The sequence below is a fragment of the Impatiens glandulifera genome, chromosome 3, assembly GCF_907164915.1.
Source record: "Impatiens glandulifera chromosome 3, dImpGla2.1, whole genome shotgun sequence".
Lineage (NCBI taxonomy): Eukaryota > Viridiplantae > Streptophyta > Magnoliopsida > Ericales > Balsaminaceae > Impatiens > Impatiens glandulifera.
Genome location: NC_061864.1, coordinates 58708513 through 58780601, shown reverse-complemented (window position 1 = coordinate 58780601; position 72089 = coordinate 58708513). Strand labels below are relative to the sequence as shown.

The 72089-nt window shown below is 28.0% G+C and overlaps 3 protein-coding genes and 1 pseudogene across 4 annotated transcripts; 2 read left to right on the top strand and 2 right to left on the bottom strand.

Moving 5' to 3' along the window:
• Window positions 1–10879: 10879 nt before the first annotated feature.
• LOC124931714 (transcription factor KUA1-like) lies at window positions 10880–12883 on the top strand. The gene is made up of 3 exons (XM_047472240.1): window positions 10880–11211; window positions 11996–12204; window positions 12299–12883. Exons 1-3 carry the CDS (start codon window positions 10920–10922, stop codon window positions 12776–12778), a joined length of 981 nt encoding a protein of 326 aa, XP_047328196.1. The 5' UTR covers window positions 10880–10919; the 3' UTR covers window positions 12779–12883.
• Window positions 12884–17116: 4233 nt separating this feature from the next.
• Window positions 17117–18064, bottom strand: LOC124930484 (annotated as a pseudogene).
• Window positions 18065–42206: 24142 nt separating this feature from the next.
• Window positions 42207–49008, top strand: LOC124932511 (long chain acyl-CoA synthetase 4-like). Its single transcript, XM_047473156.1, has 19 exons — window positions 42207–42534; window positions 42678–42741; window positions 42826–42915; window positions 43002–43058; window positions 43908–43956; window positions 44067–44143; window positions 44228–44267; window positions 44348–44442; window positions 45483–45650; window positions 45746–45856; window positions 45942–46029; window positions 46931–46997; window positions 47085–47160; window positions 47239–47356; window positions 47541–47789; window positions 47870–48009; window positions 48183–48365; window positions 48450–48569; window positions 48808–49008. Exons 1-19 carry the CDS (start codon window positions 42380–42382, stop codon window positions 48841–48843), a joined length of 1983 nt encoding a protein of 660 aa, XP_047329112.1. The 5' UTR covers window positions 42207–42379; the 3' UTR covers window positions 48844–49008.
• Window positions 49009–51603: 2595 nt separating this feature from the next.
• LOC124932512 (DNA primase small subunit) lies at window positions 51604–56521 on the bottom strand. Of its 2 annotated transcripts, none has more exons than XM_047473157.1 (17): window positions 56363–56521; window positions 56102–56226; window positions 55922–55972; window positions 55675–55850; window positions 55383–55460; window positions 55186–55297; window positions 54217–54301; window positions 54080–54131; window positions 53941–54002; window positions 53738–53853; window positions 53537–53658; window positions 53117–53185; window positions 52943–53000; window positions 52325–52398; window positions 52194–52248; window positions 52028–52107; window positions 51604–51693 (listed from the first exon to the last, which is right to left on the bottom strand). In XM_047473157.1, exons 2-17 carry the CDS (start codon window positions 56196–56198, stop codon window positions 51631–51633), a joined length of 1350 nt encoding a protein of 449 aa, XP_047329113.1. In that variant the 5' UTR covers window positions 56199–56226; window positions 56363–56521; the 3' UTR covers window positions 51604–51630. The 2 variants fall into 2 exon arrangements, with proteins under 2 accessions (XP_047329113.1, XP_047329114.1); XM_047473158.1 differs by having other exon boundaries at window positions 56102–56254; window positions 56363–56515.
• Window positions 56522–72089: the final 15568 nt, after the last annotated feature.

Here is a 72089-nt window from a genome sequence, read left to right as displayed (position 1 = left end):
GGTAGATCACTAATATCTTGACTGAATGAGAAGAAAAAGTTATTACACGATCCTTTATTTGGGCCCAAAACTCGATTAATCCCTGGGAATAATGAAAAATATAAAAAAAAGATATCTCGGTAACGAAAACTATAGGGGGCTGTATTGGCGAGATCCAAGGGTTCACAGCTGCCCTAAATCAAAACCGCCTACAGTATCATAACACAAATATCCATTTAGTTGAATATGGTATAAGATGCGTCTTTTGCTGAGCATAACTTTTAAAAAACTTTTCGACATGTAGAAAATGATATACGAGTCAAAGGAATGGCCCCTTGGCCTCTTATTTCCATATAAAGAACCCGACGGGCATAAATACCCTCTTTAGTACAAAAATGGAAATGGGGAGATGAAGAACTAGCAAAAAAATAATATTTTCTTGTTTTAGATATAAAATCTATCGATTTACACTAATTCCTCGACGATTACCGCTCGTTAATATTCAAAACCCCAATTATGACATCCCTTCTCTCCCACTTCACACCTCGGAACGCACCGTTCTTATAGAGATAAATGCGCTTTGTACAAATCCCATTCCCTTTCATTTCATTGTATTTTCCTTTCTTGACTGAACACGCCCCTATGCCCACCCCAATCATAAGCAACTTCAAAGACCTTCAAAGGGGCAGGGGCACACTGGTCATATGTACCATCGTTCGGTAGGCGCCGCCGCCATACACCACTCGTAGTACGGGTACAACAAGCCTTGCTTAATATAGTTACCATTGGAAAACACTAAGACTAAGTTTACAACCTCCCTCTATTGAGAACCCAAGCTTACAAAAAAAAGTATTTGACAGGATTTGAACCTGTGATATTTTGTACCCAAAACAAACGCGCTACTAAGCTGCGCCACATCCCTTTAATTGGTCTACAATGTAGTGTCATTGTAGAGAATTCCTCTCTTTTTACTAGACAAATTCGAACTAAATAATTTGAGTCTCACTTGATCATTAGTTACGAGAGATTAGAAATATCTCTTTTCTTGACAAAAAGAGAATGCGTGTTTGTTTAGCGAAACTGATTGCAAAAGAGGGAAAATTGGCCACATTAAAAGTACTTTCTGAGGAGGTCCGTTTGATATCCAAAAACTGCTCAGTAATAGTCGGACAAGCATACTCCGGAAGAGATTGACCCTTCCCCAAGTCAGTTCAGTCATCAAGGGGAGGGCCCGCTGTCTAGACTTCATTTCGGGTATTTGAACACCATCCCATTGAAACCAATGTAAAGGTATAATCGGTGATTTGACAATAAAAGCAATAAAAAACCCAATATAGAATATTATTTCCAGTGCCATATGATATGATTGAGATGGATTTTATCCGCATAGTGAATGATTCCACATTTGAATCAAACGGGCCCTTTCCGTTCTAGGATCGTTGAATTTTGGCACGGTATCCTCCGATTGATCATCATCATCATTAACCACGTTAGCAGTAAGTCTCTTTTCTCCATGAAAATACTAGAATTCGTAATTAAGATTTATTCCATAAATGATAAGGTGAGTCTTCACAACGTCTATGGAATAGACGACGTGCTCAAGCATTTCACGCAATGATATTTTACTATTTGTCGTCTGGTACTCCTAATTACAAACTCGAGGAATTTGTCAACACCTTCCTCGTAATCTGGATGATCTCGACATAAGGTCATCCAAGTTTTATCGGGTACTTCCATCTTTCTAATAAGATGGAAAATAACCTGCATTATTATTAATTTAACTTTATCTAAATTAATTAGGCTTACATTTATCTTACATAATTCTAACTAAATATAACCTAAATCAAACTCAATATAAAACATATTCACCATAAATCAAACTCAATATAACCAAATATCAATCATTTATGGAATATCCAACCTAATCATACATCAATGAAACCAAATATAACCTAATATATAACATATAACCTAATTAACATATATCTTACATATAAGAAAATATGTAACATATTAACATATATCTAATCAAAATCCAAAATCAAACCAAATTTAACCTAAATCTAACATAAATCAAACATAATCTAACCAACAATTCAAACATATTCATCAAATGTAACCAATAATTCAAACATATTCAAAATCAAATCTAACCTAAATCAAACTTAATCCAACCAACAATTCAAACATATTCAGCAAATGTAACCAACAATTCAAACATATTCAAAATCAAATCTAACTTAAATCTAACCTAAATCAAACCTAATCTAACCAACAATTCAAACATATTCATCAAATCTAACCAACAATTCAAACATATTCAAAATCAAATCTAACCTAAATCTAACCAAACCCTAAATCAAACCTAATTAAAAATATAAAAAACTAACCTTGTTGTAGCAGTTGCAGGCGGTGTTGTCTTGAATCCGTAGGCGACGGCGGCATGAAGGTGGATGTGCGGTCGTCGATCTGTCGGGGAGAGAGAGGGGCAACGTCTTCTTCTTCTTTCGTCGATCTGTCCAGGCGTCGTTAGATGGCAGCAGGCGACGCGGCGGGCAAACGCAATCGGGGAGAGAGAGGCGGAGCAATCAGAGAAAAAGAGAAGAGTTTTTTTTATTTAATCAGGTCATTACCGAAAGTTATATGAAAATTTTCGGTTTTGATCAATTGATTAATTTCGAGAGTTTTCACATATCTCTCGGTTTTGATCATTTTAGATTCCGAAAGATTTGTTAAATCTCTCGGTTTTAGATAATTTAAAATAGATAAAACCGGGAGATTTGTGTATATCTCTTGGTTTTAGATAAATTTTAAATAGATAAAACTAAGAGATTTGTGTATATTTCTCAGTTTTGATGGTCATTTCCGAAAGTTATACCATTAACTTTCGGTATTATCACTTCATTATTTGTTAAATTAATTGGTTTCTCACTTTCTAATAATATTCTTGAACAACATTAATTTAACACATTTGATATCCTTAAAATATTACACAATCCATATGATCAAACATTACACACATTCATAGGATAATCAAACATAAACATACATATACACTTCTTTATATAATCAAACACAATCATATATATTTTAACATTAAACACAATCTCAATTCTTAAAAAATAACACACACTTGATTAGATTAGTTAGGAGTCTAGATTAGAAAGTGAAATGCCAATTAAATTAACAAATTATGTAGCGTCAATACCGAAAGTTAATGGTATAACTTTCGGTTTTGATCATTATTTCTGAAAGTTATAACATTAACTTTCGATATTATCACTTCATAAATTATTAAATTAATTAGTTTTTTTACCTTCTAATAACATTGAACAACATTAATTTAACAAATTTGATATCCTTAAAACATTACACAATCCCAATACATCATTATAATCAAACTTTACACACAACCTTATTATTATCAAACACAAACATACATATATACTTCTTTATATAATAAAACACAATCATATACATTTATAACATTAAACACAATATTCATTCTTAAAAAATAACACACTTGATGTGATTAAATAGTTTGGACAAAAATTGCAAAAATCAAATAAAATAGTGAATGAATACTGAAAGTTAATTAATTAACTTTCGATACCTACATTCAAAACCGAGAGATTTTCAAATATCTCTCGGTCCTGACCTTAAACAGAATGCTTTTTAGAAAGTGTCAAAAGCGAATGTTTTCTAAAAAACCTTAGCAATTACCCCCTTCCCAACACTTGATTTTTTTTCATTTTTTTTAGAAAGGGTTAAAAGCGAAGGTTTTATAATAAACCTACGCAATTACCCTCTTCCCAACACTTAGAATTTTTTTCAATTCTTTTAGAAAGTGTCAAAAGCGAAGGTTTTCCAATAAACTTTCGTAATTACCCTTTTCCCAACACTTCAAAATTTTCAACTCTTTTAGAAATGGTCAAAAGCGAAGGTTTTCCAATAAACCTTCGCAATTACCCCCTTCTCAACACTTAGAATGTTTTTCAATTTTTTTAGAAAGTGTCAAAAGCGAAGGTTTTCCAATAAACCTTCGTAATTACCCTTCCCAACATTTAGAAATCTTTTCATTTTTTTTAGAAAGTGTCTAAAACGAATGTTTTCAATAAACCTTCGCAATTACCTTCTTCCCAACACTTAGAATTTTTTTCAATTTTCTTAGAAAGGTTCAAAAGTGAAGGTTTTCCAATAAACCTTTGCAATTACCCTTCCCAACACTTAGAATTTTTTTCAATTTTTTTAGAAAGGGTCAAAAGAGAATGTTTCTCAATAAACCTTCGCAATTACCCCTTCCTAGAATTTTTTTGATTTTTGGGGCATGTCAAAACCAAAGGCAAACCAATACATATAGAAAAACAATCATAAACCACATTCATAAACCAAAAGATAATTATAATTTCTAATTCTAAACCAAAGTCAAAACTCACCAAAACATGTTATCAGTCAAACGAAAACGTTTACAAATAATTATTCAAAAACTTTTATCTACTTAGTAGTTAGGGGGAGGAGGGGGTGGTTGATTCTACCTCATGAAGAATTTAAATTGTTGTTCAAGATTCTCCAATTTTTGTGCCATTTGCTCCCTGTCCGTTTTAATTTCAGTAATCAATTGAACTATTTCCGCATCCCTTAGTTGAATTTGCTCCAATTCCAACGCTATGTGTCTCACATCCTCCCCACGTTTAACATCAGCAGTAGTCATTGGATCCACCGCGACAGACCCTGAGTCATAACTTGATTGTGCTTGCAAGTTGTTGAATGGCAGGGGTAGTTTCTCTGGTATTTTTCGAATACGCTTTCATTCACTCATCCTAAATTCATTTTATTAATAAATTTATGAATCTAATCACAATATATATAACATTAATAAACTTAATCTAACATGAATCCAAATATAATATATATCAAACCAAATTTAACATAAATCATACTAATCAAACATAAATCAAACGGAATAACTTTAATCCAAATGTAATATAACTTAAATCAAACAAAATAATTTAATCCAAAATATATCAAACAAATTATAGCCTAATCCAAACATATATCAAACAAAATATAATCTAAACTAACCTAAATAAAACATAAAACTAACCAATAAAAAACCTAAATCTAACTATATAACCAAGAGAAAATCTAACATAACCAAATAAAATAAAATCTAACATGGAATTGGCGGGGGCGGCAGTGGAAGGCGAGAAGAAGGCAGGGTTCAGTCGGCAGCGCGGGCGGAAGAACAAAAATTGACTTTTGATGGCAGTGGGCGGGAGGCGGCGCGGGTGGAAGGAGGAATCGGAGAGAGAGAGGAAGAGGGGAAAAGAAATCGGCGGAGAGAAGAGATGTAGGGTTTTATTTTTAAAAAGGTCATTAACGAAAGTTTTCATATAACTTTCGGTTTTGACCATTCCAATTTTTTAAAATAGAGAAAACCGAAAGTTTTCCAATAAACCTTCGCAATTACCATTTTGGGGAAAGTTAAAACCGAAGGTTTTCTAATAAACCTTCGGTTTTGACCCTAACACTTAGAATTATTTTTAATTTTTTTTGTGAAGGGTCAAAACCGAAGGTTTATTAGAAAACCTTCGCAATTACCATTTTGGGGAAAGTTAAAACCGAAAGTTTTCTAATAAACCTTCAGTTTTGACCCTTCCCAACATTTAGAATTATTTTTAATTTTTTTGTGAAGGGTCAAAACCGAAGATTTATTAGAAAACCTTCGCAATTACCAATTTGGGGAAAGTTAAAACCGAAGGTTTTCTAATAAACCTTCGTAATTACCCCATTTCCAACACTTTAAATTATTTTTTGTTTTTTTGGGAAGGTCAAAACCGAAAGTTTATTAGAAAACTTCCGGTAAACCCTTATATCACCGAAAGTTTTACACACCTCTTGAAATCTTTTTTTATTAACGAAAGTTTTCTTCCTCTCGGTACCATTACTGAGAGTTTTCTATAACTCTCGGTAAACTTTGTCGATAAATGTCCCTTTTTTACTAGTGCTACTTGTTTCACGGTCTACAATTCGAGTCAAGGAACAAGTTGTGATGACGTCACAATATTTGGCACATGATCATATCATGTCTTGTGTTGGAATAACATTTGATCATTCTAAGCAAACGGTCTCTCGATACGTTTCAATGGTACTCAAGTCCATTCATTAACTATGTATTGTAGAGATAATTCTCATTAATCAAAATATTATGCATCAAAAGTTTAGAACAACACCTTTAAGACAAATATTTAAGGTGAAAGTTCTTATTATTCAAGGCTAAAATATTATGAAGGATCAAGATTCAAGACCAACCACTCATCTCTCAAGAGACACTTAAGTAGACTCATGAATTTCGTGTACCCGTACTCCCAAGAGTTTTACATTAAATATTATTACTTGTAACATCTTGCTTACAATTTTCTTATTATAAATACCAGTAGTAAATGTAAAATTTTATCATTTATCAATAACAATGTAACCCTTCAGTGTTTACTTCTTCTATCACAACTTCTTAATTATTTTATTCTCATTCTGTTCTACCTTCTCCATTTCTTACTTAACTTTATTTATTTATTTTCTTAAAGAAGAGCTAGCATGGAAACTCCACGGTCATAACCCCACTTAAACTCAAACTTAAGACACACAACAATCAACATATTGGCAATATGCAACCCATGATTTCTTATTTACTTATTTTGTGTCTAGTGCAAAAGGATCAATGTACAACTCAATTGTGCTTGACACGTCATACTCTGAATATCATTCTACATCCACTTCTGAGTGTATGATAATAATATATACATTAGTGATTAAGAAACATATATATGAACATTAATAATATACTTTGTTACTAGAAAATATTATCTTATAGATTCGGGATATTCCAATCAAATATGGTATCTTGCACCATATATTCGAATAAATTATCATCTCCGCTATTTTGAAGGTCAACTCATCCATCTACGAGAAAATAGATGTTCAACCTGTAACACTCTTCACACCGATCAACAATAGAGAAGACATTCGAGATTTAAAAAAATAAGCGATGCATTATATCAAATGGAGGATCATGACGTGATTCAATCTTAAGAAACAACTTCGGATAATTCAGGCAACCACGAGCTTACATAATTTTGTTCGAAAAAATAATATACAGCCACGATGTATGAGAATTTTAGAAGTTGTAGGGTGATAACCGTGGTAGATTATATTTTACCACCCCTAATATTTTAATATGTAATGAAATAGATTATTATCGAGATAAACTTTCTAGAAAATTTTATCATTGTATTATGTCGGATAATAAACTGGATGTTGAAAATGATGTGTAAAAAATATTTGATGAACTAAGTTTTCAAGTATGGTTATTTGTTTGAATAAGGTGTTTTTAACCATTTATGTATAATTATTCTAGTATTTAATATTTATTATTATATTGCTAAAATTATTTATATTATGTAAATCAAACAAACACGACCTTATTAAATTAAGTGAAAATAAGTAAAATATGTCTTTAATAAATTATTGTAAATAATTATTTATTTAATAATAAAATTATAGAAATATTTAAATAAAGGGTAAATATACATTTTGTTAAGGAAATATAGTGATTAATATGAGAAGTCATGAGATGTGATATATGGGTTTATGGGTAAAACAAAACAAAACAAATGAAAGAAGCTCATATACTAAAAAAATGATTGTAGCTAAACTTGATATTTAGATTCTTGATTGCCACTTCTAATATTTTTCTTTTCTTGTGACTTTTCGTGCTTATCCGATTCTTGCTTTTATCTTTTTTTGTCGAACTCTGATCGATACCATATCACAAATTCATCAAGTCCACTATCTGCTTGGGAAAGAAGATGAATACTTTTATTTAAGAACAAAGAAGATAAAAACCTGTAATTGAGAAAGAGATTCCACATTCATCCCAGCTTGAATTATTACTTCTTATTTGTTTAATATAAAAGAATATATTAAAATAATCTTCTAACTTCCATACATATTTATCTTTGTTATATAAAAGATATAACAAAGATAAAATAAAATTTATCAAGGAAAGTTTTGATAAGTTTTTATAACAAGGCTTTAGTCTCAAATAATATTTAGAATTTTAGATGTTTAAACAAATAGTTAGAAAAAATAAATAAATAAATTGAAGGATAGTAAAAAAAACGTGTGAGAATATAAAAAACGCGAATCGAGATTATGTGGGTCCCAATCAAAAAACAACCGTACACGTGGTCTTTTAGAAAAGGTTGGACGAAGACGTTCCAAATATCCCACAACATAATTTAATATTTTATTATTCAATTTTGACATTTTCTAATTATATCACTCTATTTTTTAAAGTTGTTAATTAAATGTTTAAAATATTTTTATTTTTATATTTTCTTTTCATATAAAGATTTATTCAGTTTAGATTATTTCAATAATCTAAATAAAAATAGACTAGACTATACTTAGTGTTTTTCTGTTCATTTAAAATAAAAAAAAAATTATAACCTTATAACATTTAATTTTTCGTCTCCCAAATTACATTAATTAGTTTATTAATTAAAATATTAAAATAAACTTTATTTATTTAAAAATATTATTTTATTATTATATATTAATACATTTTAATATTTTTTATAAAAAAAATACATTTTCAAAATTATTACTAATCAACATTATTTTAAATAATTTAAGAATTATTAAATAATATCCACAGACAAGCTCTTAATTATAGAAGTAACTGTATTAGAAGTACATTTATTTTAAAGTTTGTTTTGAAAAACTAGTAAATATAATTATTCATAAATTTAACAAAAATTATGATACGCTTTATGATTTTTTTTTTTAAATAGTCATGAAGGCTAGAATCTATGATTTTATATTAATAAATTTTACACTATAATATTGAGATAAATATAATAAATTTTCTACCCAAATAACTTAAGTTTTAATAATTTACAATATCTAATATATTCAATCCACTTCATATATATTTGGATTAGAATATTGATAGAATATAAAATTATAAAAAAAATCAACTTTATTCTTTCTACAAATTAAGTACTTGCAAAAGTAAAAAATATATATATACGATACAAATGATATATTATGGGTTGGATATAAGATTTATAATTAAAAAACATATATATATATATTAATTAAAATTACGATGTAAAAACAAATTTTAAGGATATATCAACTTGAACTTATATATTTGTTTAATAAAAATGTGTTTAAAATTATTATTAGATTATCTTTTTTTTATTTAATATTGATTAATTAATATTGATTTTTAAAGCTTCCAAATATAAATTATTCTATGTATAAGATTATATATCTAATTTTTTTATTAAACTAATCAAATATATGATATATCAAATTTCTCAAATTCATGTATATAGGGCCGAATATATGTCTTAATAGAGTAAGTATAACTAATAAAGTAGAAAAAATATGATATTTAAATTAAATTATATTCGTCATATAATAATTAAATAATTTAAGCTAATTTTCTTTTTGATTGAACAACATTTTGCGTTTAAATATCTTGTTGATCATATACCATAATATTTATCAATTATTTAACATATTTTTGGTAAGATCATCCTATAATCTAAACTTGATATAATTATAAATTTCAAAATATTACTATATTTGCATATTACATCTATTATCTATACCTATGTAATTAAAATATAAGATAAAGTTACAAAGTCAAATATTTCTTATTTAGATGGTAGGCTTATTTTTAGTTTTGAGAGTATATATTTTAAATATTTTTGTATAAAATCAAAATAATTTATATCTAGATAAAATTCAATATCTTAAATTTTAAAATCTAAAAAATTTAAATAGTATAATTAATTAAGATTTTGTCTCAACTTAACTAATTAGATTTATGCAAAATACTACTTATTATTTTAAGTTAAAATAAAATTTTATATGTTTATTTAGGTCATCATTTTGTAGGACATTATTTAAATTTTAGACCTTGAAAATTAATTAAAGAAAATAAAAATTAAATTTGTTTTGTAAGCATGGTTTTATTTGAGTTTTTAAAATAACCAAAACAAAATTATTTTTTTAATCAACACTTCTCAACGAACAACAATCACACCATTAATTTTATTATTCAAAATACTAAAATATAATATATATTTTAAATTATTATTTTTTATTTTATTTATATATATTAATACCTTTAATTTTTTTTTATCAAAAATAATCATCACATTCTTAAAATTATCGACCATCATTATTTTTTTTTAAAAAAACTACAATCCGAACATAACCTTATGTGTTTTTCAATATTTGAAATTTCAACCCATAGTTACTAAGTTGGTAAAGAAAATAACTAAATTAAGATAAATTATTTATTAAATTAGTATACATCTATATATTATTTTAAAAAGGTGTTAAAAAGAATTAACAAAAATAAAAATAAAATATTTTTTTTGTATTTATGTTGTGGGTTCAAATAATTATTGAATATAAACATAATATATTTTCACATTTTTATATCAAATATAAATATATAAAAATTATTGTGACAGTGAATATTTTTAAAATGAATTATATATCAATGATCTTCAATATCAATTACAATAACTATATTTATTATAAAATAAATTTGATCCAAAATAGATTATATATTTCCTTATTAAAAACCCAACAATAGGAAAGATAATATAATATATTATATTATATTATTTATTTGATAGTTTAAATTGGACGGTTCATGTAAAACGTGGACCATCTGTCTGTCTGTGAAGTATAGCCCCATTCTTTGTGGCTAACCAAGCCAATTTCATTGATTAATAGCTTCTCTCTCTCCTCTCATCCTCCATGAAATTCGACAGAAATATTTAAGATCAAATCAAACCCCTTTTTTTTTTTATAGACCAATTTGTTATCTGGGTTTGATTAGATTTTCGTTAAAGATGACGAGAAAGTGTTCTTATTGCAATAACAATGGACATAATTCAAGAACATGTCCGAATAGAGGAGTTAAGATATTTGGAGTTCGTTTAACAGATGGTTCGATTAGAAAGAGTGCTAGTATGGGGAATTTGTCTCATTATAATTCAAACCCTAATTTGAATGCTTTGGTCGGAGGTGGAGGAAATCATGATTTATCCGGTGATTATACGCCGGACCACGCCGTCGGAAACGGTTATGCATCCGAAGATTTTGTTGCTGGTTCTTCTTCTACTTCGAGGGAAAGGAAGAAAGGTATGATTTTTTTTGATTTTTTTTTTATTTGTAAATAATTTTATGAGAGAATTTAACTTATTAGAATACATAAAGGTTTTAGTTAAATTTTGTTTAGATGAGCATAATTAGTATTACATCGCAATCTAACTTGTTTAATCATAGTGTTCTTAGTAAATTTTAAGTCTAAAATTTATGATTTCTTAGATATTATCTTTTAGAATTTGAATTACTTTGATGAATTCGTAATTTTGAGAATTTTGAGATTTGATACGATAAAAACCGATATATTATAATCATAGACACTCTTATCTTCCCTTCTATTGTTTAGTTTAGAAAATAAAAATAAATTTTTGACTAGTAGGCTAATCTTCTTGGTGAACTATGATTATGATGAAATAAAGAGTATATTCAAATAGTTAAACTAATTTAATACACACTATCTAGTTAAAGTTATAATGTATTCATAAAATTTTGGAATATACTAACTAGTAAAAAGAACGAGTTCGTCTTTGTTTAATAAAAGTTTGCAATTCTTATTTAGCGTTTTGTAGTTATTTTGTTTGATTCATATACAAATTTATTAAAATTAGTTTTTACAAAACTTTTGAATGATTGAATATACATGTTTGAATGTAATTTTTTTTATCAAATCAACCCAATATTTGATATATCCAATTTGTAACATATTATAACTAATTAAACAGAATATCTTGTTGGGTTAGTTTGTGTTTAGATTAGTTGAGTTGTGTTTAAGATGATCTGAATCATTTGAATATTTGATTGTTACCGAATTATTCATCAGGCGTTGCATGGACGGAAGAGGAACATAGGATGTTCTTACTCGGCTTACATAAATTAGGAAAAGGCGATTGGCGTGGAATATCGAAAAATTATGTTGTTTCAAGAACACCTACTCAAGTAGCTAGTCACGCACAAAAGTATTTCATTAGACAAACCAATGTTTCCAAGCGAAAGAGACGATCCAGCCTCTTCGACATAATACCTAACGATGTTAGTTTATCTAGAAAAGAAAAAAAAAAATCTTATTTTCCCGAACTACAACGATAATGATGACATTCTCCTTTTGTATTTTTTTTTTCTACAGGTGGGAGACAATACTACTCCGATAGTGCCTCATGATTTCTTTCCCGACATTGTTCCCAAACCTGACACAATTGTTCCGGTTCAAGTTTCATCGCCTCCTACGATAAACGAAGAGGTAGTAGAATCAATGGATTATACCAACACAAACCAAAGGGAGCCTAGTTATTATCAATTTTTATATCCTACATTCGTGCCTTCCTTTATTCCTTATCCGGTTCCTATATGGCCAGCTTATGGTCAAGAGCCCGAGACTCATCAAGTGGTTAGACCTATAGCAGTGCATTCTAAGAAACCGATAAATGTGGATGAGTTTGTTGAAATATCGAAACTAAGAATCGGTGAATCTAATGAGGAAGAAGATGATCAGTCTCTTTCGCTAAATCTATTTGAGGGTTCTTCAAGGCAATCGGCTTTTCATGCAAATTCGAATCCCAGGAAATCAAATGTGGATTCGAGTAGCAATGCAATTCATGCTATTTAGGTTTTTTTTTGTTCTTGGTGGAATTTTTTGACTAATAGTAGTAGAAGAAGAATGGTAAAATAGGGAATTAATTGGAATAGGATTTGAAAATGAATTTTGGTACAAGGGTCTAGACCTCTTGTCTATGGAAAATGATTAATTTATTTATGTATAGATGAGAATATATATTTACCATGGTAATTTTTATGCATCACTTAAAACAGAAATAAGTATTAAGTATGTGGCTATTTGAACATTGTTTTTTTTATATATTTAAATTAATAATTGTGGTTAAATAGATTGATTTTAATATTAATATAGAAATAGAAACAAATATTGGGTGGTATTTTACTATAACAAGTTTGACTTGACTAGTAGGTCTGTTAATTTCAACTATTCAAATGAAATTGAATTAGACTATGTCAAAGGGAAAGAGTAGTATTAGAGTAAAATATCAAAATCAACTCAAAAAAAATAAATAAATAAATTCATGTTAATGTTTCCAAAATTAAATGTTCATAATTTCATTTAGGAATACAATGTTATAACAGTTTTTAACCAATAAATTGACTGTTAAATGATTTAATAATCATTTTCATCAATGTTGAATTTAAAGAATTCCATTGAGATAATCAAATAATTCATTTTATCTATATATTAAAGTTAATTTAGTCCAAATTAATTATAAAATAAATATTTTAATAATCTAAATATTCATATTATTAAAATAATACAATTTTTTTTTAAAATTAATTATATTAAAAGTAAAATAATTAATAACATAACAAATTATTTATATATATATATAATAATAATAATAATAATAATAAATATCTTAGAGCTTATGTTGGGTTATTTGTAATTAAAAAAAATATTTGAAATTTTAATTTTTATAATATCATCTTGTATATTTAAATTTGTAAAGATAAAATAATTTTTTTTTAAATGTTAATAAAATAAAAATATTTTAATTAATAGATTAAGACTTTAAGTGATTAAATAATAAAAATATTTGATACTAAAATTTTAAGAAGAAAATAAATAACACCTAAAATGATACTAAAAGTTCTTATTAATGACACAACCAGTATACAAGCTATAATAATATTTTTATATTTAAAACATTCCATGTAAAATAATGTATGAAAACAATGCAAATGAAAATGTTGATGGAAAAATCAATATGAATATGTCAAAACTAAATTCCACAAATAAATTTTATTAAATAACATAAATGAAAATACTTAACCAAAAAATTACAAGTTACCTAATATTATTTTAAGACCTCCCTCAGAATTCTACAATTTCTTCTTGTCAATGGCCGAGATTGGATAAACGAGATATCAATATAAATAAGAACGAATTCTATTTTTTTTTTTTTTTTTTTTTTGTATATATGGATTATTATCTATGAAAGTTAAAAATATAGATAATTACAAGATTTTTTTTACCGATACGTTTTTTTTCTTTCTATTTTTAACCATTAAACATAGATTAATTAATGAGTCAAATTAATTAATAGTGGTCTAATTCACCACTAGTTATTTTGTAAATAAGAATTTAATTCACAACAATATTTTATTATTTATTCAACAATTTCCACATTACATTAAAATACACTTAGTTAGCCTTAATAGTAAAAGATACTATGAATTAGTATTTAGGAAAAATAAGTAAAGACTTACTTAAAAAAAGAAAAAAATGTTGATGAAATTAGTATTTATAAATAAATCAATGAACTTATTGCTCACAATAATTTATCTGCAGTTGGCCTGCCATCTTAAAAAGTTCTGAAAAGGTTGTCCAACTTTAAAATATGCGCCCCTCTCCTAGGTTGGGTGCCCCTCTACTAGGTTGGGTTCCATTGTTCTTAATTTCATTTGTAGACATTAGACCACTTACTAGGTTGGATTACCATCATTCTCAATTTCATTTGTAGACATTAGACCACTTACTAGGTTGGATTACCATATTCTCAATTTCGTTTCAATTTCATTTTTAGACATTACATCATCCCTCAATGTATTGTCACTAGTGCTTAATGGTCTGGTCAAATATTCAGCCAAATTCATCTATGACCTTTTAAAAAAAATTGAGAACGCTGGTTTTCGCTTCTCCTATGAAGTGCGACTAATTTCCGCAAGTTAAGCGGATTGCTCGCAAATACACTTAACTATTTAACCAAACGCAGAATTTGTCGCACTCATGAACTTAAGGAGGTTAGAATATTCACAAGAAGAGAGGAATGACCTTCAAAGTTAAGTAATATCACATCATATTTTATCGACTGCTTCACAGAATCATGTCACACAAACATGTGTAGACTTTTTTTTATTATAATTATCATTGACTCTCCTAATTGTCACTTTGCAATCACAATATAGACTTGATATCATCTGAATCAAAAATCCAGTTAGGATAACAATACTCTTCAATTGCAGCAAGAAATTTACAATATTATATAAAAAACTCTATAGTGTGACGTAAATATATGAAGATTCTATTTAAAAAAAAAATTAATGTTCTTTATTAGTATTTTGACTACTCAATTATGAGATAATATGCAATATGTGGTCTCCAGCCATTCATCATGTACACTACCAATTATTTTAAACATAATCATATGGATAGACATTAATTATAACATTTTCCTTCAAATGTAAATTAAAGCATAATCATAAGGAATATAAATAATTTGGAGTCATACATCTCAAATCTTTTCAATAAATTTTCAACAAAATATTCTTGAAATAATTTATAACTCTTCTCTAATTTTGTAAACTTTATTTCTAATATTATATTAGCTTCACTCAAGTCTTTTATTTTAAAATTAGAATATAAATAGTGTTTTATCTAGGCTATTTGTTCTAAGTTAGAGCATAACTACTACTGTCTTTTGGACTATGAACTAACCCTTAGAGTAGTAAGTTTGTCAGTGAGATTAGAACCCTTGTAAACCTCATTTCAGGCATGAATCAGTTAACTCATTACTCACATCAATTCTTCATCCAAAGTACATTCATCTCGGTGTGACACAATTTAGCCTTGCCTCGATCCTGTATCTCTTGAAACCTTTAGAAAGGTTGTCTAATTTTCAAAGAACCAGACCCATATCTACTCTCACATAAGTGAAATCTATTAAGTGTGTACTGCAATAACACACCAGTTACGCATAAGAGATTCATTAAGAGTTTTAAACTCATCCTCTTACGCTGCAGTATACCAGTATACCGTATCCTACACCATAGGGATAAGTTTTTCATATGTATTTGGGATAGTCTCAACAAATTGACAAATAAATTGTTCTTACCCATATGAACCTACAACACGTGAAATAATTCACGTACTAGGTTGGGTTGCCATCATTAATCTCAAATTCGTTTGTACACAATATCATCCCCTCGATGTACTACTCAATAACCTCGAGCTGTGGTTTGGTCAGAGAATCCACCAAATTAATCTCTAAGAAAATTTACAAGGATACCTAACAATAACAATAAGCATGCTTACACAATTAACTTAAAAGTCTCATCCATATAGGGATATCACTAAGAGTCTCATAACCTCTTTGCCCTCAAGTATGCTCAAATATAACTGATTTGTGTAATCAAAAACAACCAAATGACAATTATATAACCAACTCATCTTTGAATAATAAAATGTATTTCTAATTTATATTTGTAAGTAAAAGTGTTATGAACTAAATTATTATCTACAAATTAATTAGTGCTGAATTAGTCCACTAATTAAAATGTGAAGCTAATCTCCTTCATTTATTAATTAATTTAACTCATTAATTAAAGAAAAAGTATTGATAAGACTTATTCTACTATATTATTGATAATTTTCTATATATTCTAACTATATATAAAAGAGGTAAATGCATTGTTTTTTAGAGAATTCATTCATAATTATCCTGAGACCTCGTTTATCCGGGAAGAAGTTGTTGAATCCTGAGGGGGAGTGTCACTAAAATCCTACCGGAACTAGTAATTTACTCAAGGAGGCAAAATCTCTTTAAAGACCTCAACTAAAATTCTCAATAAGTATTTTCATTTCTGTTATTTAATTACAATTATTTGTTGACTTATTTTGCAATATTCATATAGAATTTTCCAACAATTATCATTCATATTGGCCAACTAACAAGTTTAACTCAAATAAAAGTGTTCCGAAAAATAGGTCAAACAAAACAACCAACCTACATTAGGTAAAAAAATGAATTCAACTAATAAGCAGCTCAAATAAGATCAAGAATCAAGTTCAAAGCCAACTGGAGACTGAACTATATCTTCTTTAAAAAGGAAACAAAACAAAAGACAGCAGATATGAGTTTCCAACAGAAAAATCAAATCGGGTAATTTTCTATTTATCTTCTAATTTTTTTTTCATGTGCGGATACTTCACGAAATTACATTAGTTTCGGTTGCTTTTAATAATAGTTGTCAATATATTTCTCAAAACAAACAAAAGTGGATACTAACTAACCTGTAGCGTTTATAACCAGCAGATTCAAATTCCTTCTAGTGGCTTCATCTCCAATGAATCCCAACATATCAGAACTTATATTCTACAAATGTCGAATCAAATTGAATAAAAAAGCCATGTTAATAATGATATTAAACCAGATGGGCTTCATTCCAAAAAGAGATTCAAAATACCTTAAATCTTCAGAGGCAAGTGTAAGGCTTTTGGTTAGAGTTTCAACTTCCTTTAACAGCAAAGGTTCAATATCTTCAGCCATGGCTTGTATCTGAAACATTACTAAAATCCAAGCAATCAAGATTTCATTATTGAAAAAACAAACAAACAAACAAAAAATGATATTGAAGATTCACACCTTTGTCAGCAATGGTCTTGCTAGCAAGTATGTATTAGCGATGCCAATTTTCTCTACTTCTCGTACAATTCGGGTGAAAATCCCAACCAGTTCATCTAAACTAACTCCCTGATAAGTGATATCCCTTCATCTTTTGTCTATCGCATACAATTAAATCTTCTTTAATACAGATAGCATGCTAAAGGTCCAAACGAAGGAGATGGAATTGAATTCTTTGTGTGATGTCAATTTGAGTTTCCATTAATAAACCTCAACTAATGAATGAATTCTTAGGTATGTATGATAATTTTATCATCTTCAATCTATGGAAACAGAGAGAAATGCAGCATTTTCACGTTGCAATTCAACAAAGTAACTTTTTAATAGAAATCTAGGACACAAACCTCAACCAGTGCTTCGATGTTCTTCAATGATTGAATTTGGAATCGAGGATGAAGGAGAGGAGAAGATAACAGTGAAGGGCGCATATATATATATATAGAGAGAGAGAGAGAGAGTTGAATAATCGAGTTTACGATCATTGAATCAAGCTAAATTGGAGCTTCAATTTCTCTAAGGAAAGGGATTTTGGCTCAATTGCTTAATTTTCTTTTCCTTCTTCTCGGAGTTTCATGATGAAAACCTAATTTGTTTGAACTAATAATTAATTTATTTATATGAAATATTTTTTATTGTATTTATTTTATGGGGAAATTCACGAAATGATCCTAATGATTCACTTATTTGACATTTTGATCGTCGCTTAAAATAAAAAGCGCTTAAAATAAAAAGCGTTGGTGACACTTTTTTCTTTTTTTGGACGATTTTGCCCCTATCGTGAGACGCAACCGGCATTTGCGAGACGCAACTGACATTCGTGAGACGGTTTTTTTTTCCAAAAATTAAAAAATATTTTCACACGGCATCCAGTTGCGTCTCGCAACGGGGCATTTTCGTCCCAAAAAAAATGTGTCACCAACGCATTTATTTTATGCGTTGGCCAAAAAGTCAAATAAGTTTATCTTTAAGGTCATCTCAAATTAAGTCGAATTTCCCATTTTATGAGCACTCAAATTAAGGAAAATTTGATGAAAGAATGGAGAATGGATTAAATTCAAAAAATGACTCCAACATTGATAAACTTTGCAAAAATAATACTTTCGGTATGCGAAGTGCGAAATGTTCTTTTTGCCCTTAAGGGTTTTATACCCACAATCAGTCGGGCATTCCCCTTTTTATCTCCTCATCTTCTCTCCCCCTCCTAAAACCCTAAACTCTCCAACGCAGTCGTCGTCACGAACTCTCCCTCTACCCTAAACTTTAATTCCCATGACTCCCTGTTCGGTTGGAAAATAACAATTGCATTCACAAATGGATATGTTAATGTACATTTGTTATACTTGGTTGGTTTTCTTAGTTAGTGACCTAATTTTGTATAGTTATGATCTAGGCTTTGCTGTGAACATTATGTTATATACTATAATTGTAATGCCACTATGATATTGTAATGTTCTTATTATGGTAGATCTAACAACTGCAATCACCCTTACGCGTATTGGATTATATTTATAAAGAATACATTTCTCTAAATTATGAAATAACAACCCAATACATTGATTTCAATTTTATTTGGATTTCCTTCACATTTTAAGAAGAGCCTTAATAAACCTAAATGTAGATTTTGTTCTAATTATGATAAAAAAAAATATGAATACCAAAACAGCCTAATAAAAATATTATCAATTCACAAATACTACAATATTAGTGAATCAACTCTAGAATAAGTATTTGGTAATCATTCATTCATTAGCTACCCACAATCATCGTCTACAACCTGTGCTTGAATCAAGAAGCTCGATCTCCTTAGAACATCTAAAAAAATTAATAAAGGGAAATCAAGTGATCAACCAAGTGTTGATTAGATTATCTTTGAAAAAGGTAAAATGTTCCAGTGATGAAGTTTCCTAGTTCTTCAAGTTAAAAGGGCCATCTAACCAAAAAAAAAATCAAGAGCTTAACTTAAATTGCAACTTGCAATATCAATTAAATATTATAATTATATAAATCTATAATGGAAATTAAAATGATGAATCATATTAGTTATATATGCAGACCTTACTCCTTGTTTTTTTTTCTCTTTGTCTGCCTTCTCCACGTCTGCGTGAGGGTGATTGCAATATGCGTGAAGGTGATTGCAATATGCCTGAAGTTCGTTACAATATATTATATATTTTTTCAACTAATACTCAATGAAAACACAAATATGTTTAAATTGATAGATCATACTCAAATATATGTCGTTATGATTTTTTTAAAATAAATACAAAATTTATCTATGTTCAAATCTTTTCTGAAATTACATATTTTTTCAACCAAATTAATTTTGATAAATTAAAATGTGTAAATTTCGAAACAATACTCAATTTAAAAAATAAAACTTTGACCGATCGTTTGTAAAAATGACCCACATTTAAATATCATATTAAAATTATAGTCAAAATATCAATTTTAGATTTGTATGTAGGTATTCGAAATATATTAATTAAATTTATAAAATTTGAAGCATATATCAATTTTATATTTCTTTTAGTAAAGATAAAATGTTTGAAATTAATTATTTTAAAATTAATTGACATAAATTTAAATTTTCAATCAACGAAAATCCTACTATAGTATTAACAATGTAAAAAATTGGGCTACCAAAACTTACATATTCAATTTTAAACCTTAAATTTAAGTAATAGTCAAAGCATTTAGGAATAATGTAGATTCTTAAATTCAATATATGTATATATTAAAAACGTAAATATCAATCATAAAAACTTTATATATACATCTGAACTGTTTAGAAAATAACCATCATGACAATATTTAGAAAAAATATTCTTTTTTCAGTTATTTAGAAAAATATAGTTTTTGTTATTTTGGATTTTTAAGTGAAAACAACAATGAAGTAGTATTCAAATGGGCCTTATGGCCCAAATAATAATCCAGAGTAGGTCTAGTACTATAGTTCTCATTCATTTTCCAAACTTTTGATAAAATTCTAATTTTTATTTAAACACATGTAAATTTATAAAATATATTGAAATATAAAATTAATTATATAAGTTCATTCAGTTAAATAAATAATAATTTAATTTTAAATCCATTTTATTTATATAGAATCGAAATAATTTATAAACTTATAAAATCGTAAAAGTTTAATGTCGTAAGTTTAAAATCCAATCATTCTTTTGTACTCACTCATATATCACATGATTTAAATTCTTAATTAATCTAAACAAAATATCACAAATTTATATGGGGAATCAATCAAAATGATTTGAATTAGATTTAAACTCAGATACAACCTCTAAAATTAAAATTCCATTTATTGTATCCAAATAATTTAAAGATAGTTTAAGGACAAATGCATATGAGATAAAAAAAAAATAAAAAATAGAACATAATCAAATTTGACTGAGTTAAATGTGATTTCAAATAGCAATAGTATGATCATTTGGTTTCAAATAGTAATTGTGTTTATTTTAATTTCAAATAGATTTATATGAAATTGGTAATCACTAAATTGGAATTAGAATTAAAATTAGTAATAGAATTTAATTTTTAAATTTCTTATAATATTTAAAATTAAAATTTATAAATAGAATTTGAATGTAATTCAAATTATTATTATCCTTTTATAATTTTTAATTCTACTATTTTATATTGAGATTATATATTTAATATTTATTGTTTATAGGTTTTTTCAAATAATATTATTTTATTATTTACAATAGGATTGTGTTACACTCGTTCTATTTTTATAGATTTGAAATTTAAAAGGTTAAATTAAAAAATTTTAATTTAATAAATTAACATTTTAAATATTTTTTTTTAATTTAAGAAGTTAACTTATCAAAGTAATATTTTGATTTTTTAATTTAGAAAGTTAATCTGAAAAATTAATATTTTTTAATTTAAAAAATTAATATATCGAAACTAATATTTTTATTTATATCAAATTAATATGTTAATAATATATATTTAAATTATTTTTATTATATATTCTTTTTAAAAAAAAATGTAATTCAATTCTAAAATTTTATAATTTTTTTTTTTTAAAAATATATAAATTTTAATTCAATATTGAATTAGAATCACTACGTACCCATCTAGTTGTCAATTCCAATTATAATCCTAAATTTCAAATTCAAACAATGATTATCTTATATACATTTATATTTTTTTTAGGAGAAGATAAGAAATTGCAAATTTCAATGTTGTTTTGAAAGCAATGTCAGTCTCATCCTTTCAATTCCCATTTTCTATTTTCCTTTTCGTTAAGTTTTCCCAACTAACCCATTACTCTATTTAATATCATAATTAAATTTCACCCATAATTATTAATAGATGTATAAAAAGTATTTGGGTATGTAACTTAAATATGGATAACAATGTGTCAGTATTAACTCTTTTCTTTTTTCTATATATATAAAAAAAATTATTGTTTTTATAAACCATATATTAATACGATATCAATTTTATGACATTTGAGTGAGAATTAAATCCGAAATATTTGATATATTAAACAATATTTTTTCTATTTAAATTATTTTGGGCTCTTTCTTTTTAATCTATATAAATTTAAATAAGAATCCCAAAAAAATATTTCAAGAGAACAAAACTAAATCAATGACAAACAAATGTTAATGATATTTAACAAACATACTTTATATAGAAAAACAATTCCTATATGAAATTTGCTCCAAAAATATGTCAACAAAAACTACCTTATTTTGTACAAGTTCCTAATTGTTTTCTTTAACAACACATCTAATAAGGTATATTGTATTTTGCTAGTAAGAAAGTAGATTTAAAACATACTTGTTAAGTAAAATTTATTTGTTAAGAATACTTGCTACATAATTTAACATGCACTACAAAGTTATAAGATCCAACTCTTTATATTTACATGTGAATTTATCTAGACAAATTAGGACCGAGCATATGATTAATCTCACTTTCCTTAAAATTCAAGGTAAGAGGAGACTTGGTTTTTACCCCCATGATAGAAGGAAAAATATGCCTAATCATTCATAAAATGTAAATGACATAACTCACTCACTCACTCATCTTTGCAAATACACCATTCCCATGAATCCATGATTTTTTCATATCTTAGGGTAAGAGGTTAGGTTAAGTTGGTCTGTACACCAAAATGCATAGCTAAATCTTGGTTAATGTCGGTTTGAAAAAAAATCGGTTTATTGAGTGGTTATGAGTTCGATTCGATCAATTGCAAGGTTGTTGTTAGCCGTGGATAGTTTGATGTATTGGTTTTGGGTGTTGGTTGGTAGACCAATTGATGAGGGTGGTTGACTGAAAGAAGGACGGTGTGGGGAAAGTATTCTAACTTGGGAAAAACCTAAAAATTAGTCTTCGTTGTGAACTCGAAGGGTGGACGCAAAAACGAAACCTTCAAACAAACAAATGAAGGTATGCTGCCAAACTGTGATAGTGTAATTAAAAAAAAATCAAAATAATACAATTATATATCAAATTTATTTTAGAAAACGTATATCAATAATGTATATTAGCTTTTAAAAAAATTATATATATATAATTTAGTTTAATGGTTACAAACTTAATTATTAAAAGGGAAATATCTAGGTAACTATAAACAACGTGTAACTGTAAACTAAGTTATAAACTAGCATGTATCCCGTGCATTTGCACGAGTAATAATATAAAAAGTTGTGAAAAAAATATTACGGTAAAAATGTGATAGCATTTTTAATTTTATTTTTATTTTTAACCGTTTTAAGTTTATGGGCGGGTCGACCCACAATCCGACCCAAGTATTCATTTACTCTCACATATATATTCAAATTAATCACAGCTCTCGACTCGGCAATCCGGACACTTTAAAAATTAAGCATCATTGTATATATATAGATTTTATAAAGTTGGTCGACTTAATCAGTTTCAAAGATATTTAGTGAAAACTTATTTAGTTCAATTTTTTCTTTACTAAACAAATTTATGCAAATAAGAATTTAAATAAAGAAAAGAAATAGCGAATTCAAAGATAAATTTCGAAATGTTGCTCCACGATCTAATGTTAGAATGATTGTGCAACCACACGTAAAGAAGATCATCAAAAACAAGTTTTCGATAAACAATATAATGCTTAAATCTTTCATAGTTAATATTTCTTAGAATTTCTGAAAGTGGTCGAAAGATATTGTGAAGTTGGATAGTAATTCATTAATTAGCTCAATTATTAGAGGAAAGGTTGTTAACAACTAAATTTGTAAGTTTGAGTCCATTTTTTTAAAAATATTGCAATGTTATAGAATTTAAATTTAGAACCTTTTTACTAGTTATATATATTTATAAGAAACTATCTTAAAAGTCTTACAAGAAATTAAAAACAATATATAAGAAAACATAATTTTTTTCAGATTTTTTTCTTCAAATAGTTTAAATTAATTAAATAAGATATTATAGTATAATTTAATAGTTAGGCGTTGTTTGGATGAGATTGTTTTAATAACTTCAACATAATTGAGTATTAAATTTTTACCAATCACATAACTCAATTTATTAATTAAAATAATAATATATATTATCATTATATTTTACTACCTTTTATGTTTTTTAACAAAAAAAAATCACTTTTTCAAAATTGATACAAAATAAGATTATTTCAATAACATTTTACCAAATAAGGTTAGTTATCATATATATATATATATAAAATGATACTTAATTTCAAAGTGTTCAGATTACAAGGTCGTTGTGATTAATTTGGATATATATGTGGGGATAATGGATATTTGAGTTAGATTGTGGGTTGACCCGCCTATAAATTTAAAACGGTTAAAAATAAAATTAAAAATACTATAGGTATATTTCGAACTTGCAACATAACAAAAACAAGTACAACCCTTTAACCAACTAAGCTAATAAAAATTTATATTTTAAATTTAACACAAAATTTGATAAATACGTGACATTTTATCAATATAAGTTCAACTTTATAACTAACTAATATTTATATATATATATGATGATGCTTAATTTCAAAGTGTCTGGATTGTCGGATCGAGAGTTGTGGTTAATTTGGATATATGTGTGTGAGTAAATGAATATTTGGGTCGGATTGTAGGTTGACCCACCTATAAACTTAAAACGGTTAAAAATAAAATTAAAAATGTTATAGGTATGTTTCGAACTTGCAACCTAACAGAAACAAGTACACCTTAATAAAATTTATGCAATTATCAAAATAAACTCACAAACCAGGGCTAGTTGTTCGATTAGGCGAGCAAGGTAGGTTTAAGACCCCTCTTCCGTCCTAAAAATATTTTTAAAAAGGTTTGAATTTGCAACTAATAAAAATTAATATAACATACAACCTTAAATAGAGAGGCACCAATTCTGCAGATTTAGTGATTGCACTCACAAATAATTGAACAACACACAAAGTAACAAATAAAACACACCTAGTTATTCAAAATTAAGTTATTTTATTTGAATTCTACTTAAGAGGAGGACTTATATTCACATTTACAATAAATCAAGATTTTTTTCACTTAAATTATGATTAGGAAATTAATTTATTTTTTTAACTAACTATTCAACTCACATCAAACTAAATATGATTTACGCAATTATCAAAATAAACTCACATATGAGGCTCATTCATAGGTTAGGCGAGCTAGGCAGGTCTAAAGTTAAGTCCCCATCACTGAGCCTAAAAAAAATTAAAAACCTACTCTCTAAATGATTTGAGTTTGATATTGTTTATTTGTTATTATAACACTTAATTAACTAAATTAAATTTTATTTTTTTTCCCGATAATTATAATACAAAATTATTATATTTTTAATATAACATAAAAATAAAAATTAATTTTTCGAGTTATAGGACACCCATGTTTCATCCAACAAACCCAAAAGTGATAATATAATGAGAAATGATAGAGAGCGGAAAAGATAGGACAGAAATTTGTAGGAAAATGAGGTGGCATGTTTTAAGTGAATTGAAAATCTGACAATTCTCTCTCCTATTAAATTTTCAATCCATTTAAAACATGTTACCTCATTTCCCTATAAATTATTGTTCTATCTTTCCTGCTCTCTATCATTTCTTTTAATATAATATACTAAAGAAGTAATCCACTCTCCTAGACTAGCAGCAATAAGAGGTGGATATTAATCTTAAGTTTCTAAATTCGAGCGAGTTACATACTTAATCTGTTTTTCCATTTTTAAAAAATAAAATAAATAAAAAAATTTATACCAGTTGGTTGATATGTAAGAAAAAAAGAAAAGAAAAAAAAAGGTAATTATACCTCACATCATTTATAACTTGAGGTCACATTGACGAAGACGTTTTTCTACTCAAATACATTCAAGATTTCATGAAAGCTAAAACCATAATCGCATTCACAAGTGGATACTTTAATGAAAATATTTTATATTTTTATTAATTATATTGTACTATTTTAAATATATGTACCTATCTATATTCACATCTACCATAAATGTTAGTGGGGTCTGTTTTTGTAAGGTAAAAGTTAATATGATTTATAGAGTTATAATTTGTTTTTTTTGTTTTTTTTTAATTTACAGTGGGGGCATCATTTATTTTTTTTAATTTTGTAAATGTTATTTTGTATTATTTATAAATATTTGTATATATAACTCATATTTTTGAATTAATAAGCTTTATTAAAAAAAATTACACAACAAAAAGTTAAGTGTTTCCAAAGATGCTAATATCAAATTTTATATCAAGAGCAAATATTAAAAAAAAAATATCACAAATATTTGTCAAACTAGTTTAAATATTTTTTTAAACAATGTAAAGTCATTAATTAAATATACACTTTTCAAAGGTGGGAGATGCATGAGAGTTTGAAAAATGTCAAGCAACTTTGATCGAATTATTGACTTAAATAAAATTGATTAGTAAAAAAAAAGATAAATGACTACCATATCTAACTATTGGTTATAATACCAATTAGTGTAAAAGTGTAAATTTAATAATACCGATTGGTTATAATACTCATCGGTATAGCCTAGTTAATACCGATTGGTTATAATACCAAAAGGTATAAACCAAGAAAATTCGATGAAAATTACGTGACAACTTTTCACACTCTTTTGTAGATGGCTTATACCGATTGGTATTATAACCAATCGGTATAGACCCTAAAATATCTAGGAAAAATGGACGGAAATCTTACAGCGTTATTGAGTTATAGTACCGATTGATAGAAACACCAATCGGTATTGCTAAATAAATTAGCAAAACCCGAGAGATCCTCTTTTTTCCCTATTTCCGAAATCTCCTGCGACAACGAAGATATATATATATATATATTAATTTAGATATATATATATATGTTTATATTTAAGTTTAGATATTGTATTCCCTTAAATCCCTTAAACTGTAATTTGCCAATGTCGTTATTTAATTTTAAAATTTGTTAGTCATTTTAAGTAAACATATAAAATAATACATTCTTTCTATATTTCAACTAAGTATTGTCTAGAACTCGACTATCCATAACAAATAGTTGCAAGCTGCATAGAATGTATACTTTAATATGGAAAAATTCCTTTTTCTGCGGGTGATAAAGCTGCTAAGAGAGTATTAAACCAAATTCAAATGTCGACCGTATTAAATCCAATCGTTGAAGAGCAATACTAATAGGATTCAAGGTATTACCGAACGGAGTACCAATCGGTATTGAAGCTGTTTTTACTATTGGATTCAAAATATAAAGAAAAATAGAAGAGAACTAGAAAGATTTAAAGACAGTTGTTTTCATGACTTAAATCATATCGAATATTCCAATTTTTTCAAAGAAACCAGTTTTATTGAGTTATAGAAATTCACCTACAAGTATAAATAGTGAATTACCATCATTAATCGCATCCCTCTAGACTTGATCCATGATTTTTTTGGTCCTCCCAGGTTTGGTCCGAATTTGGTAAATGATAGTAACGAATAAACATTTGAGACATCTAAGTAAAAGCAATCACATCTCATTTTGATTAACACAAATTCGTGGTAAATTATTAGTTTTTAGGTTAAGCAAATTCATACATGTTTTATTTATATCAATATAGATAATCATTCAAATTAGAGTTTCTAATTATTTTGTTTTTGAATAATTATCTCATGTTTTTATTTGAGAAAATAAAATTTTAAATTAAAAGTAGCAATAATCACTATAATGTTAATTAGACTCTACAAAAAAGATTAGAAGTCAGACGATTAATTTTGTACATGTTTGTAAGTTGTTATTTTTTTTTATCACGTTTGTTGATGATTTTTTAATAAATGTTGAATTGGTCATGGATAATTCTCGATAAATAATAAATAAATAAATCAATTAAAAAGTCAAATAACTTCTTTTTAATCCAACAATAACTTTTTTTTTTTTTTTTTTTGAACAAAAACACAAGAAATCCAAATATCAAACAAGCTCCTTAAATTATTTGAATTCTTGTAAATCATCGATTTCACCCACTTTTCTTACCCATATTTAATTTTGATACGTTTTCTTATAATTGTCTAATTATATAAGGAAAGAGCATGTAACTTATTTCATTTTTCTCTATTTTCTTCAAAAGAAATTAACCTAGGCCTCTTAAACCAAACGTAGGCATGCATCTTTTCAGGAAATAACTCTTAGATAAGCCCATGAACTTTCTCATAATATTTATATTCATCCCTTAAGTTTTGAATTCAAAACACTCTTTTTTTTTTTCTTTTTTTTATCCGAATTTAATCCCAATGGCTAACATGATCTCACTGTCATGTCTTTTTTAATAGAGCTTTTTTTTTTAAAATAAAAATTAAATTTAAGACATTTTATTCTAAGATAAAACTCATTGTCACTCCTAATTATAAAATACAAAAATAAAATTAATACCCACCATAATTTTTAAGAGGCAAATATATATATATAAATATATATATAATATTTCTAATTAATTCAAACATAATTGAATTAAAATATTAAAATAAATATATTGAAGTGGGTTTGGTAATTGTTAAAATAGTTCACAAAAACAATTAAAATTTAATTTAATATATAGTAAAAAAGTAATTATATTATTTTTCAAAAATATTAAAATAAAAGAGGTTTCATAAAATTAAATTAAAAGGAATTAAAAAAACTCAAACATAAAATAGTAAATAATATATAAATTAAATATATATATATATAATATTTAATTTACAGTTTTTTTAATTAGTGTGATATGTATTTTAAATTAGATATTCTGTAAAAAATTTTAATGTTTTTTCAGAATATAAATAATAAAGAAAAAAAATTAAAACGCTTAATTACTTAAAACTTAAAAGTCGGGTTAACCTCCTACTTTAGAAATATAATTAAATAACTCACTACCTATCAATACATATGATCTTGTTATTAAACAAAGAAGGATGAATCCCGTGCAAATAAACGGTGTAAGAATATTTTGAGTTAAAAAATAATAATTTTATAAGTTTAAAAAACACTTAAAATAATTGAAGAATCAAGTCAATTATACAATTTATCTAGTTAGTTATCGATCTAGAAATTTTATTTAAAGTTGTGACATACATTTTACTTTTATCTAAAGTAATATAAGGCGTGCTTTACACTATTACCGACCGTTTATCCATTACCGTGACATTTTTAACCACCACTACTACAAACCAACCATCAATCACACAATTCACATTTCATATCTTGACCTCACACTTTCACACACCTATTATCTCTCGTTAAATCAACCACTAATCTCAATCGACCTCTTATATCATGACCTCACATTTTTCTCATGTCTCTTATTACACTCGGCAAACCAACCATTAATTTCAACCGAGCTCTAATATCGTGAACTCACACATTTTTACATTTTGATCGATCAAAATTTCATTCATATTATTTTTAACCTTTGATACATTTTTTATTATCGGACTCTTATTTCCACAAATCCTACATCTCATCTCATCTCATCATTTTTACTCTTACCGCGACCTCTTTTACCACAAAGCGACATCTTATCTTGTGAGTCACACTTTTTAATATTTCTCTTTATCCATTCGGAAAATCACTCACAAATCTCAATCAACCTTTAATCTTGTGACCACATATATTTTTACAATTTGATTAATCAACATCTCATTCACATATATTTTAACCACAAATATTTCATTTATTACCATCCTCTTTTATATTACTGCGACCTCTATTTTTACCCTCACTTTGGTAAATCAACCACCAAATCTCAATCGACATCTCATCCCATGACTTCACACACTTTCACACACCTCTTATCATCGTCAACTCAATATTAATCCCTTAAAAAACCTCACATCTTGTGACTCACACTTTTTCATGTCTCTTGTTCCTTCGACAAATTACTCATCAATCACAATCGACCTCTAATCTCGTGATCTCACACACTTATACATTTCGGTCAGTCAATATCTCATTCATATATATTTTAATCACTAATATCTCATTTTTTACCAACCTCTTAAATTATTCATCACTTTCGGCAAATCAACCACAAAATCTCAATCGACATCTCATCTCATGACCTTACACACAATTTCACACACCTCTTATCCATTGTCAAACCAAACATCAATCTCCACAAAAGATTTCTCATCTTTGGACTCACACTTTTTCATATGCTTCTTATATCCCCTCGGCACTCACCAATTCTAATTTTGAACTCTAATCTCGTGACCTCACACATACGTTTATACTCTGGTCAATCAACATCTCATTTATATATTTTTAACCGTTGATAACTCACCAATCCTAATTTCCAGTTCTAATCTCGTGACCTCACACACACGTTTATACTCTAGTCAATTAACATCTCATTTATATATTTTTAATATTTGATATCTCCTTTTATTATTGAATTTTTATCCCGATAAATTAACCACTAATCTCCACTTTGCATCTCATCATATTTACTCTTATCGCGATTTCTATTACTCCCACTTCAATAAATTAACAACTCATTCTTCAATCAACCACTTCGGTCAATTAACATCTCATTCATATATTTTTAACCACTAATATATAATTTGTTAAGAAAACATCTTTTATATTTACCCTCACTTCGACAAACCAACCACCAAATCTCAATCAACATTTTATCTCGTGATCGCACACACTTTCACATACCTCTTATTCTCTCGGTAAATCACTCACCAATCTTAGTCGACCTCTTGTGACTCACACTTTTTAATATGCATCTTTATCCACTCGACAAATCACCTACGTACTAAATCTTAGTCGACCTCTTGTGACTCACATTTTCATATGTCACTTTATCTCATTGATAAACCACTCATCAATCTTAATCGACCTCTTTTAACCCTACTTCAACAAATTAACCAATTCCAATCGATCACACACCTCTTATTCCTTGTCAAACCAACCACTAATCCTCAATTAACCATCATCTTGTGACTCACACTTTTTATATGCCTCTTTATTCCCTTAGTAAACAATCGACCAATTTTAGACGACATTTTTTACCTTCAATTCAATAAATCAACAACCAATACCAATTGATCACACATCTCTTATACCTCGTCAAACCAACCACTAACCCCCAATTGACCATCATCTTCTGACTCACACTTTTTCATATACCTCATTATCCCCTTGGCTGACAAATCACCCATCACCCGACCTACATATTGTGACCTCACACTTTCAAATGATCATCAAACTAACCAATAAATCTGATTTCACACTTTCACATTCATATTATCCTTTGTTTAAAAATTGTGCCACCATATATTATACTCAAGAATGCATTCTTAACATTGATTTTTCAAATATCTATAATACTCACTTTTTAATTTACAGTTTTTGAGATTCAAACTCTAGTCTTATACATGAAATGTGAACACCTTAACCGTTAGATCACTTGAAAATTTTGAAATAATTTATAATTTTGTGTATGTATATATATTTTGAATTTAATATTTATTATCAATTAGTTAATTAGTCGACATATTTTGACTCACACTTTTTCATATGTCTCTTTATTATATATGCACACGCCTCTTTATCATATTTTCACACGCCTCTTTATCATATTTTCACACATCTCTTACTCTTCGGTAAACCAACCACCAATCTCAATCACATTTCAAATGTCTATTATTCATCAGAAAACCAACCATCAATCTCAATCATAGTTTCACACGCCTCTTATCCTTCAACAAACCAACTACCAATCTCAATCGACCTTTAATTTTGTGACATCACGATCTTTTGTTACCCACCTCTTATCCCTTGACAAATCACATTTCAATCACACTTTCACATGTCTCTTATCCCTAGGAAAATAAACATCAATTTTAATCGACATTTAACCTTGTGACCTCACACTTTGGTCAATCAAATATTTGATTCATATTTTTTAACCACTATCATTTATTAACGACTTATTATCTCTCGAAAATCACAACTCAATCATACGTGGTTAAAGAGTTATATTTGTTTTGTTATGTTGCAAGTTCGAAACATACTTATAGCATTTTTAATTTTATTTTTAACCGTTTCAAGTTTATGAGCGGGTCAACCATGTTCCGACCCAAGTATCAATTTACTCTCATATATAACTAAATTAAGCACAATTTTCGACCCGACAAATCAAACAAATTAAACATTATTATTATTATTATTATTATTATTATTATTATTATTATTATTATTATTATACTCAAAATCAACCCATCAATATTATTAAAATAAATGAAGGTTTATTTTTTTAAACAAATCATCTACCCTCTTAGATGGTTTTTTTTAATGCTTTTTATACTTTAATAACATTTTAAAATACTTTTATTAAAAATCCCTAATTACCCTGATTTTATGGTTGGAGCCATAAATATTGGCATTTATGGATTATTTTACTTGGAGGCTTGAACATTGGAATTAAATGGACCGCTATTGCCGGCCAATGGCGCTTCGACTCCCATGTTTGAATTCAATGAAAAAGTAGCAAAATTCACTTTAATTCTTAGTGCTCGTTTGATCTAGATTTTTCATTTTTAGATTTTTATCAAAATAATTTTTATAAATTATTTCTATTATGTAAATTACTATCATTTTAACTGTCAAATTGCTCATATCATTAATGAAAATATTAAAATATAATTACTTCATTTTTATTAAATTTTAATTTTAAATATAAAAAAAATTAAATCAATTAAAAACTCCAGTAATTCAAAACAAAGAAGCTCTAAAGAGAATTAAATCAATCAAAACTAAGAAGCTCTTAGAGCTGGTTTGATGTTGGTTATTTGAGGGTTAAAATTAGATTTTATAAAATAAAAAACTTGTTTGGTGTAAAATAAACAAGTTTTTAAAATATTTAATTACTTAATTACTCTTAAATAACAGTACAATAAACTAATAATAAAATTAAAATTGTTTAAATGATGATAAGATATTTTGTAGATTTTAAAAAAATAAGATTTGATTGATGAAAAAAAAAAGATAAACAACATGTTTGAGATTTTGTGCAAAATTATATATATATATATATGAAACAAGGATTCGATTGAATTATTTAAATAACATAATCTAATCAAATATTATTTAACTTTCTCTTATTTATCATCTAATTTAATCATTAACTAAAATAATAAAATATCTTATATTTATAATATATATATATATATATTATATATTAATATATTTTAAAAAATTATTTAAAAAAATAACTTCTCAAAATTACTCTCCATAGTTAATCTTTAAATAATTCAAGTTATTTGAATAGTCCAAATACAAAGGGCAATATTATAGAAAATTAATTATGGAATCAATCCTCAATGGGTTAAGGCCTTGTTCAAATTGGGGTTATTGTAATAACTTAGAGGAGGAAAATGAAGAATGATTAGAGATGATTTTGAGGAGATAAAAATATTTTTGGTAAAATTACTTAAAAGATATTAATATATAATAATAAAATAATAAATAGTAATTTAAAATAGAGGGTATTTTAGTATTTTAAGTAATGAATTCAGTTATGTGATTGATGAGAGGGGGAGTGAAAAGATGTTTGAGTGGATTGAGTTATTTAAATAACCTCAACCGAACAAGGCCTAAGAGCATTAGCAGCACACAAGACCTTTACCCTCTTATTTTGTCAAATCTATATTCCACCTCAGCAGAAACGGGCACACATTGTACTTGGGCAAAACACTCCAATGCTTCAGCTCGCCATCTTATCTAAATAATTTAAAGGTGAATTTTATTTATTCTATTTTAAATAAATAACTAATTTATACTATTATAACTAATATTCCTATATTATAAAAAAATTTGAGAATTTAAACCCTATTAATATAATTTATAAAAAAAATATATTAATTTATTTAAAATATATATTTATTAATTAAATATATAAGTAATATTCTTATATTATATATATTATAGGAAAATTTGAGAATTTCATCCTTAAAACAAAATGTTAATGTAATTAATAAAAAATAGAAAATATTTTTATAATTTAAAATATATTATAATATTAAAAATATTACAAAAATAATGCAAGTACAATAAAATACATAAAATTTTAAACATTTTCATTATGGAATTGTGAAATATGCTCCACCAAATCGATTTGTAATTGACAATATTTTTAACTAATATATTAAAACGGTTTAAACATTTTGACTGACATTTTGAGAATATATAACTAATATTTCTATATTATAATAAAATATAAAATATTTTTATAATTTAAAATATATTATAATATTATTATAATTTAATATATAATTAATATTCCTATATTATTATATTATAGTAAAATTTTAGAATATATATTTATTTAATGTTATTATAATGTTATTTAAAAATAGTAAAAATAGTAGAAAAAAAATATTATAATTAAATATATAACTAATATTCCTATATTATAGAGTATATTATATTATATAATAATGAAAATGTCACAGTTGGGCATGACCGACATAGATGGCACTGTCCTCCTTTTGCTTTTACCTAATGCAAAAAAATGAAAAAAAGCAATGACCTTACCTTTTCCACGCTGTCCGATGCGGGCACAGATCATGCGTTGAAGATGCGCATGACCTGTGCCCGCATCGGACAGCGTGGAAAAGGCAGGTCATTGCTTTTTTTCATTTTTTTGCATTGTAGGTAAAAGCAAAAGGAGGACAGTGCCCTTTATGCCGGTCATGCCCAACTGTGACATTTTCATTATTATATAATATAATATACTCTATAATATATAATATAGAAATATTAGTTATATATTTAATTATACTATTTTTCTTACTATTTTTATTTTTATTTTTAAGTAACATTATAATAACATTAAATAAATATATATTCTAAGATTTTACTATTCTAAGATTTCACTATAATATAGGAATATTAATTATATATTTAATTATAAAAATATTATAATATATTTTAAATTATAAAAATATTTTAAGTTATAATTACATTAACATGTTTTAAAGGTGAAATTCTCAAATTTTCTTATAATATATATAATATAGGAATATTATATATATTTAATTAATAAATATATATTTTAAATAAATTAATATATATTAACACGTTTTTAAGTGTTTAAATTCTCAAATTTTCCTATAATATAGAAATATTAGTTATAATAGTATAAATTAGTTATTTATTTAAAATAGTATAAATAAAATTGACATTTAAATTATTTAGATAAGAGGGCAGGCAGAATCATTGAAGTGTTTTGCTCAAGTACAACATTTGCCCCGCTTTCTAATCATTGAAGTGTTTTGCCCAAGTACAACATTTGCCCCGCTTTCTGTTAAGGTGGAATATTGATTTGACAAGAGGGCAGAGGTCTTGTGCGCTGCTGATGCTCTAAGGGACAACATTGATTTCGGTAGTTGATCGAGACTTAAGTTATTAACTTAATCTCGAATAAATAATATATATATATATATATATATTTACTTTTAACATAATTTTGATAATTTTTATCTATAATATATATATATAATGATGCTTAATTTTTAAAGTGTTCGGATTGCCGGGGTCGAGAGTTATGGTTAATTTGGATATATATGTGAGAGTAAATAGATACTTGGGTCGGATTGTGGGTTGACTCGCCATAAACTTAAAACAGTTTAAAATATTTGGGTCAACCCACAATTCGACCCAAGTATCTATTATTCTCACATATATATATCCAAATTAATCACAGCTCTCGACTCGGCAATCCGGACACTTTGAAAATCAAGCATCATTATATATATATATAGATTAATTAGTTAAAAAGTTGAACTTATATCGTTAAAATTTCTCGCGTTCATCAAATTTGGTGTTGAATTTAAAATATAAAGTCTTATTAGCCTAGTTTGTTAAAAAGTTTATTTGTTTTGTTAGGTTGAAAGTTCAAAACATACATATAACATTTTTTATTTTATTTTTAACCATTTAAAATTTATAGACGGGTCAACCCACCATTCGACCCAAATATCTATTTACTCTCACATATATATATTCAAATTAACCACAGTTCTCAACCCGATAATCCGAACTTTGAAAATTATGCATCATTATATATATATATGAGGCCAATAATACGAATTAACCTAAAATTTCTTTGAGAAGGCACAAACAAATCTCCAATAATGATGGGAGGAAAGAACTCCTTAGTATAATGGTTGCATTCATCAAATATTAATAATGATTGTGGACCATTTCTTATTTATATTGCAACCATGCCCTATGGAAATACAATTATCAGTTTTCATCCCACCTTCATACTAAAATGGGTACAGGGGCTTACCCAATTCAAAACAATTTATTAATATATATATATATATATATATATATATTAAATTACAAATTAGTTAGTTAACCTAATTTGTTTGTTGCTTAGGAAAAAATGGGTGAGGAGATAAAATCTTTTTATTTTTTATTTTTTATTTTTTATATTTAAAATGCTAGAATAATGACATACGGCTATAGAAGTTATTTTTAGCGTGAATCCAATAAGAATTTAATAGTTTAATTATTGCGCTGCTTTATTTTTATTCAAAATTTATTAAATCACAACCACAAAAAATATGACATAAAAAATTATAAAACATGAAAAAAAATACAAATATAGCATATTATTCCAATATATATTAGAATATTGAATTTTAATTTTAATAGAAAATTATTATAAAAATGATACTTTCACGTAAGTAAAGATCTTGCTTGACTGGGAATATTTGAAATTATTTATTACATTGTTAAAATTATTAAATAAAATATTAAAATACATTACTTTTATTACTTTATAATATTTTAAAATATTATAGATACTTTGGTCATCTTATTCAAATAATGCAAAAAAATATTTTGTTCAAATAACTTAAAAATCAAACAAGACCTAACTCAGAATAAATCAATAATTTAAAAATAGTTAAAGCTGTATACTTATAAAATCAGGTCCCCAAGTTACAGGTTGTTGGCTGACTCATCCCCTCCCATCCTGACGTCAGCTATCTTATTTTATTTATTTTTATTTTCTTTTTATCAACTTTTATTAGAGAATTAGTTGACCTAAGCCACTTAACTAACATTGGATTATTTTTACATTATTCTCCAGTAATTTATATAACATTTTATAATAATATAAACTATTAAATATTATTATCTAAATAATCCACTTTTATATCAAGTTTTCCTCCACAAATAATGCAAGAACAAACAATACCCAAGTGTTTGATATACTCAATATTTCATTATTAATTTTTTTTATCAAATTGTTTAATTTATTTGAGATAATAATTTGTTTGTTAATTAGATAAAGTTAAAATGATATTTATTTAGGTTGAGTTATTTAAATTAATAAATTCTTAGATTTCAAAAAAAATAATGAATTATGTATATTTATTTCTATTAAAATATGAAGTTATCTTATTTTTATTTTATTTTTAGGATTTAAATTATTTCTTAAAATAAGTTAAATCAAAATTAATTAGTATTTGACTTCATAAAATAAATAAAAATGACAAATATAGGTGTAATAATATGGGACATATATATAATAATAATTAATATTCAACTGCCACCATCTTTGATTCAAATCAACACGAAAATGTCAAACAACTTTTGAAATAAATTAAAGGGTCGTAACTTAAGTTGATCATCTTCCCAACTAACTCAAAGCGACCCATTATAAAAAAAAAAAATACATTTCAAAAATTAATTATAACTAAATAGTCAAATTGCATAAATAATAATTAATCAATTAAAAACTCAGTAAAACAAAATTAGGAATTATAGTATTCATTTTTATTTAAAAAATATATAATGAGTAAACAAACTCAACAAAATAATCAAATCACTCTTAAACTCATTAGAGTCTTCTCAAATAAAAAAAACACTAAATTACTAAATTTTATTAAAATAAGTATATATAATTTAAGTAGGAAAATATGTGAACCCATTAAAATAACTTAATTTTCAAAAAATTATCTAAAAAAAAGTTAAAAGTATTTATTAAAAATATGTTAAATTGAAGTAGGTGTGAGGCAGTAGTACTTTTCTAAAATTATAAATATATCTCTCACAAAAATAAAAATAAATAAAGATTTTAATAATAAAAAATTAACTACTTTGGAGCAAATTGATCTGGAAAGTAAAAAAACAGTTTGTTTATCATTTTTTTTTTAAACAAATTAGCGTCATTTCATTAAAAATTATCAAAAACGGGAAAAAAACCACGAGTTTAAGAGATCATTCTAGACAGGTCTAAAATAATTTTGAAGTCGTAACATTCTGAATTAAAGCTAAAAAGCTAAAAACGTAAATAAATTATCTATTTACAATGCTTTCAATTCTAGTGAGTTTAAAAAATGATAAACTCTAGTTCCTACAGATATTTCAGTTCTGCTCCGTGCTTGGAATTCCTCTCTACGTTCTCGCGAGAGCGCTGCAATCCGATACAATATCTTTCCATAACTCGTCAACGCTCCTGCGGGTTTTGCCATATATCCTTGAATTTCGTTCTTGCCAAATGTTATACACCACTGCTCCAAAGCCGCACTTGAACACGCTTGTTGCAAATCTATTTCTCTTGGCTTTGAGTAGTACTGCTTCTTTGATTTCATTCCATTCACTCGGGAAACTAATTAGCTCCAGACTTTTATAAAATCTATCCCAAAGCTCCGAAGCAATACAACAGCTCCCGAATAGGTGATTTATGGTTTCTTCATTTCCTATGCATAGAAGACAGCTCGCGTCCGGGATGCTCATATACTTGCTGATACGATCACGGGTGCTAAGTCTTTCCCAAAAGACGAGCCATATGATGAACTGGTGTCGAGGGATAATCTTCGTTGACCATACAAGAGGAGCCTATTCTACTTTCTGTGCTTTTTCCCATATTACCTCCCATATTTTCTTCAATACCAGCTTCCCATTGTCCTCAGCTTTCCATTCATTCCGGTCTGTCGTGTAGTTGTATGTTATTTATATAATCAAGTATCCTCTTTCCTACTGGAATTCTTCTCAAGAGCAAGTTTCAATTCCCGTCTTTGATGTCTCTGATTTTCGCTTTTGCGCAGTCCCTTCTGATACGGGTATTTTGAAACTCCTCTTTGTCGATGATAGGCTGGTTTTCGAACCAGGGGTCGTGCCAGAATAGAGTGCATTTCCCGTCCCCTAGTCGGATGTCATAAATATTTGCAATATCGCTTCTTAGTTTAAGAATCTTTTTTAAAGACCAGCTCATACCTTCGTGAATTTTGCAGGTTCAGATACTGGTTTCGTGTTTCATAAACCTCGTATGCACCCATTTAATCCATAGTGACTCCTGATTGCGCTTTAAAGCCCACAGATGCTTGAAGGTTAGAGTCTTGTTCCACTCGATACAGTTCTTCAAGTCGATGCCTCCCTCGTCCTTCGGTTTGCAGAGAGCGGTCCATTTGACTTTCTTTCCTCCTCTTCCACTACTACCCCAGATAAAGTTTCTCATCAGTGTGTCAAGTTCCTTCATTACCTTGCTCGGAATGACCATTTGCTGCGCCTAGTAATCAACTATGTCTATAACCACGGTTTTGATAAGTTCGATCCTCCCTGCATAAGAAAGTTTTTTTGCTGCCCAACAAGATATCGTGTTTTTTACCTTTTCAATCAGTGACTTGCAGTGTGAGTTCTCGATCTGCTTCGCAGTTAACGGAATTCCTAAGTACCTTATGGGAAAGTTGTCTTCCTTTATACCCATGATGTTGAATATGTCATGCTTTGTTTCGTCCTTCACGCATCCATAAAATGCCACACTTTTGCTTTCATTAATAGTTAAACATGTTACCTCAGAAAAGAATGTTAGTGCAAACCTAATTGTTTTAATGGAATCAACGTCTGCGTGCGCTGGAATGAACAAATCGTCAGCAAAACATAAATGTGTTACCTCCTCTACCTCACAGAATGGGTGAAAAATGTATGGACGATTCTTTCGGAACATCGCGATGATGCTCTACTAATTTATTTTCATGTTAATTGCATTTACAAATCTGTTTATAAAAAACAATTTAATAATTCTTTCAAATTGAATTTCTTTCAAAATAAGATTTGATCATGTTTCGAAAGATATTCTAACAATTAATAATATAAATAAATAAAAAACTGTATTCAAACAAAAAATAAATATTGCACTATAATTTTGATTATATCAAAATATAATTTATATATTAAATAAAAAAAGTTATTATTAATATAAATCATTATCTAAAATATAATATAATATAATCTTATCATTATTATTATTATTTTAATTATAGCAAACAATAAAATGTCACTTCTAATTACATAGATGTAAAGTCTATAAATCATTTCTCCTAAGAAAAATATACCAATTTCCATATTTTTAAATGGTTAATTTTTTTTTTTATAAATATTAAACCATTTAAATTTGTTATTATTCATTTAAAATATATCCTATAAAAAGACAAACCTTGAAAAGTACGATTACAATAATTTATTAAGTTTAGAACAATTATACGACTTTAGAATAAAATAAGAGAACAAATTCAATAGTCTTAATGCTTTGTTTGATATGGTCTACACAAGTTAATATTATTTATATATAATGTTATTATTATTATTATTATCAATGGCTTATTTGAATCAAATTGTATGACATAAATGTTTGAAATATATTTATTTGTGAAAAAATATAATAAAAAAATATTTTAGTATTAATTTCTTAAGTCGGTCTCCTTCTTGGGGTATGATGATGAGCTGTTGTATTAAATATTAATAACTAGTTGATTTAAACAACCATTTCTTAAACAAAAATAATATTCAAATACATTAAATACAATTTTTAATAAAATGAAACTAGATTATTTCAAAATAACACTAAATCAAACAAGCCCTTAAACAAATACTCACATATAAAATATTTTTACCTTATGTTAGCTATTATTTTTTCTTCCACTAAAATTCAATTACTCAACAATAAACAACTATTTTTTATTATATAATAAATTCACATAATTTATTTCTTAATAAAACAGAACCGGCTGTCTAACCAGAAGACCTTAAAAAGCAGTTTTTTTGTAAAAAAAGAAAACATTTATTTGAAATTAATAACTGAAAAGTCGCTATCAAAGACTTGATTAAACTTAGACCCGACTTTAATGTAATCTAAATATTAGACCGTTGAATTCTTTTTTAGAGAGTTTTTTTATTATATAATTTTATTGAATTTTTAGAAAAAAAATTATTATTATTTTTAATTTTGTTAGAGTAGAAAATTACCATAACTCCAATTACTCAATTTTTTTTTTGAATTAAAAAAATAATATTGTATGATGAAAAAGTAGGTTATTTAAATATTTTAATGGGTTAAATTATTATAATATTTTATATTTATATTTAAAAATAAATTCATAAAAATAAAAATATTTTTTTAATATTTTAGTTTGATAAATTAAATAATTTAATACTTGTTTGATTAAATATCTAGAAAAATCCAAACTCTAATATCTTAAAAGATATTATTTATTTAAAAAATGGCTATATTGTCATAGAAATAATTATCTATTACTTTTTGTTTTTGTGTGGTTAGTACAATCTCTTTGAAGAAGATTTTTTCAATTTAATCAATAATAGTTGACTTGAGAGGTAAGAAGAAACATTCAGGAAGTTTGATCTGTGTTTGAAATATTCATTTATATGAAATAATATTTTGAAATATATTAAAAAAACGTGATAATAAGATAGAATGACGTGGAAAAATGAAAAAGTGTGAAGAGATTAAGATAATTTTTTTTTAGATTTTTTCAATCAATTAGAATTAAATTACGTCATATTATTTCATTTTCAAACAAATATAATGTAAATATAATGTTTCACTCTTTTATATATATATATATATATATATATATATATATATATATATATATATATATATATATATATATATATATATATATATATATATATATATATATGTATTTTATGAATAAAATAAAGCGAACATGGACGGTGAGGATGAGTTTATAAGAATGGTCGTAATTGATACATAATATATACATGCTCCCATGTTCTCTGATCTTTCGTAAGAAAAGAACCAATTAAAATTTATCGTGTTTCCCTCTCTCTCTCTTTCTCACCCCTTTTATATCAATCTTCTTCTCCTTTTCTTTCAACTTTACTCATATTTCCTACATATATCACTTCAAATTTCAATCTCTTCTTCTTCTTCATCTTCATACTATAGTATTATTATTATTATAGATAGATATGCCACAACATAAGGAATTTACAGTTCAAGTAGAACCAGCCAAGGAAGCCAAGAATGGAAGACCATCGATCGGACCTGTTTACAGAAGTATATTCGCCAAGAATGGTTTTCCAGCTCCGATTCAAGGAATGGATAGTTGCTGGGACATCTTCCGGTATGTCTGTCTCTCTGTTTACTAGATTCGATTCCAATAGGATCCTCTGTCTGATTCATTTATGGGTTTCTATTATAGAGAGCTTAGTTGTTGTTCAACTTATGATGATTTCTTTCTTTCTTTCTTCTTGTCTTCTGCAACAGGATGTCTGTGGATAAATATCCTAATAATCGAATGCTTGGCCAGCGTAAGATTGTCAATGGGGAGGTATATATTTTGATTATGTTTTTGCAAATATGATGTTGAGATCAATTTTGGATCTAATGCTTCTGCTGCTGCATTTCTTTGCAGGCTGGAGAATATGTTTGGCAAACTTACAAGCAAGTATATGATATTGTAATGAAGCTTGGAAATTCCATTCGCAGTTGTGGTGTTGGGGAGGTAATAATTAATGATTCCTGCTAGCTATTTTATCTTCTTTTTTGTTTGGGATCTTTCTTTCTTTGACCTATTGTCTCTCTTATTAGGGAGGAAGGTGTGGAATCTATGGTGTTAATTCTCCCGAGTGGATAATGAGCATGGAGGTAATTTTAAAGTTTCTATAGCCCTAGAATGGATACATCATTCTTAGGTTTTAGAAATGCCTACTTGATTGTTGCTTATGCATATAGAAACATCATATGTTTTGAGAACTTCCTGATGTCTTATACTCAATTGAAAAAAGGGTGGGAAAAACCTCAATATGCTAAGATCCCCAAGCGCAAAAGTTTAAGGTATCAACTAAAGGAAAATCAATCAAATTGCCCACATGTGATGAGTCGAGGCAATACAAAGCAAATCCCCTTCAAAGAAGACTAAACTTCAGTCGGGTTTAGTGGAGCCCCCATCAATTAGGACATGAGTTATAAAACTTACCCCATATTCTACTATTTGTAATAGCACCTAAAGGCATTTCAAAATGCAAGAGAAGAGCTATGCCTAATAGTTTCTTCAATGATACAATCCTTAATCCTAGTCCAGTTTGTCCTAGTGACATGCATCTAGTAACATTTCTAGAGATAGCCAAAGAGTAGGGACAATCGGAAAAAATGGTTCCTAATTGCATCGCGGTGACTTGAGGGAGGAAAAGGAGAAAGCTAACTATTTTATATTCATCTGGTCTATTTGGATATCTGGACGAGAAACCATAATTAATTTTTTGAATCTGACTAATTTCAGTTTTCAAACGTGATCCCTTCTAGATCCACATCCGGATGAGAAAATATGTTTCTAAATGAAGTCAACTTATCCTTAAAATTTCCAGAAATTTTCTATTATTAAGTTTTTGTTGTGCTTAAGAGTTTTTCAGGTCTCTTCTAGACAGTATGCTTTTGTACTGCTGTTGACATTGACATGGCTTTTGAGACCTGTTCTGTTGTCTGAAAACATTGCAGGCATGCAATGCTCATGGAATTTATTGTGTTCCTTTGTATGACACTCTAGGTATGATCTAAACTTCTATTTATCTCTGGTAGATTGTTATCTTACAAATGGATTATTCTAAAGAAAAAAGAGGTTGAACTATGTTTGACCGTATATACAAAATGGTTCAGGTGCTGGTGCTGTGGAATTTATCATTTCCCATGCTGAGATCTCTATTACTTTCGTGGAAGAAAAGAAAATTGGCGAGGTCTGTGTCTTGATCTCCATTTATTTTCTTGTTAGTGATGATACCCAACTCAATTCATTGTTAATCTTTTTAAACGTTTTTTAGGTGCTGAAAACTATTCCGGGTACAAAGGACTTCTTGAAAAGTAAGATATATTTGACCAAATATCCACTTCTCATTTATATGTGGAGTAAAATTATAACCCATTAACATTTTATTCTACAGCAATTGTGAGTTTTGGTAAAGTTACATCCGAGCAAAGGGAGACAGTAGAGAACCTTGGTTTGGCTATATATTCATGGGATGATTTTTTATTGTTGGTAAGTACTTGGAGATTGTCTTATTTAAGATTATTAATATACCTTTAAGTGAATTTTTTTTGTATATCAAACAAGAATATTAAATATGTAGATTTGTTTTCAGTATGTTTTCCGACAGTAAATTTTATAATAAATCAAATTAGATTTCTTTTCACTAGTAAGTTTTAAAGACTAACTGAAATCGTGTCCCAATCTATTCATAATCAATATCAAGTTAAATTGAAGGTTACTTGATAATCACGATCTCATTGAAAAATTACTAAACTTAAAATTGAGAGTGATTTTTGTTTAGTATAAGATTTTTTCGATCATGATCCCTACTGTAATTTTTTGTAACTATATATCTTAAAATTCACCAGTGCAGTTGGTTCATGATATAACATGGAGTGAGCCATTTTAGAATTAAATTTTCATTGCTCAAGTAATATTCAGTGTCGGGAAGAACTATGTTTGGAGATTGACTGATATAGTATTTCCAGTTATTCTCTTCTCACCACACTAGCCTTTCTGTAGTAAAGGCTATTATAAGAAAACAGTTTATGATTCATTTAAGGTACAACTTATAAAGAAAATGTACTTCCAAAGAAAATGTCATAATCTTTCCCATTATGACCTCTTTTTGTGTCTGTAGAAGTGGTTAAGAAAATGTCATAATTTCATTTTATTGAAAGTTATAACTCACTACACAGCCTGTACTAGGATATATTATTAACAGTATAAGGGTACTATGGTAATTAATAGTAGTACCTATAGAGCCCAATGGAGATACAATATTCATATAACTCCTATTGTTTCATTTGGGTTTATTTCGAAATAAACTGTTCTGTTTCTAAAATGTCGTTTACTTAGTATTTTGTATCTAGGTCCATTGGTTATTTGTTTAATCCATATAAATCACATCAAACAATCCCTGAAATAAACCTCATTTTCATTCAACATAGAATGTTTTATAGGATAGGAGATGTGATACTATTTCATGGCATTTTAAAACTTTGGTTTGTTTTCCTATCACATTTTGATATTAATTGTATTGTTTAAAGGGAGATAACAACCAATATGAGCTCCCAGTGAAGAAGAAAACTGACATTTGTACAATAATGTACACCAGTGGCACAACTGGTGATCCAAAAGGTGTATTGATTTCCAATAACAGCATTGTTTCTCTTATAGCTGGTGTGAGGTGTCTTCTCGAAAGTGTGAACGAGGCGGTAAGTGTCTTCACACAAAAGCTATTTCCGCAAAGATGTTAATAAATAATATGGAAAATCTCAGATTCTTATCTATGATTTTAACTTTTTTACAGTTGGATGCAAAAGATGTTTATCTTTCTTATCTTCCTCTAGCACATATATTTGATCGGGTAATTGAGGAATACTTTATCAGCAATGGAGCTTCAATAGGATTTTGGCGCGGGGTATGTGGAAATCTCGTTTCTTGTACTGTTGAGTATAATTTCTTTAAGGGGTGACAGATAATCATATTTTTTTTTACATTTTCAGGATGTCAAGTTACTACTAGAAGATATTAGCGTGCTAAAGCCCTCCATTTTTTGTGCTGTTCCACGCGTGCTAGATAGAATTTATTCTGGTATGGTCTTCGTCCTCTTCTTGTTTTCAATGAGATTCGTAAATTTATAATACCTCCAAACTATGCAAAATAGGTGACAAGATCATTATTGTTTACAAAATAAGGTTTATTCAATTAATCATGATTTGTTACTAACAATCTTGGGGCTTGTTTGATGAGAAAGTGAATTATTTGTATTATTTTGAGTCATTACTAAAATACCCTTAGTCTTTGATATTTGTAATAATATTGTAAAAAATAAAAATAAGGGCACTTTTGGCATTTTAATTGTTGATTTGATGTTGGATTATTTGGATTAGATCCAAGGCCTTGTTTGATCTCGATTTATTTCCAGATAATCTTTTTAATTTTTTTTGGGGGGAAAAACAAGGCCTGGATTGATCTAGGGTTATTTAAATAACATTGTTTTGTGTTAGGATTAAGGGGATACATTTTTAAGGTAAAATGATCAATATATCCTTATTATTTTTTAAAAAGTAGTTATAATTTAGTATTTTTGTTAGGTAATTTGAATGATATGATGGTAGGTTAGACAGTGGCTTATTTGGAAATAACTAAGTGGTTATTTTAAATAACATTGTTTTGTGCAAGGATTAATGGATAAGTGTTTTAGGTAAAATGATCAAAATATCCTTAATATTTTTTTTTGTTAGGTAATGTGATATTACAGTAGATATAGACTGATAGTGGCTTATTTGGAAATAATCTCAAATAGCCCACATCAAACAATCTCCAAGTTACTTGGGTCAATTGTCCAAAACACCCCCCAATAAACCAGATATATTAGTAGTTAAAATATAGATTTTGTTGAAGTTGAAATGATTAGGGTATTTGATTTTTCAAGTTGTATTATTTTATCTAAATGCCCTTCAATATTGGAATGTCCTCCCTCATTTTGCAGGTTTGCAGCAGAAGATTTCATCTGGAGGCTTCATTAAAAACAAGTTGTTTAAGTTTGCATTCTCATAGTAAGTTCTTGTCATTATCAATAAACCAACCTACTGTAGTTAGATTTGACCTGTCTAATGTTTGTTTGTTTGTTCTTATGTTTGTAGCAAACAACATAACATGGTTAAAGGGCATAAACATATCGAGGCAGCTCCATTGTGCGACAAAGTTGTTTTCAATAAGGTAAAATGTTTGATTTTGTATATTATATATAATATATGGTCTTGCGATTTCTCAAATTTTGTAATGTGTTGTGATCAGGTAAAACAAGGATTAGGTGGAAATGTAAGACTTATTTTATCTGGAGCAGCACCTCTTGCAGCACATGTTGAAAGTTTTCTAAGAGTTGTAACTTGTGCTCATGTTCTTCAAGGATACGGTAATATTTTCATCAAATCATTAGTTAAATACCAAAATACTATGATGTTTCTCTATTTCATAAGGTCTAAATATTAAGGATATTTTGATCATTTAATCAAACTCCCGATAACTATTGTTAGGGAAACTATGTTTCCAAATGAAACCATGTGATTCTAATGTTTTGGGTTCGTTATTTATAATAGGTCTGACTGAAACATGTGCGGGAACATTTGTATCAATTCCTCACGAGATGGATATGCTTGGAACTGTTGGTCCCCCAGTACCAAATGTAGACGTTTGTCTAGAATCTGTTCCTGAGATGGGTTACGATGCTACTACTTCGGATAAACCTCGTGGTGAGGTCTGCATAAGGGGAGATACTTTGTTCTCTGGTTATCATAAACGTCCTGATCTTACTCAAGAGGTCATAGTTGATGGATGGTTCCACACAGGTTTTTATTATTACTATTAGCCTTTTTTTTATGAATTAGTTAGTATTTTATTTTAAATTTTTTGGGCATTATTATTATAGGGGATATTGGTGAATGGCAAACAAATGGAAGCTTGAGAATTATTGACAGGAAGAAGAATATTTTCAAACTCTCACAAGGAGAATATGTTGCTGTTGAAAATTTGGAGAATATTTATGGCCTTGCTTCTTCTCTTGACTCGGTATGTGTCTTATTTTGGACTTGTTTTTCAATTCAGATTAATCTAATATGTCAGATTAATAAGTTAAAACAAATTAGCAGTTTATTTAAACTGCTCCTAATAAATGTTTCTATTCTATACAGATTAGATTTTGTTTTGTTTTTCCTAAAGGAGGTTGTGTGTATGAATTTCAGATATGGGTATACGGGAACAGTTTCGAATCTTTCTTAATTGCTGTTGTGAATCCAAACCAACACGCACTTGAACAGTGGGCTGCTGCAAATAATGTTGATGGAGATATTGAATCCTTATGTGAAAATCCCAAGGTCAAGGAGTTCATATTAGCAGACCTTAAAAAGATAGGACAAGAGAAGAAGGTAATTCCTTTTTTTTCCTCTTCCCCCTCATTTCTCTATGGCAGTTATTATAATTTCTCTAAAATTATTATCATTATTATGCAGTTAAAAGGTTTTGAATTCATAAAGGCTGTTCATATTGACCCTATCCCATTTGACATGGAGCGCGACCTTATCACCCCAACTTTTAAGAAGAAGAGGCCTCAGTTGCTCAAATACTACCAGGTACACACAATCTTTCATTTTTACAGCTCCATTTGAAAACACGTCTTAGCAAATATCTCATCTGAATCCTTATTCAGATGAGATACTAAGACGGTCACAGATTCTCATCTGGGTCTGGATTTAAAACCAAATCCAGAAACAAAAAACAGACAACAATGCCTGCCCTTTTTTGTGTGTGTTTGAGATGAGATAATCAACCTTAACAACTGTATTTATTATTATTAATTTCTTGGTGCAGGATGTTATCAATAAGATGTACAAGAATGCTAAATGAAGCTCTCCATTTTCAAAGGGTTCCCTTAACTAAAACATTTACACATGGGATGTGTGTGTGGTATTAATTGATTTGATCAGTCTTATTAGTTAATTGATTTGTTGCAGCAATTCATGTCTACACTTTATACAAAATAAATAAATAAACCATTTATGTTTTATTCAATTAGTAGTAGTAGTAGTATAGTAGAAATCTAATGCTTAAATGAAATTTTGCTAATAGAAATAACAGAAAGAACCTGAAATTGTTGTTTTCAGTGAAGGTAGCTTCTTCACTGCTTTGTCCCCTAACATGTGACCATTTTCTGCAATATCATGGGCCAGTTTATATAACTTATGCTTAATAAGAGACCGACCATACACATGCTTTAGTTTATTTGAATCAATTAATAATCCAAATAACTTATTTTCTTTAAAAAAAAAACTCTATAAAATGTCAATTGACCCACATCAAACCAGCTCTAACTGAAATAGGAAGTCAATAGCAAATAGACCAAATAAGGCAGCAAAGAAGGGTAAGATGGAACTGGGAAGAAAAAATATTACATGTAATATAAATCTGGACAATCTAAATTATTTTTGTTTATTAATATAACTAACAAGTTAATCCTTTTTTGATCCAAATTTAAATAATTTTAAATTTCTTCTACTTCTCAACTATTTGTGTTTAATAAATTCAACCCATCAACTCAATCCCCCTATATTCAACGTAAACATAAATTAATTTACCCAACACATATTACTCATTAATATGGTTGTCATCACAATTCAAACAAAATGAATAAAGGTGACACATTAATTATTTACTAATTTAAAATCAATTTTATTATCTTATATTAGTTAACTTATTATTATTATTAATAATAATAATCAATTAATTTAATTTAATTTTACTAAGAACAAAGTAAAATTTAAATAAAAGAAATTATAATTTATTCAGAAACCCGATGATACATTTTCCTCTAAAATAACTATCATAATCATAAACTATGACATCCATCATTTAATTTAAGAAGTTATGTGTAGAAATTGAACTCCTAAATCTTTGATCTTTTATGCAAGAGTCACCACCCTGATCGGCTCCATAAATGGTACCCAATCTCTATAGCTTTTAATAATCATAAACTCCTTGTGTGGCATGTAATTGTAAAGGTTAACAAATGATTGCTTAGATTAGTTAGAATCAATGAAACAAAATTCGGTTTCATAGATCAAAAGATCTAAGTATCAAAATCAAAATCAAAGCTAGCTTAATTTGTACGTACTTCATAGATCAAAGATGTAATTAAGAAAATAAAAGTTAGAACACGTGATAAACTGAGCTACATGAGTTTCAAAGGAGAACTAAAGATGAATACTAGACACATCTTCTTCTTAAGAATGGATCAGACTATGGTAGAATAGAATGTAATCATTCATCGTAGTTTTTGTTTATAGCAAATTAAGATGAATCAAAATGCCGGAATTCGATAAGAAAACCTCCATTGTCGATCATGTTGTTCAAACTAAATATTCAGGAAATCAGAAGACATAATAAACTGACCTATAACAGTTTCACAAGATAAATACGAGAAGAGATTAATCTAACAGATCGAGATGAATGAATGCGAAATACATAATCGTCGTGGAATTAGATTCAAATCGAAATGCCGCAATTGGATGAGAAAAACTGATCGAGTAATACAGTAAATTAAACAAATTCAAAGCCTGATTTCTTCGTAAGAGAAACGCAAGCAATTGTGAAATGAAATGAAACGAAATAAATGCTTGTTGACCTGTATAAAAGGTTAAGAGGCGATACTCGTGATGAAAGCTTCTTCACTTGTTATGGATGTATCCTCCTCCTCCACTTCCGGTTCAGATCAACGGCGACGCCTCTAGGATCGATAAATCACATCTCTCTCTCTCTCTCTCACACACACACACTCATGCACCATCTTCAGTTTTATCTTAGAGGTTAATCGGTTGTTATAGTACCGAATCGAACTACCACTACCCGTTAGTAATAATTATTAGTATTATAAATTTATTTATTTTTTTCAATGAAATAAATAAAATATTGTTTTTTTATTTTAGTACACATTGGCTTTGTGATAACTTCAATGATTTGTTCTTCATTAATGAGAACGATAAATGTGTCGACATTGCATTTATGATGAGAAGGTGAGAAAACAAATGTATAGAAATTTTGAATGATCCCAACTTTATTTCTAAATTGACATTTTGAATAATCTATTACATTGGAATGGAATTGCATCAGACTTTTAATTTTTTATTTGAATTAAATAAATTAAACTCTTAAAAAATATAAATAAATGAGAGAACACACATAACTAAGAAAAGAGAGAATATTGAATGTATTATATAAAATTTAATTTTAATTATTTTGAAAATTTTCCGCATTTATTAACCTATCATCTCACATTAATACAACTGTATATTATTGATTTTAAAACAATACATTATTAATATCAACTTTAGAATAGCATATTTTTACTAAAAATCATAACATGTTATACTCATATCCATAATATGGGTTTTGCATAGAACTCTATTAAAAAATATATACAAAACCTAAAACAAAATTGTGCTTACTTAAAAATTTAATGATATTTTTTTAAAATTTGTATTCAAAATAAAAACTACATTAATACAAATTTTATAACATATAAAAAAAATACAACTTGTAACATTACAAGGGAGTGTTATAAAACTACATAATTGAAAACATAACAGACTAAGAAACAGACAATAATAATAATAATAATAATAATAATAATAAAATACTTTACCAGCTAAAGGAATTCCTGGATTGTTGAAGTTTTGCATTATAAGAATTCTCAATCTCCTCCTACAATATAATATATATATATATATATATACTTTATTACCAAATACTTCTCACTTGCAAAAGCAGTAATATTAGGAAATAAATTCATTTTGTTTCCATTCTGAACTTATAGAAATTGTTTAATTTACTTCTTTCTTTCTTTGTTAAATGATTCATATACTAAGAACTCGTTGATGAGACAAAAACAACTTTTTTTTATTCAAATTGAAGAAATAAAATGAGCTTCTATCCTTATTATTTATTTGTTTGTTTTCATCAAGTTTTAGGAATTTTTTATTCAAATTGAACTTCTATCCTAATTATTACATGCATATATTCAAAAAACAGCACAAACCTTGCACACTTTTAGCAGAGGCTGCAGGAAAGATGTCCTAAAATATTTGATTGCCTTGTCCATCGATGTTCCCTCCCATTCTGTAATCAATCAATCAACCAAACGGCGATTCAATCGTGGCTGCTTTCTTCAATAACATAAAAACAAATGATTTCAAATCACTCACCATCTTCTCCACCATCTCCTATCTTCTGACCTCCCATATTAAGTTCCCCCAATAGCTGTAACCAATAAAAAAAACAGACTTAGAAACTCAAAACTGAAGATTATATATTTCCTCAATCTTTGGAAGTAAACCTGAGAAAGCGTTGGAACTTTTGTTGGATCAAATTCTTCACAATTCTTCGGGTCAATAGGAACGCACACACGCCCTGCAATTATTGTTTTCAGATCACTATTTAAGTTTTCTTCTTTGGTTAGAATCGGATAATAAATAAACAAGCAAAAGTAAGATTATTGAGATATTAAGACATTTATCTTTCTTTTTCTTTGCCATGTTTAGTTAAATGCATTGCCATTTTTAAAATAAAGATTGTTGCTTCAAAATTATTCATATTATCAAAAACGTTTCAGTGCTTTCAAAATTGGCGAATACTTTGAGATATTATCAACTTCCTTTTATGCAATGTTAGAGCTTAAACTATGTGGTCTAAGCCTTACAATGAGAGACTAGGAGAAATCCTCAGTTTTACACTCTTCATATTCATTCACTTCAATATCAACCTAACCTTAATCTTACACACTATATACTTAGTGGGTCCATGAGCCTTAAAAATAGAATAATAACTCATTGACAAACTATGATCTTAAATTTTGGATAACCTAAATGATAGCTCTTCCAAATATTGATTTAAGACAATCTTTTAACTTTAAAAGGAAAAACATAGTTACATGCTATGATTGAGAGATGTTAACCTGTCTTGGGATGTACACAGAAAGGCGCCTTCAACAAATGGTTCATATGTTTCGAAACCTAAATAAACAAACACCCCAAACCATGTCAGAAATACAAGTATAGGTAATTCTCTAGTCATGATAAATGATTCTAAAACAGGCAACTTTAGAAGAACAAGTAAGAGATAAGCAAACCTCCATGTCCAGTCTGGGATAGCTATAAGAGAAAACAATCTCTTCAACACACCTTCTAAGCACCTGTGACTGAAAACACACAAAAATTCGTTAGTTTTTATTCCAACATCATGTATAAAAAGTCATAAGAACTTTAATTCAATTGTCATGGAAAAGAAGATTCATAAGTTCCTACTATGTTTCATAAATTGAAAGGAAATGGATGGAGAAGAATAACATCAAAAGAGATGCATGTTTCGTTTCAGCAGCAAGATGTGAAGAAAATTGCCCTTTCTCATGGCATGACCGATTAGCACAATTTGATAAAAATAAACCATTTGTAACAATAATCATTTGGATTTATATCATCATTTTTAGCCCTTGGCAAATACCCAATTATTCCAACATATAAAAATCTAATCTTTTAGAATTTCCACATACCTTCTGCTTTCCAGACTGCAGCATATGTTTTAACTGTCCCCAACGGAGAGCATTAACATCTTCTTTTGAAATAGAAGAACGCCTATTCTCCTGCCACTTACCTCTAAGCTCTGAAGTAATGGCTGCAAAACGTAACTACTTGTCACTAAGCATAAACATGGTGAAAAACTCCAAACCGTTCAACAGTCAATTTTAACATACACTCATCAGGGATCATCTCTAAGATCTTCTCAAATCTCTCCTCAGACGAAAACAATTGCTGACTGGAAAGCAATTTCTCTTCAAAATATTCTCGAAGAACTTCAGTGTATGCTCTCCTGAAACAAACATAAACATCATACAGGCTCAACGGACAAACCCAATCAATCATATAGATAGAATTGGAAATGAAACAGAATGCTTACACAAGGAAAGGATGAAGTGCATGGCCTAGTAGAGCAACTTTCCTCTGACTATTCTCATTGCCCTGAAAAAAAGGCAAGATAAGATTCTGTTGATCACCAAACCATGAAAACTTCAACTATAGAATAAGTTTTAAATAACCTTGTAAACTCGAAAATAATCAGCAATAGCTGCACGCTGTTCATTATTCAACCTGGGTATTCATTGAATATACTTCAAACTTCAAAAATATGAAATAAAACAGAACCAGACATAAGATTCAGCTTTTGTGAAATTACCTTCTTGCTTTTGAATCACATACCCAGCAATGAACTCCTCGACGACCACTATATACCCAGAGAATGTGATTAAAGCCAAAGTCATCTGTATTAGGATTAATGAGACTTGAGGGTTGAGAGACATTAATGCAATCCAAGCTCATGCACCCAAAAGCACATGGAAGCATATACATAAATGTAAAAGAAAAGCCTGAGTCAGACTCAGGTCAAAACCAAATAAAATCAGAAAGCCGAGAAGAATGCAGTTTCCATGATTTTCAGCAATTTATAAAAAAATATATATTTTATATAGCTATCAGATATTGTCACAACAATCTCTATAAATTAGCTATAGGAAAAAATGTAATCTATTCACTGGAAAATATTATAGGAACATTTTGGCAGAGTTGGAGCTGAAGTTTTCCAAAATTTTGGTTTTCATTTTGTTCTTGCTATTTATAATTTACTACATGTGCATGAGATAATCAACACAGTATCCTCTAAAGCAAAACTGGTTTTGATGATGCAGCATAAATTAATCCAAGTGGCTTGAAGAATTTTTAAGAACTCCGTGACGTGAATCAGTGTGTCTATACAGAGAAGTTCCCACCTATCAAGTTTCTATTTTAAGGCCATTTTGCAACAAAGAAAATGAAAAGCAAAAGAGATTTGCCTTCCAATACAAGGAAACCACTTGGGCCTTGTTTGATCTAGGGCTATTTTCAAATAACCTTGTTTGATGTAGGTTATTTGAGAAAAAGACAATAGGGGAGTAAATATATAATGATATTTACAAAAATAGAAGGTATTTTGGTTGATAGTTTGATTATTGAGTAAACTTTTGATTGTATGTTCAGTTATTTCAAATTAATTCCAAATAACCCTCAAAAACAAAGCCTTAAACTTCAGTGAAGTAAGAACTGTAATCATCAATCGAAAAAGGAGAGCTTTAACAGATAGCAAAAACTAGAAGCAGTATTCACTATATACCTCTAAGGGCAGTGTCAATCACTTTAATTGCAACTGTCATAAGTGGCCAACAGTCTAAGCATACATCAGCACCAGAGCAACAGTATCTTACATCATCATAATCTGTTATATCCTGAATGTAAGAATAAGCAAGGTCAAATAAACCAAGAAGCAAAACTAAGCAAGTAGATATCCACTTTCCTGAGCTTGAAACTTACTATATCAAAGATTAGTTCCCTCTCTACAGGAGTGAAAACATTCTGACCAGCTTGTCCATAGGCATGCCTTTTTGCAGGCTGTAGAACAAAACGTAAATTTTAGTGAATTTCCAACAGTTTGCATATGATCCAATATTCCATTGTATAAATTAGCTTGGGAAATTTTCAAATGATCACATGTTTTGTAACCTCTTTCATTCAAACACGAGAAACAACTCAGTCATAGAATACTTCAGCTAAATAAATAATTCTAACATGAATAAATGCAATAATAGACTGTATAATATCTTACATCCACACTGTAAACTGGTCCAATATCAATTTTGAATGGACACTTCTCTTTAATGGAACTTTCTAGTTCATGTACACTGTTAAAAGATTGGAAACGCAAATATATATCATTGTCCAGTGTGAATGAATACTCTCGCCTTCCAGAATATGATTGATCACATCCAGGATGTTTTCCATCTGGCATAACAAAATAAAATTTTAGCAAAAAAATCAACATTGCTAAAATGATGAAAACCTCATCCAATTACCATTTCCATAAGAAAGCCATTTGAATATATCAGCATGTGGAAATAGTTTCCCTGCAATGATAACAATTATTTATTTCCTCTAGATAGCAACAACAAACTGAAATTCTACTGAATCAAGTTTTAAACTCATAAGAAATCACTCAATTAATGTGGAAATCGAGGTTATAGATCCGTAATTACCGTAGTAAGTTTTGAGGTAATTCGCGTTGAATCCTTCAGGCAGAGCAGTATCGATTACCATGTCATCTCGTCCATTATCAGCTTCTTCTCTCGCCATTTTTTAGGTCAGCTGAATATATTGTCCACTTCAAAAGGCGAACGAAATGTTAAAACCTAAATAGAGAAAAATAGCATGTTTACAGTGTATAATTGACGGTTATTGACAAGATTTTCTTCTCAGAACTCGAGAGAAAACAGAAAAAAAAAAGCCGATCACCGTACCAGGAGTCGCCGTGGACTTCAGGCTGGTGAGAATCGTTCCAACAGAGAGCAAAGATCCAGGTCGCAGTCTCCCTTCGTCGCTGGACGGACTAGAGAAGAAAGTAAAAATGATTCGCTAGAGAGATATGAAGCGCTTTCAGGAAGAAGAAGAAGAAGAAAAATGAAATGGAGCTCGCGGCGCTTCCATCTGTATTCGTTTTGGCGGGAAAATCGAAGATATGTTTTAAGATGGCGCCAATCTCTTCTCTAGCATCTTGTTTGGATTGTGGTTTAAAAAAATGATGATTTTGAATTTTTGTTTAGGAGGTAGAGTTTTATTTTTTAATAAAATATTTGAAGGTATTAATATGAGTAGTAATATGGGCGGGCACGAAAACAAGACCACGAAACATGACTATTTTTTTCGAAAACATAAAATAAATAAATAATTCTTTCTTCTGCACATGGCCATGCTCTGAACAAAAGATTCTCAAAATTGAAAAATTCTTGAACATGGACATGTTCAAAACAAAATTCTTCCATAGTCATTTTTACGAAAAAATTATAATTATTAATTATTGTTTATTTCTCGTTATTGCACATAACCATGGCAAAAATCTTTCGAATGTGAGTATTTTTTTGAATGATTAATTTTTTTTGGATGATAATTTTGAAAAGATACTGTATTTTCTTTTTAAGTAAAAAAAAATTAAAAGTTATTAATATATAATAATAATTAAATAAAAATAATAATTTAAAATATAATATATTAATATTTTGATTAATAAATTGAGTAATAAATATTAATTAAAAATAATAATAATTTTGTGTTGTTTAAATAATCCTTAAAAAAATAATGTTTGATTAAATTGTGTTATTTAAATAATTCTGATAAATCTGAACAAAAAAATGTATGACAAAGAAGTATATTATTTGAGTTTTAATTACTAAAATGTTTTTTATATTTAAAATTTAATTTTAATATAAATAAAATAAGAATATTGTAATGACATCCTACATTAAAAATTAATAATATTTTTTAGTTAATAAAATGATATTTGATAATTTGTTTTTTTTTAATATATGAAGCAAGAATAGTTCAATCATCACATTCATCACCTCTACTTTCACTTAAGAATATAAGTCATAATTTTTAATATCTCTTATGAACTATTATTGACATTTGAGTCACTTTAGTTTGGTTGGTTTTACTGTTAAAATAATATTAATGTGATAAAAATCATTTTAAAAAATGATAATAATTAAAAATACTAGCTTGTTGATAATGGGTCCATAATCTTATTAATAATATAGGAAATGATTTGAATAACACAATCTAGTAAATAAATTGTGATCTCAGTTATTTTAACTTATTATACCAAACAAACAAAAATCATAATCAAGGGGCTACAATAGGTTCAATGAAATATCTCAATCAATTCAAACTATAAATATTTTTTCAATAATTCTTACCCACAAACAATTTGTTTGACTAAAAGAATCTTTCAAATTAATCAAATTGAAGTCTTGATTGTTCCACGTTTCATCAAATTGGCATTACAAAACCTTAAGTGTTACCACATAAGAAAACTTACTCTTAATCACACTAATTTATAAAAGAAAAATAATGAAATAATATAAGTGGATAAAGAACTAAAAGAATGATTAAAATTTGTATTAAAATAAAATCTGAATTAAACATTGTTTATGCCTATCTTCACATCCATTAGAATTTGTACAACCTTGACAAAGGCTGTGTGATTCTCTAATATTGGAGAACAAATTGTGATGTCTTGTCACATTATTTTAATGTACACAAAAAATAATATATTTATGAACATAACTAATTACACATTTAAATTTGGCATTATTTATTGATATTCTTTATTTATTTTTTTATTTCAATTTTATACATCTTATTTTATATTATTTATAAATTAATTTTTAACATATCTTTTCTTATCTCTATATATAATGATGCTCAATTTTTAAAATGTTCGGATTGTCGGGTCTAGAGATGTGGTTAATTTGGATATATATATATATATATGAGTGATTAATTTGGATATATATATATGAGTGATTAATTTGGATATATATATATATGAGTAAATTGATACTTGTGATCGGATTGTGGGATGACCCGTCCATAAACTTAAAACGGTTAAAAATAAAATTAAAAATACTATCACATTTTTACCGTAATATTTTTTCACGATTTTTTTATATAATTACTGGTGCAAAATACATGCTAATTTAAATTAAATGACAGTTAATTATTAATAAAAAATAATAATAAAGGTGAATTGATTGTTTCTTATCTCTTTTTCAATAAATGATTTCAAGAAGTTTGAAAAGTTATTTTTTCCAATTTAATAACTTATATATTTATATTCTAGAATGGTTTATTTTGAACAATATTTTCAACATTTGTAGTACTTGTACTCGCATTTGTCACCATCTTAATAAGGAAAATAAAAATAATTTTTAAGTTTTAATTATTTTATTTAAATTAATAAAGTGTTTGATAAGAAGTTTTTCTAGACTTTCTAAAATTCAAATGTTATAATTTTGGAGTCGCCTTACAATAAAATCATGACTTTTACTTTGGATCACCAATAAAACAACAATTAAATAATTATATTTAATGACTAAATAATTATATTTAATGACGTCATCGCATTATTTATTTAAATATGTCATCCAGTCAATAATATTTTGTTAGTCCAACTTCTCTCCTCACGCTAATATTTAAAAAGGTACTCACAATAATTATTTTGGTCTTCTTTGTCACCACTAGTTAGGCCTTGATTGGATTTTACATTATTTGGGTATCAATTTTTTTTTGTATTTTTTTTTTGGTATTGGGTATTAAATGAAATAAAGATTAATTAGATGAAAATAATAATGTTTAAAAAAAATGTATTGAATCGACCAAAAAAAAAAATTAGATGAAAAGCACTAAATAAAATATTATACATGAACAACTCTAGTCCATGATGTAGTTAATCAATAAAACTAGAGACCCAGAAAACACAAAATATAATGTGGTTAATTACCAAAATACTAAAAATAATTAGGGCTCTAATTGATATTGTGGTTAAAAAGAAATACTCAAATTCATTTATAGTGAAATAATCTATTAAATTATTATAATAATTTGAATTCAATTCAACAATTTTCAAAATATTATTGGTTAGATTAAATGTATGATTATAGTATGATTAAATATAATTTATTTTAATTAAAATAACTTTTTATCAAAGATTTTAAAGAATGAAATAAATTTTTGTTTTGAAAGTATTACACCATTTCAATAATTCAATTTTATTTTCTGTGGAGGGTATACAAATTTTGATAGATCAAAGTGTCAAGAGTTACCTAGAAGACTAAAGATGTCTAGATTAATTATCATTAAAAAATGTTTAAAGTAAAGTAAAGTAAAGATACGTACTAACTTAATTAAAAATAAACAAAAATGATAATTGAATAGTAATGATTACAACTACATAAAAAAGAAACTAAAGAACATGACAAAAAATATTATAAAAGAATGTGTCCTTTTTGCTATCATAGTTCACCTCATTTTGTAAACTTCCCTTTAGTCTGTCATTTTATATATTTTTTGAATTACATTAATTATATGTAGTGTCTCAACTTAGGCCTAGTTCGGTTAGGGGTTTTTTAAAATATCAAGAGAGAAAAAAATTGAATGATAGATGATGATTTTGAGAAAATAATGATTATTTTTAGTAAAAATACTTAAAGGGTATTGATATATATAATAAAATATAAAATAATATTTTAAATTAGATGGTATTTTAGTATTTTAATTAATAATTTGAGTGATGTGATAGATAAAAAGGGAATGAGGTGATGATTGATTTTGTATGTTTTTTTAAGAAACCCATAACGAACCAGGCCTTAGTGATGGAATTATATTTTTTTGAAAATGTCCATGTATATTAAAAATAATCAAAATTGTTTATACACAACAACAAAAAATGACATAAAAAAAATCAAAAAATAAAAGTCGTTACTCAATAGGTTATCGAGCTCGTAAGTTTTCGAGAAGAACGATTAACTCCCCAACGGACTTCACTGACTTTCCAGAACGAATCTTAGAAAACAATATAATAATAAAATTATAAATGATACGAATCAGACAACTACGATCATTGAAAATTCAACGATTTCTCTCAAACCAAATAATCCACCAAAAAACAATTGGGATGATAACCTAAATATGTAGGCATGTCATATTAGTCGTATCCATCCAAACTTCTCAACAACTACCCAAAGACTCGGGCATCACCTAATGAATTCCAATGATACTCCACAAAAGACTTTATATACTAGCCACCCCTTGACAATGCATAAATAAGTTGCCGATTCAACCTCTTCATGACACATACGACTAACTATAATACAATATTTTCCACGCACATATCATCCGTAAGAATTCCATCGTGAATAACGCTTCATCCAAAGAATGAGAATTTGGATAGAATCTTTGACTTCCAAAATTTCTCCCAACAAAAATGATATGGAACCATCTTAGCGAACAACTTGTAGCAATTCCCCACATAGAAACTATCAATGTCTTGGCAACGTATAATGTCTTGTTCAGACGGGGATACTTGACTGCATCATACCAAAAGTAAACTCTATTATGTGACGAAATTTCCATAATGTTTAATCTCATTCTATATATAATTCGACTAACAAGGCTACTAAACCGATGATCAAACATGTCCTTAATTGTGACATTTCTACATATAACAATGGAAGCAAACTTAAAATACGTCGTAGTTAGACTTTTGACACTACACCAAATGTCGTCTAAAAAACTAAAACTGATCGAAGAACGTTCATCCCCCACAATGAATCTAGATTGCTCACGAAAACTTTTCTACATATAATAAATTCTCCTCCAAATTCTATACCCCGCTGGAAAATTAGACATTTTTTTAACCAACCAGATCCATCGTAACCATACTTACATTTGATCATCGATGTCCAAAGACTATTCGATTCTGTAACAAATCTATTACACAATTTTAATAGAAATGCCTTATTAAAGAAAATAAGATCTTGAATATTCAAACTTTCTTAATATTTAAAACATTTAACCTTATCCTAACTAACAAAATGACAAAACGATGAGTTATAAGATCCACATAAAAATTTAATAAGAAATAATAATATATATAAACTACAACAAACAAGTTTTAAAATCATTTCAAACTCATTATACATTGTTTGGAAACTTTAAGGGCTTGTTTGGCAGAGGTTATTTGAATAACATGCAGAGAGAAAAAAAATAAGGTGCGGTGATGATTTTGAGGAGGAAATTTATTTTTAGTAAAAAGACTTACATGTTATTGATATATATAAATAAAATAATAAATAATAAAATAAATTATATTTTAATATTTTGGTTAATGAATTAAATGATTTGATAGATGAGAATGATAATGATAATGATAATGAAATTATATTTTTTTTTAATTATTTAAATAAGCCAGACTATTGGATATGGGTTTGAACTATTTTGTTTTTAAAATTTGTGTAAAAACTTAATGTGCAGGATCTTATTCTACCTTAATTATATAAAACAGTAAATTTTTGGTTTAAATCCACTCTAACTTAACTTGACAGGTATCTTATAAGACGATATTAATCATTATTCTTATAACAGTAGAAAATCATTTAAATCTAAGTTTTTATATTAGTCCACTTATTTATTTAAAAATCAAAACAAATTTTTTTAACTAAACAAATTTAATTATTAAGAAATTTAAATTTAATGAACAGACCATTACAACCCATTAAAATATTTAGTATGGAATAAACTAATGCTTAAATGACTTTATCAGATAAAGATTAGATTTTGATGCCGATATTTTATATCAACTATTTATGAAAAAAAACTCATTAGGATAGTTTAATAATTTAAGTGAAACTAATAAACTAAAGGTGGAACAGTAGTAGAAATTTTGTTTTAATTAATATTAATATTTTTTTTTTGTCAGACAAAACACCAAATATATATCATAATTTATAGCTCAAAATTACAACAACGCGGTTCTATCTGACTTTTGATATAAATACAAATGAAATGATGGTATGAATGAATAATAAACCATATTATATTGCAGCTTCATTTGAAAACATTTGATTAGATAGATTATTTTTATCTTAAAACTCTCATGTAATTGTGTTGAAATGTGTATGGTCAGCTTAAGAGAAGTATTAGTACGTGTATAGTCACAATTAATAATCACATATTACTATGTTTATTTTGTCTTCACCTAAAATAATGACTATTAATATTTTTTGCGTTAATATTACCCCTATAATATGGAGTTAATTTTCATATAAAGATATACAAAAATTCTCTTTTTCTTCTACTATTTCTAAAGAATTTTATGTATTAGATAATTGACTCAACAATGAAAACCTCTCATTCACATCCGGAAGGAGGGATCCTCTGCTACTGATTCATCTGTTCCCTGTGTTCCTCCCTTACAATTTTGTTTATTTATAAAAAAACAAAAAAAAAACAAACAAACATGATTTACTAATTTGTCTCCTCCTATGTGAGGGGGAACAGACGGAACATATATACTTGGTAGCAGAAGAACTCGTGTGATGTTTTTCGACGGGAAAGACAAGGATTATCACCTCACTGAAGTTGCCAAGGAGCTTGAAGAGAAGGACGCTTCATGCCGATCCTGGAAAGCCAATGACATCATGGTGTGATCGTGGCTTATTAGCTTCATGCTCAAAGAAGTTGGTGCCACCTTTTAGGCCACACTACTGCCAATACTTGAGAAACGACACATCTCACATACTTTGATTCTGATAATACATCGAAGTCATTCGAGATGGAAAGTTTGATCCATGATCTCAAGCAAGGTGATAGATAAAAAATTTCTCAAAATTTTTAAAAGTCTTTTCCAAAACATTTTCTCAAAGCAACAAACTCTTTAAAAGACCACCGGACGCATGGTTTTGAATATTTTAAATAAAATAATCAAAAAGGGAGAAATTGTTAGATAAAATTGACCGGTTAATAAGAACTTAACTTAACAAACTTATTATGCAGGAACGGTCAAGAACTTCGAACGGTCAAGAATCACAACCGGCCAAGTAATCAAACCGACTAGAAGAAGCAATATCTAAAACCTAAAGCCATCTGGTTGAACTGAACAACCTGTTAACATGATCAGTTGGAATGAAGTATTCAATCCAAATCCAAAGAACAGATCCAACGAGGAGACTACTTAGAGAAAGAAGTCAAGGATATCAAATTGAGAACAGTGTACAAATTGGTGCAAATAAACACTTTGGGTATAAGCAGAAGATGACATCAAAGCCTCATACTGTGATATTGCCATATTGGTACAAGTCTGATGATATGCTGCAGGCTATAGAAGATTTCCTGAAGAAACAGTTACCATTTTGGTACAAGTCAAAGGAGTAACTTCCCAGGTGTAGGCAACTGTCCAACCGACAGTTGTCATAATCAAGCAAAGACAAATCAAGTCGGTCTGCTCCATGCCTTGGAAGCCAAAAGCGCATTTAATGCTATGCTGATTCTCAGCTCAACCAATCAGATTCAAAGATTACCCTGAAGGTATCTGTTGAAAAAATGTGACCGTTGGCACATTTTCATCTATAAAAGGAGAAGCTGAAGCAACAAGAGTGTGACATACAGAGAAAACAAGTTATAAAGTGATAAAAAGCGATTATCTCTCTAAGATTCAAAGCTTAAGTGTGTTTGTGAAGTGTATTACAATTACTGTGAGAATTGTAAGAGTGATTATCGAGCAGTAAATAAGACTCGATCGTGTATTGTGTTTGTGTATTCCTTAGTGAATATCCTTCTCGTGGTTTGAGAAGAAGGGGTGACGTAGGAGTTTTATCTCCGAACATCCATAAAAACCTGTCTCGTACTTTATTTCCTGTCGGCTTCATATCCTAACCGACTCACATTATTCTAACCGCCCTACTGATATTCAAACAGATATTCTCCAAATCCCATCTTTATTCATCCTGTGTGTGTTGTTTCAATCTGAAACAAACCACTTCCACACTTGAACTCGGTTCAAGGGTTTGTGACAGCTTGTGTAGTATTGAAACCATGCGTTAATTCTTAACCGGATTAGCGCCAACCGTTGAGTGTTGTCAGAGATTATCCTTTAGCCGGACCCCGGTCCGCCATCGTCAATCTAGATCCTAACACAAGGGGAGACCTCAATTACTCACTATTACAACACTATGTCTTGTATGTCGCAAAAAAAAGGCCTTTATGATACGCACAACTTAAGGTGTGTGGAAGACCAAGCCTCTTACACTCAAATCGTGGAGACTAGGCTGATCTTTAAATTTCTGTCGGGACTAAACAAAAACTAGATGAGATCCGTGGTCGGATTCTTAGTACTCTGGGAAGCATTCTCGATGGTGTATCATGAAGAGAGTCGAATGAAGATTATGTTGAATGACAATGCCTCTGCAATAACAACTAAGGGCCCAACCCTTGCCTCTACTGTGATTGAGAATCCACCATCAATTGCTTCCAAAGTCTCGACAATAGAAATAAGAAGTCGATACCCTTTCGCGATCACTGCAAAAAGCTTGGCTAGTGGCCACACCAAAGATACATGTTAGGTGATTCATTGTAAGTTTACTAATTGGAAGCCTGTTTAATCTCAATCTACTCAAGATCATAAGGGCATGTTTTCGTAATGTCTTGTCCCACTCCACTTAACAAGGAACATATGAACTTCCTCTACAACCTATTCAACAAGAACTCGAATAATCCACTCTCATCTCAGACCTCCTCGACCATGACAAATACTTCATAAGCTTTTCATGTCACTACAAATATGTCTCATTTATGGATTGTCGACTCTACTGCCTCACACCACATGACTAATAATCACAACCTCTTCTTTATATGTACTTTGTGTGAACATAAAATCTTAGTCACCATTGTAGATGATTCACGAACGATTGTAATAGACACAAGGACTATTGTCCTTTTAGAGGACTTTTGTCCTTTTAGAGGACTTGAAGCTCACATCTATTTTTTATATCCCACAACTCTCTTGTAACATGCTTTCTATGCAGGAATTAATGCAGATGTGAAGTGCTAATTGTGTTCAATGCTCAATTTTGTTGTTTTCAGGACCCTGAAATCAAGGAGGATGATTGAATGTACTGAGCTCCATGGGATCTTTACTTTTTTCTACCAAAAACCATCTCCCTTTTACCCACTTTGTTCCATACCTCCTCTCCAAGCAAGCCTAATAACTATTTTTATGTTACAACACTATCAATTAGATCATCCAAACTTTTTATGTCCAAGACGATTTTTTCCCGAGTTATTTAAGAATAAAGATGTTAGCTCTTTTTAGTGTAATATTTGTCAAATATATAAACATACTCGTAGTCATTATTCTTCAAAACCTTACAAGACATTTGATCATTTTCCCATGATCCATAGTGACATATGGGGAGCATCTAGGATGTCAAATATCAATGGTGCGAAATGGCTCTTGTTGTTTGTTGATGACCACACACGTTTAAGTTGAGTTTTTCCATTGAGGGAAAAATCAGAAACTAACCAAATTTTTAAGTGTTTTCACTCAATGATAAAGAACCAATTTAAAGTTAACATTCAAGTGTTTTATTTAGATAATTCAAAAGAATTTTTTTAACAACCAAATTGGTGATTATTTTAACTCTCATGGTATTATTCGTACTAGTTATTGTGTGAAAACACCTCAACAAAATGACATCGTTGAGAGGGAAAACGAACATTCAATTAAGGTTATTAGATCCATAATGCTCGCCTACACTGTCCCTAAACAGTTTTGGGGGAAGTCGTCCTCACTGCCACATATCTCATCAACTGAATGTCATATCAAGTTCTCTCATTCCAAATCCCATGTCATGACCTAAAACTCGAGTTCTCCATTACATATCTCATCTCTAATTTAAAAATGTGAATATTTGACTACTCATCTTTTGTCCACCTCTATGATCAAAGTAAACTAGACCCAAAATCCAAAAAGTTCATTTTTCTAGGATACTTAGTTATCTAGAGGATATAAATGTTACTCTCATAAGCTTTAGAAGGTCTTCGTTTCCGAGGATGCAACCTTTCACGAGACCTCTTAATTCTAGTAGATTGTCATTTAAGGGAAGCCAATACAAGAATGTCAACCTTAGAACCAAACAATGGGCGTTGACATTTACACTCAAAAGTAGCCCAACATAGAGTCACCCGACCTCATCACATAGACACAACTCCCACACCATCAGAAAACACTACCTCCAACTCACACGAACCCTTCAGTCTAGGTCCCAACTCGATTGATATAAGTAACATCTTACACTCTCCCAATATTGTTCCTAAAATTACTAACTTGGATGCTCTTATTGCATTGAGAAAATCATTAAGATATTGTGGGCCATATCGGATGGAAGACTATGTATATTGTGAAAGCTCTTCAACTCTTACAAAGCCTTCATTACCAATACATACGTTGTTAATGCGTTGACAAGACATGTATAGTTTTTACCAAGACATACGTTTTATTTTTGGTAGGATGCAAACAAGTGTCCTTATTTGAAGAAATCGTTATGCGTTAACAAGACATGTATAGTTTTTATGCGGGACATTGCTATAAGTTGTTCGCTAAGATGATTCCATATATATACATTTCTTTATTTTTTATTTTAATAATTCAAAATTTATTTAAAACAAAATTACAAAATCAACATTAATAGTATAATAATAATTCATTCATATATATAATAAACCTTAATAGTGAAAAATTTAGTTTAGTTAATTATAAAAATTTCGGATTTAAGTTGTCTGTTGTGTCAAGGGAATGAAGAAACGACTGATCATCTCTTCGGGAACTATTCATTTGCCTCGAAACTTTGGAATAAATTTGCAAAAAATATGGAGATGACCAGATTCCCAGGAGACTGGAAAGAAATCAAGGAAGTGGTTGTGAAGAAAGAGAAGGACACAAAGTTTAAGTCAAAGATTTTCAAATGCGGATTTGGCTCAACAATTTACAACATCTGGTGGGAGAGAAATGCGAAGGCATTCTCAAGGAATCGAAGAAGTATGGAGCAGACATGGGATGATATTGTAACTGACTGTAGCGCGAACATCTAGATGTGGAGAAGAACCCCGAAAAATGAACAGAATTGAAACCTCTGCAGGAACTAGAAGGTACCATATTAGGAAGTCACAAACAACGCTGTTTTTTTAGCGAGATAAACGCAATTTCAATTTGTTTGTAATTCCAATAATTGTTTGTAATTTATTTGTTTTTTAGACCGCAACGAACTTAATTTCCTAGGTTTGTCTAGGAAAATACAGAAACTCATTTGTTTTTTTCCCGTTTTTATGAATTTTTAATGAAATAACGTTAAATTGTTTTTTCCAAAAAAAATAGTGAAAAAGTGAGTTTAGTTAATTATGAAAAAAATTGACAAATTTCTGTATTTTTTATTTTAATAATAAATCTAAATAAATAAAACTAATAATAAATAAAACAATAATAAAAAATCAACATTCATGTAATAATAATTCATTCATATATATATATATAATTAACCTTAATAAAAAATTAATAAACTTTAAAAATAAAATTTAAATTTATTAAAATAATAAGTAATTATTAAATATATTTTAAAAAAAATTATATATATATATAACTATTTTTTAATTGTTATTCATATAAATTATATATGTATACACAAAATTATAAATATAAATCAACAATCTTAAATGGTCTAGTGATTGAAGTATTAATATTACATAATAGAGACCATTGTTCAAATCCCGTTAGGCACAAATTTAAAACTATTAAAAAAAATTTGATAGTTAATATGTGAAATAAAAATATCGATTTATCGAAGTGAGGAGATGGTTGGATGCGAATGATATTGGTTAAATTTTGCGATGAAATTGGTGGGTGGGTAAACGACATTTACAAAATTAGAGGTCGATTGTGATGAATGGTTAAAATATGCGATGAAATTGGTGGTTGAGTAAATGACATTCACGATATGGAAAGAGATGGTTTGTTGTTTGTTGATTTGACCGAAGAAAATGTAAGGTCACAAGATTAAAAGTCAATTGAGGTGGATAAAAATATAAAATGAGATGATTGGTTAGTCGAAGTGAGTATACGATGAGAGGTCGATTGGGGATTAATGGGCCAAAGTGAGGGTAAAAGAGATTGGTAATGTACCAAAGTGAAAGTTTAAGGTCACGATATGAGATGTACGATTAGGGTGAATAAATGTGAAATGAGATGGGCTGGTCAATTGAAGTGAGGATAAATAAGTCAAATTATTTATTGTAAAATATATGAGGAGATGAATTGTTTGACCGAAATGAAAGTAAGTCTCGAGATGAGAGATTGATTGAGATTAATGGGATAAAAAGTGTGGAATGAGATGGTTTTGATTAATCGATGTAAGTAAGGTCACACTATGAGAGGTCGATTGGGAAATTGATGGGTCAAAGTGAGGGTAAACGAGATTGGTAACATTGAAGATTGTTGATTTGACCGAAATAAAATTGTGTAAGGTCACACAATATGAGATGTTGATTAAGGTGTGGATAAATATGAAATGAGATAGCTAGTTATCCGAAATGAGGATAAAAAAGTCAGGTTGTATATTATAAAATATGAGAGGAGATGAGTCATGAGATAAGAGGTCAATTGGGGATTGATGACTAAAGAGAAGAGTAAAAGAGATATGTGATGTTGGAGATGGTTGATTTGACGGAAGTGAAAGTGTAAGGTCACATATGAGAGGTCGATTATTGAGGTGAATAAATGTGGAATGAGATGGATGATTAGTCGAATTGAGGATAAATAATGTCGGATTGTATTATTGTAAAATATGTTAGGAGATGAGTTGTTTGACGATGTGAAAACAAGGTCTCGAGATGAAAGGTCAATTATGAATTATTGGATAAATGTGGAATGAGATGGTTAAATAGTCAAAGTGAAAGTAAGATAACGAGATGAGAGGTCAATTGGGGTAGATAATTGTGGAATTAAATGTATGGTTAGCCGAAGTGAGGATAAGAATGTCGGGTTATATATTATAAAATATGTGAGAATATGAGTTGTTTGATGAAGTAAATGTAAGGTCTTCGAGAGAATAGATGTCGATTATGATTGGTGGATAAATATAGAATGAGATGGTTTTTGATTAGTCAAAGTGAAAGTAAGGTAAAGAGATAAATGTTAATTGAGAAATAAATTGATATTTCTAGTTAAAATATGCAAGAAGATTATTTGTTTGACCAAAGTGAAAGTTAAAGTCACAAGATCAGAAGTCCGATTTGAATTGGTAGATAAATTGTGGAATAAGATGATTGATCATATGAGTGTTTTAAGGTCACGATATTAGATGTCGATTGAGCATTGATGAGTTAAAGTGAGGATGAAAAAGAGATTAATAATGTTTGAGATATTGGTTTTACCAAAGTGAAAGTGTAAGGTCACGAGATGAGAGGTTCATTAAGAAAAAATATATGACGAGATATGTGAGAAGATGAGTTGATTTTCTGAAGTGAATAAAATGTAGAATTAAAGTGTTTTATTTTTTATTTTAATATATTATTTATGATTTATTAAAAAAATTAAACATTAAATTAATACATATTATTATTATAATTTTTTTTTTATATATATTTGTATTTGTGTGTATTTTACGAAACCTTCTTAATTTTAATAAAGTTAAGTATTTATTTACTCTCCTTTCATAATAATAAATATTTGTATACTTAAATTTGAATTTATTATTTAAAAAATAAAATAAATAAAATTAACAAACAATAGGGAAAGGGACACACAGATAAGCAGTATTTCCAATTTTGAATTGGTCAGCAATTTGGAATCTGGGACATCCGTACGCTAGCATATACTACACGTCTTTATTTTGCTTTAAATCTCAATTTATTTTAAATAAATAATAATATTTTTAAAGTAGATCAAATCTTAAATATCATGGGTATTTAAATCTCTTTATGTTTTATTTTAAAACGTGAGTTTCGCTCAACTAATTTATGCGGTTTAAGCTAGAATTATCTTAATTAGATCATAATTTAATGTGTGAGAAATTAAAATCTGAATGCGACGGAAGCGTATCTTAATTTGATTGCATGTACCTTAATTTGATTGCATGAATCTTCTCTTTCCTTGTAATAGAAAAAGTATTTAATCTCTCTATCTTTAGACTTTCTTTATATGGAATGGTTCTTCCATTTGATGAGTAAGTCAATAGATTTCTCTCTCTGTTGATGGAGACGCAAAGGAGAATTGACATTACTTCAAATGGGAACTATTACCAATTTACCATTACATATGACCAACAATAAATTAGTTATTATGGTTTGACAATTTCTAATTTAGCCCTTCATAAAATTAGAAATGTCACTTAAGTATCCTCACTTTATATTCATAACAAATACACTCCTAAAGCATAAACTTAAATTCACATTAGATCACATTATTTTGGCTTATATTAAATATGACATATTCATAATTATTTATTATACAAATGATCCTAAAAATCCCAACATATAATTCTTAAATATGATTATCTATTTTAATTAGACACACAACTTACACTTTGACAAATCTAAAAGTTTTGAAAGTAAAATAGGGATATAAATTGTTTATGAAAAGGAGATTTGATACCTGATTTTATACTCAACACCTGTTTTGATGTGCATTATTTAAAATTACTTTATATATAATTTTTACTCTTATTTTATTCTTATAATATTTTTAAATGTTAAATAATATGAGCATTTTAAATATTTAAATAAACTAAATAACTACTAATCAAATAAATTTTATATTATTATTATTATAATATATATTTAACTTGTTCAAGTTAAATGATTTATTTAAATTATATAAAGATATAATAAAAATAATTAACTTTTAAAATAATACAGAATATTTAATTAAAATGATACAAAATTTCAAATGTGATAGTAATTATTAAAATCAAATAATTTCAATTTATTAAAAGTTCAAGTTAATTTTTAAAATAATTATATATATATATATATATATATATATATATATTGAACTTACTATCTATATGAAAAGTGCACAAGACTAACTCATTTAATTTTTATATTTTAAATTTAATTAAATATTTTATAAATATATGTCGATAAATCTGTAAAAAAATTTATTTATTATTTTATTAATTTGGTGTATTTTTTTTAGCATTAGAGTATGAATTTTCTTTTTAATATAATTTTAATGATTTATTTTGAATTTTTAATCCTATCAATTATATATTTATACACAAAATTATAAATTTAAATTAACAAATTTAAGAGAACTAACTGTTAAAAATGTTATAGTACATAACAAAAGAGTATTGTTCATTAATGAAAGTGAGGTAATGCGATTAGTAATACGAAGTTTGATTAAAGAACAAAGAATATTGAAATGTAAATGAGATTGTTAATTAGTTGATCGAAATGAGAATAGAATGTTGATAATAATAAGACGATTGAGTGAAAAATACTCGAAGAAGTGAGGTCATGAAATTAATAATAAGGGATCGATTGATAACAAAATGTCACGTTCGATTCTCAATAGACATTTTTATTTATTTTTTTATTAATTTAGTGTAATTATTTTTGTAGTATTAAAATATTAATTTTCTT

What these genes read in the sequence shown, in the direction of transcription:
- LOC124932511 (XM_047473156.1), top strand. Translation starts at nt 42,380, where the DNA reads ATGCCACAACATAAGGAATTTACAGTTCAAGTAGAACCAGCCAAGGAA. An exon ending in TTTAAGTTTGCATTCTCATA is followed by an intron (nt 46,998 to 47,084) that starts GTAAGTTCTTGT and finishes TTATGTTTGTAG; the next exon opens with CAAACAACATAACATGGTTA. An exon ending in AGATAGGACAAGAGAAGAAG is followed by an intron (nt 48,366 to 48,449) that starts GTAATTCCTTTT and finishes ATTATTATGCAG; the next exon opens with TTAAAAGGTTTTGAATTCAT.
- LOC124931714 (XM_047472240.1), top strand. Translation starts at nt 10,920, where the DNA reads ATGACGAGAAAGTGTTCTTATTGCAATAACAATGGACATAATTCAAGA. An exon ending in TTCGAGGGAAAGGAAGAAAG is followed by an intron (nt 11,212 to 11,995) that starts GTATGATTTTTT and finishes ATTATTCATCAG; the next exon opens with GCGTTGCATGGACGGAAGAG. An exon ending in TCGACATAATACCTAACGAT is followed by an intron (nt 12,205 to 12,298) that starts GTTAGTTTATCT and finishes TTTTTTCTACAG; the next exon opens with GTGGGAGACAATACTACTCC.
- LOC124932512 (XM_047473157.1), bottom strand. Translation starts at nt 56,198, where the DNA reads ATGGCGAGAGAAGAAGCTGATAATGGACGAGATGACATGGTAATCGAT. An exon ending in GGGAACTAATCTTTGATATA is followed by an intron (nt 55,298 to 55,382) that starts GTAAGTTTCAAG and finishes TCTTACATTCAG; the next exon opens with GATATAACAGATTATGATGA. An exon ending in GATTGACACTGCCCTTAGAG is followed by an intron (nt 54,302 to 55,185) that starts GTATATAGTGAA and finishes ATCCTAATACAG; the next exon opens with ATGACTTTGGCTTTAATCAC.